This window comes from Leptonychotes weddellii, chromosome 10, assembly GCF_054177405.1.
Source record: "Leptonychotes weddellii isolate Sample4059 chromosome 10, ASM5417740v2, whole genome shotgun sequence".
Lineage (NCBI taxonomy): Eukaryota > Metazoa > Chordata > Mammalia > Carnivora > Phocidae > Leptonychotes > Leptonychotes weddellii.
The window spans coordinates 37991800-38047048 of NC_138378.1; the positions used below are offsets into that span (position 1 = coordinate 37991800).

A 55249-nucleotide genomic window follows, 5' to 3' on the forward strand; every position below is an offset into this window, starting at 1 on the left:
CGACTGAGCCACCCAGGTGCCCCACTTTTTTTTTTTAAAGATTTTATTTATTGATTTGAGAGAGTGAGTAAGAGAGAGAGAGCACACGAGCAGGGGCAGAGGGACAGGGACAAGCAGACTCTCCTGCTGAGCAGGGAGCCCAAGGCGGGGCTCGATCCCAGGACCCTGGGATCATGACCTGAGCCGAAGGCAGATGCCTAACGACTGAGCCACCCAGGTGCTCCAAAAGATTTTATTTTTAAGTAATCTCTACACCCAATGTGGGCCTCGAACTCACAACCCTGAGATCAAGAGTTGCATGCTCCACCAACTGAGCCAGCCAGGCACTCCTGGGAAAGTCATTTAATTTAATTGATTTATTTGTTATTTTTTTTTAAATATTTTATTTATTTATTTGAAAGAAAAAGTGAGACCGAGAGAGAGAGGCCAAGCGGGCAGAGGGAGGGGCAGAGGGAGAAGGACAAGCAGACTCCCCACTGAGCAGGGAGCCTAATGTGGGGTTCGATCCCAGGACCCTGGGATCATGACCTGAGCCAAAGGCAGACACTTAACCAACTGAGCCACCCAGGTGCCCCTGATAAAGTCATTTTAAACTGAGTTTCTGTCACTTGCAACCAAAAGAGTTCTGTTTAATAAAAATCTGTGCCAGGGCCACCTGGCTGGCTCAATCAGTGGCGCATAGGGCTCTTGATCTCAGGGTCATGAGGTCAAGCCCATGTTGGGCATAGAGCTTACTTTAAAAAAGAAAAAAAAATTTTTTTAAATCAATAACTAAAAATCCATCCCTAAAAAGAACATCATGTCAGCTAGTTCACAATTCCCTTTGCAAACCAGACCACAGGCCAGCTGCCCCAGCTAGTCATTTAGATCGTCCCTTACAGGAATACTCATTTTTGCTGTCAAAATTACCCAGAGCACTGTGGAAAGCAAATCATGCTTTCTAGACGCTCTCCCCTGTATCAAGTGCTAGGAGACGACAGGATGTCAGCAATTGGCCCCCTGCAGCCAGGGCTGAGGCCTTGGCACTGGCTGTCCCAGGAGGCTGCACCATGTGGCCTTCACAACATCCCACTCTGCTGCTCCGGGTCCCAAGTGCATCCCCAGCCACCGCGGATGCTTGTACATGGCCACGTAGACCAAGCTCCTGGACCTTCACGTGAGGCAGAGCCCCTAGGACCATGGTGACCCTTCAGGATGGCTCTGGGGTACGGAGTGTTGCCGTTCAGAGAAACCAAAGGCGTGAGGATCTCCCAAAGCCTGCCCTCGTCTCATGCCTGCCTCTTGCATAGTCCTAATTGAACACCGGGGGTGGGGGGTGGGGGGTGGGGGGGGGGGGGGAATGTTCTTTCCTTTCTTAAGGGTGGGGAGGGGGAAAGGAGGATTTTGACCAGAGTTAGGATTCCTGGCCCTCTCCTCCGGCCACCAGCCGATGGCCCCTGCGGCTGCCTCATCTGCTGCTGGGCACCAGGATGCTGACCCCCTTGGGAGTGCTCTGAGGATTGTTCCAAAGAACGCTGTGCAGCCAGGGGTGCCAAGCTGGGTGCCCCCACATCATAGGGGCTCCACAGAAGGTTTATTTCTTCCATTAAGAAAGAGGAGTGGTGGGGCGCCTGGGTGGTTCAGTCGTTAAGCGTCTGCCTTCGGCTCAGGTCATGATCCCAGGGTCCCGGGATCGAGCCCCGCATTGGGTTCCCTGCTCAGCGGGAAGCCTGCTTCTCCCTCTCTCACTCCCCCCCGCTTGCATTCCTGCTCTCGCTCTCTCTGTCAAATACATAAATAAAATCTTTAAAAAAAAAAAAGAAAGAAAAGAAAGAGGAGTGGACTTGCAAGAGAAATGTTCACTTGCCATGCCACTGAAATTGTCCAGATCTTGGCATAATGCCTGGCCCACAGTGTGGGAAAGGAGGACATTGGAAGGTGGGGGGTGGGGGGAGAGAAGCAGGGAGAGAGGTGGAGGGAGAGGAAAGGAGAGGAAGAGGGGGGAGGAGGGAGGAAGTACGAAAATGGCGCCATCACCCAAATGTTCCCCAGACCAAGAAGCGACTTGGTCCCGACGCAAGATTTTCTTCTTCTTCCAGGGTGGAAATGAGGCTGGGGCCCTCAGACCCGGGGCACCAGGGGAAGGCAGCCAAAGGACCGCAGGGTAGAGTGGGTCAGCACTCTCGTTTGTTCAGGCAGCTCCCCGGACTAGGGAAAATCTCTCTCTCGGCCACCATGGTTCCGAGGGTTCGGGCCCTTCCTGCTACCCCTCCAGTCACCGAAGGACCCTGGAAACCACCAGGCCACCCCTCTCATCCCCAGAGGCTCCTGCCTCTCCTTTGCCGGATCTCCGTCTCAGGTCTGCTTTATCATGAACCTCCTGGGCCTCTGGGGCAGGCCTCCCAGGTGAGGAGATGCGGGTGGCCAAAGGTCACAAAGCTCAGCAGTCACATGCCCCGAAGGAGACTGCTGTCCCTCCCACAAGGGCACAGCGTGCACCAGGCCAGCCAGCATTCCTCCCGGTCCCGAGTTTGCGGCTTCTCCGCCAGGGCCAGACTCAAGGGAGGGGCAAGTGCCTGCAGCCAGCAAGTCCCCGCCCCAGAAAGCCAGAAGCATCTCCACAGTGACCCCAGGGACACAAAAAGTGACGAAAGCATCCATGAGTAACCTTCCCCGTCCACCCCAGGCATCTCTGCCCATCCGCCTTGGGGCACCTGTTCAGCTGCCCTCCGACCCAGTGCTCAAGATCTGCTTCCTCAAACCCACCCACCAATACAAAATCACCCACCCCAAAGAACCTGAAGTCGAATGTCACACATTAGGCCCTAAACAGGGAGCTAGAACTCAATGCTCTGTTTTGTTTTTATGAGGAAATTTCCACAAGAACATTTCATTTATTAAAATAATTCCTGTAAACTCTTTCGGAATAATAAAATTCATTTTCCTTGCTTGAGTAGCATGGTAAGTGGAAGTACTTTTATTTCAAGGCACCATAAAATGAGTCTCTCTAAGAACACCTCTGCCTCCACATGTGAAAATCCTAAAAGAAGGAAAAAGAAAGAAAGAAAAAAAAACCAACTCCTCATGGCGATCATGACCATCCACAAACTTTTGTTAATTTTGACTGTTCAACAGGATGTGGGTTACGGGGGGTGGGGGGGGCCAGACACCACTATTATCATCAACAACCCTTAGAACAGATCCCCCTGCTCAGGCCCCAGAAGGGCAGAGGGATGAACTGAACCCAAGTGGGGCAGGGGACCTTCAAAACCCCAAATCCCCGTAAACGCGGTGGCTCTGGCTACCTCCGCCCCCCTCACTTCTCCTCCTCCTCACTCAGGTTGGCATTCCCCTGGCGCGTGGACATCAGCTTGGTTTGCAAAAGAGCCGCTAGTTTTTTGGATGTCTTTTTGAGAAAGGCGCTGCCCGGGTGGGCACTGTTCACATGCAGGTACAGGTCCTCCTGGGTGGGACCCGTGTAGCCACAATCCTCGCAGACGTAGAGCTTGTCCCGGCGTTGCTTGTAGGCATACTGCTGCTGCACCCCGTGGATCTTCTTCAGGTGGGACTCCAAGGAGCAGCGCTGGGTGAAGGCTTTGTTGCAGATGTCACATTTATAGGGGCGAATGCCTGTAAGGTCGATGGGCAGACACATCACCAGTGGGTCACAGCCAAGCCAGAGCCTCCGAACCACGAAGCCATTTAAAAACATGATGCACAAAAACGAAAACAAAAACCATGATGCACAACCCAATAGCAAAAAACCAAACCGCCTGGTTCAAAACTGGGCAGAGGAACTGAATAGACCTTTTTCCAAAGGAGGCATGCAAAGAGCCAACAGGTACATGACAGGGTGCTCCACACCGTTGATCGTCAGGAGAATATGAATCACCTCCCACCTGTTAGAATGATTACCATCAAAGACAAGAGATAGCAAGGGTCCTTGAGGATGTGGAGAAAAGGGAACCCTCGTGCACTGTTGGTGGAAATGTAAACTGACACAGCCATATGGAAACCAGTATGGAGGCTTCCCAAAAATCAAAAATAGCACTATCACGTGATCCAGAAATCCCACATCTAGGATATATACTCAAAGGAAATGAAAAGAGGATCTGAAAGGCACATCGGCACACCCGTGTTCACTGCAGCATTATTCACAACAGCCAAGAACATGCAAATAACCTCAGTGTCCACCAACGAATGAATGGATAAAAAAGATGTGGTATATTTATACAATGGAATATTATTCAGCCATGAGAAAGAAGGAAACCCTGCTATTTGCAACATCATGGATGAACGGTGAGGGCATTTTGTGAAATAAACCAGACGGAGAAAGACAAATGCTGCGTGGTACCACTTATGTGTGGAAAAGTCAAACCCATAGGAACAGAGTGGATAAACAGTTGCCAGGAGCTGAGGGGTAGAAAAAATAGGGAGAGAAAAAAAATCAGCCTGACCAGGGATTCAACATGAGAAAAATGATTAAGGCAGGAGACAAAGTATGTCTACAAGGGTTCGATGCAAACTTAGCAAAGAAACACCACCTGGCTTTGGGAGGAAGGATTTTGGCTTTCCCACTTGTATGCCTTACTGTTTTGATTTTATAGTGGGCAGAGTAAACCTTGTTTTTATTTTAGTTGCGGTTTTCCTGGGAACAGACCCCGTGACAAAGATCCCAGCAGCGCCTGTCGGTGAGTGAAGAGGTGGGGCAGCGAGAGGAAGGAGCCCTACAAGGTGGGGACAGCAAGGCGGTCACTGCTGTGGGCGACCAGAGTCCACTTCCACCGGACAAGGTAGAACACTTACCTCTGAGTCATCCTGCCCCTCACGGCTAGGGTCTTCCCCCACCCCCGCCCCACTCCAGCAGCCTGTCAGGGGCCGACCCTGGGGGGTGCCGATTCTCCTTCCCTGTCTTGTGCCAGCAAGAACACTCTCAGGCAGAGTTGCAGGTGTGGGCAGCTGCAACGTGGATGGGTGTGCCCAGAAATGGCAGGAGCCAGGGGTGTGGGCGGGACATGGGTGGCATCTGCTACGGTTATGAAAGCGTTTCCAAACTAGATCTCATGCTGGCCTTAGCAATAGGCTAATACCAGTGGGGCTTGTCTTCTAGATGGAGAGTTCCCATGTGCCATCTCCACCAGGGAGCTCAGCCTCATGAAAGCACAGACCTCCCTATTTCCACTAAGAGCACTCATCCTGACTGTGAGGGCAGAAAGTCACATGAACTGATGTAAGTCAGACCTAACGTAGGCTCTAAAGGGCGAGTATTGCTGGGGTACGGGGAACAGATGGGGGGCGGCCCCCACAGTCAGACCATCTTAGAGCCCAGAGGCCAGCTGAGCCATCCCCTACGGGAATCCCCAAAGCCTGAGATGCAAAATTTAAGGGCATGCCAAAAATTCATCAGTCAAGTGAGATAATATTTCAAAAATCGAAGCACATTTAAAAAAATCCACAGGACCCAGTTATCAAAATCTTAAACAAGGACAAGACCCAACAGTGCCATCCTGGAGCTTGAGGCAAAAGGAAAGACGAGCACTCTATGTAGATGTTTTCATGTATTTTTTAAACGGTTATTCTTTTCCCCATAATGTGCTAGCTGTTGAAAAAAATATACTGAACAACTGAAAAGTAGCTGAATTAAAACTCACATTTTAAAATGTTTAAATATTTTTTTTTACACAAAAATGGAATTTATGATGATTTTACTATCCTGGCTTTAATGGAAGCAAACTTATCCAAAGATATTTTCAAAATCTACTTTTTTAGCTTCAAAATAATCTGGAGGATTCCTCTATGTTGGTGCCTATAGCTCGGTTTCATTCCTTTTCACAGCACCATGGTGTTTTGTTGGACGGCTATAACCAAATGCCATCTTTCACAAGCCAGAGACAGACTGACTGCCTTGTACAACCGGGTCCTCACGCGTGCTCCTCGGGCCAACAGTCAAATTGCGTCCCCTGGGAGCTTCTAGGAAATGCAGAGTCCTAGCCCCTCCCACCCCACACCCGCCCCGACTGAATAAAATGTGGAGTTGTGGTCCTCAAACCCAGGGGGCTCATCAAAACACAGATTCCACGCCCCAGCCCTGGTGTTTCCCTTTCTGGGACAGGGCTGAGACTCCTGCGTTTCTAGCGTGTTCCCAGGTGATACGGAGGCTGCTTGTCCCAGGACCTCTTTGGGAGTCACCGGTCTAAGGCCTCGCCAAATGAGGTGTGACCAAAATGAACATTTGAATAGACCCATTACCAGCAAGGAGATTGAATCAGTAATCAAAAAACTCCCAACAAACAAAAGTCCAGGACCAGACGGCTTCACAGACAAATTCTACCAAATGAGGCATGAGGACGGCACTTTGGGGGTCTGAAAGCAGCTCTGGCCCCAGTATTTTCTCTTCCAGGTTAAATGTCCCCACTTCCTTAATGGTGGCTCATGGAGGGGGGCCGAGAGAGCCCCTCCTGTTCACGAAGTGCACAGATGATATGGGAACTTGAAATGGAAAAAAATATTCCCCCCACCCCCATCCAACCACCTGAACAAACCAAATCGCTTCCATTTCTCATGCAGTCCACGTCCAGAAGCACGCACATGAAGCGTATCCTGTAACACTCAAGCAGAATGCAAGTCGATCTTATATTCCACACATTCTAGAAAACTGCCAGAAGTTAAGAAACTCCTTTACAATTCTCGGCATTGAGCACATACTAGGTGCTCAGTAAATAATTTTTAAACGAAGGGATGAATGAATGAACCCCTACTGGCCCGGAGAAAGAGATTTAAGAAACAAATTTAAGGAACAGGGCTGCTTTGGGTTTCATGCTCGAGCCCTAGAGCGCTCTGTATCTCTTCAGGCTTTCTGGGCCGCAACAGCAGCTGGCTCCCCCACCCTCTGGCAGAGCAAGGAACAAACCTGATTTCAAACCCACAGCTCATCACAATAGAAATTCTCTCAGAGGGGCGCGTGGGTGGCTCACTTGTTGAATGTCTGCCTTCGGCTCGGGTCATGATCCCAGGGTGGTGGGATCGAGCCCCGCATTGGGCTCCCTTCTCAGCGGGGAGTCTGTTTCTCCCTCTCCCTCTGCCTCTGCCTCTCCCCACCCTGCTTGTGGCACTCTCTCTCTCTCTCTCAAATAAATAAGTAAAATCTTTTTTTTTAAAAAGAGAAATTCACCCAGAGACCCGTTACTCCTTTCAATAGTTATTGGAAGTAACCCGCTGCTGTTTTACATCCAAATTGAACATGTGGGGAGAAGAGTGCACTTACCCCCGGCGAGCTCCTAGGCCCCCCAGGAAAGGAAGCTTCCAGTCCTGCTCTAGGAAGCCCCGCCCATCAGTGACCCAAAAAGGTGATCTGAAGTGGCTGCTGACCAGGGCTTTGCCAGAACCCTGGCCCCCCAGCAGAGGTGAGCGTGCCAGGAGCGCATTTCCTTCTGCATCCAACAGGTCAGCTGAGCACCTTCCATGGACAGAGCACCCAACAAGGCCCGGACAAGCAAAGACTAGAGATTCCAGAGCCCTCCATCATCCAGACTATATAGAAAGAATGGGAATGACCACGGCGGGTGGGCTTTGCCCCGGGAGGGTGGGATGTGAGCCTGGCTTGGAGGACAGGAGACTCGCAGACACCAAGATGGATGGAAGACAGCAGACACCGAAAACTCCAGTTCGGGCAATTCTGACTTCTGCACACGCGCTTCACGTCCCTTCTCTGGAAATAGGACATTCATCCATCACTCACTGGTGCAAGCAGACACTGTCATGCAGCAGCTCCCCGGGTGACCCTTTCTGGGCTTGGGAACAAACCCCTGCCTCCTGGAATCCCCATCCCGCCATGAACTCAGGGGTGGGTGGGAGATGAAGGTGGCCAGAGAGGACCCCTGGGCAAAAGAGACTGATGCCAGGGCCTCCCCAACTTTGGGGACTCACCCACCTTAGCGCTCTGGAGCCAAGGCCAACCTTGTCCATGTCCGGAGTGGGATACCGGAACTGGAAAACACTACACCCTACCAGACATCATTAACCTACTGACACCACACAGCCAAGAATCCGAGGCCTCTGAAAACCCACACATCACACACCTGCTTCTCATCACATGAGCCCATGATAGACAGCTGAACCCCTCCAAACCTCAGTTTCCTCACCCGTAAAATGGGGATAACACTCATACCCCCTTGTTAGGTTGCTCTGGGGATTAATGGAGACACCACCTGCAAAGGGCCTAGCACGTATTCCGTACTCAGTGGATACAGCTCCGAAGAGTTTACAATCCAGCTTAACAGAACACGGATATGCTCTATTCCTCAACTGGCTGGTGGGCACATATGGAGTATTTGTCTTTCCATTGGCTCTAGATATGCACTTTTTGTATTTGCATGCACTTTGGGATGTATTGTTTATTTCACAGTGGGAAAAAAAAAGGGGATAATTGTTTTCAATGTGGTCATTAGGTGCCTGGTGGAGAGACCTCCTTCGCCGGCAACCCTTTCGAATGTTGTGCTTTATGGCCTCTGTGACCTCATCCAAAAAATACCGCATTGGGTTATGCAAAAGGATTTCTTCTCTTCAAATTTTCTATTCCTATTACCAAAATCAAGCTTCATATCACACATCTCCAAAGAAAATTCTTCGCTACTGGTGCTTTCTGCTTGCTCTCCTTGCCGTAGCCACGAGCTGCACTACTGAACTTGATACAAACATGAACTTCAGCAAGAAGCTTTTTACAGGCCTCCTTGTGGGAGTGGGTATTTAGGGCAGCCTCCCTGGGAGGCAATGTGGCCATGCCCACCAAAGATCACCATGTGTCTACCCTTTGGCCCCCTTCAGGGAAATTATCTACTGAAAGATTCACACAGGTAGACAAAGGATGTGTAAGAATATTCGTGGTAGTCTGACATTTAAAAAAGGAAGGAAAGAAGGAAGGAAGGAAGAAAGGAAAGAAGGAAGGAAGAAAGGAAGGGAGGGAGGGGGAGGGAAGGAGGGAGGAAGGGGAAGGGAGGGAAAGAAAACTCTGAGAATGGAAACAAGTTCATCAGTTGGAACAAGGGGAAATCATGGTGCCACCAAATTTGAAATTGTCATAATCTCATATTAAAAAATGCTCTGACAACTATTAAAAAGAGGTATGTCTGCCCATGCAGATATGAAATGATGTCCGAGATATATATGACATGAGAAAAGCAATGTGTATTAACAACTTAGGGGGGGCGGAAATATTAAATGTTTGCTTTCAGGCGTGGAACTTTTAGGGCTTGGCAGGGGGAGGAAGGCTTACTTTTTTTTTTCTTTCACTTTTTCCCCTTTTCATATTATTTCTTTAGCTAAAAAGTAAGTCAAAATGAAATAGAGCAGTGACAGCCTGATGAGCAAAGGAGGTGATCCCACCAGACAGCCTTGAACTCCCTAGGGGTGGAGTTTACTTTCTTCTTTTTCTGCCATCTGCCCCAATCCAAACTTCTCCCAATCTGCATCCCCCCCCCAGTCAATCCTTCCCTGTAGGCTCCACACAAAGACTCCATTGTTTCCTCTTCTTCAATCAAGATGGGATTTGTTTGCCTTCCAGTCCCTCTCAATGGGCCCGATGGAAGATAAGGCCAGAGGGCGTCCCAAAGGGTGGGGCAGATACCGAAGCTTGGGCCTGTGCCCCCTCCCCACTTCCCGGCGCTCAAAATCTGCTTTCCTCAGCTTCTTTCTCTGGAACTCAAGAAGCTTCCACAGGAATGCCAGGCGCCTTGACCAGACTCCTTTATGCCAGTGTCATAAAGTTATAACCAACATGGGTTACACCTCATTGGCACAACCCCCTAAAGGCTGCACTGGGGACCCCACAGATGTGTGTGCCCTTTTCGGCTGTTGACAGTGGCTTACACTTTCTTGTCTGCATTGGCTGGAGTCTCTGACTGAATAAGTAGCCATTTTCCAAACAAGAAAAGTAAGACTTTCAATAAATGCCGTACTTGTCTGAAGGGCCTGGCACATCTGGCCATACCAGTCAACAATGCCCAGGCCACACCTCACGCGCCGTGGCCTCGATGAATGTGGTTCTGCCCCTCCAACACGTGCCCAGGGCCCACTGGTGGTGCCGGCTCCTGAGCAGTGAGGTGGGGCACTTGGTGCTCAGTCCGGCACATGCAAATGCCGGGTATTACGTTTTATTCTGGAATATGGATCCCATCCTACCCCCCCACCCTGAAAAGCGAATCATTTCCTTCCATGGATGCATCCCAGCTAGTTCAACCTAAACATTTAAACAAATCCAAAAGAATCTTCTCTAAAAACAGGCCCGTGATGTCTTCCACAGGCAGTGAACTGAATATACATTCATTTCTTTTTTTTTAGGATTTTATTTATTTATCTGAGAGAGAGAGAGAGAGAGTTCGGGCAGAGGGGGAGGGGCAGAGGTAGAAGCAGACTCCCTGCTGAGCAGGGAGCCCGATGTGGGGCTCGATCCCAGGACCCCGAGATCATGACCTGAGCTGAAGGCAGACGCTTAACCAACTGAGCCACCCAGGCGTCCCACGTTCGTTTCTTTAAAGCTCATGGCCCCCTCTCTCTATTTTGACAAGAATCTCCCACACTGGCCTCAGTGGTCCTGTCAACTCCACTTAAATAGAGCAGTTTCCTCTACTATGTGTGTAGTGGATGCTGCTGGTCCCTTTGCAGACCTCCTTTCTGAGCTAGTGCTTCATTCTGCATCTATCATGTGTGTGGGCTGCTAACAGCTCCCGGCTGTCCCCTTCTCCAAGGAATGGGCACTGGGCAATGAGTTTCCAGCCCAGGGAAGACGCAGCCCTCGGCTAATGTCTCACTGACACTGAAGTGTCCCCCACTTGCCTATAGTGCTGTTCACACCCAGAACCCCTGGGGGACCAGGCTGAGGCCACATCTCTGCTCACCCCCTGCCCTGCCCTGTCCTGCTCCCCACCCCCCTCCCTCCAGGTTTCCTCTGACCCCTCCCTTAAGAAATCTTTTTTTTTAAGATTTTTTTTTAAATTAATTTATTTGACAGAGAGAGAGCACAGATAGGCAGAGCAGCAGGCAGAGGGAGAGGGAGAGGCAGGCTTCCCGCTGAGCAGGGAGCTCGATGAGGGGCTCGATCCCAGGACCCCGGGATCATGACCCGAGCCGAAGGCAGACGCTTAACCAACTGAGCCACCCAGGCGCCCCAAGAAATCATATTATAAGAATCACCATCTCAGAATCTGCTTCTAGGGAATCTGACCCAAGACAATCTGGATTGAAAATAGCCTCTTACTTGCTAATCTATTTTCACAAAATGTTACTTTTTGTGCATCAGTTTCTGTCTTCCAACCTTGAATCAGATGTCATTTGACTAACATCCCCCCTCCCCATCACACACACACACACACACACACACTCTGAGTTACTTTTTTCTTGGTGAAGTCATCCAAAAAAAAAAAAATCTTAATCTTTTCTTTCATCCACTTGGATATTAAGGTAAGACATTTACAGACTCTGGTTTCCCTGGGCCTCTTTCAAGATGTCTCCTTGTGTTCTGAGTCTTTCCTTAGCTGCCCTGTCCCTCCTAGCACAGGACAGGAGGAGATGCGAGGGAAGGAGATTGGTCCTGGCTCTCTACGCCACTCTCTCTGCCCACCTCATCGATACGGTAGCTATAATTCTCAAAAGAAGGGTCCTGCGATCCCAGGAAGTCTTTAAATTAGTCAAGACCGGTCCAATCAGACTCTAAGCAAACACAGCCTTCACTCAACTGCTGTCTACCGTATCTGTGTTCACATATGTCTGCTTCTGGTCTAAATACGTCTACTTGCAATCGTTAATAACATAAATCCAAACTTCATGTCTTAATCAAGACCCAAACTCGCAGAATTCTGGTAAGATCTTTTGGAATCAGGGAGGTTGTTTACAAGAACTTTGAAAATGTTTGAGAACCCCAAAGTTTTGCTCTTTTTACTGACTAACCGTTTTGTGCAGAGCAGGAGAGATGGCAGCGCAGGCCCCTCCCACCAGGACGCCATGGCAGCCCCTCCTGCCGCGGGCGTGGCCGCATCCCCAGAGCCAGGAATCCTTTTTCCGTTCGCTACCGCCTAATTTGCCAGTAAGCCCTTTGCTCCTCGTTCTGGTCCCTTACTACCTGGAGGCACATCTCCAGCAGCAAATAAACCAGGACAGGAAAAACAGGTTCAAGACATTTCCATAATTCTATTTGTTGATCACTTTAAGAGTCAAATTATGTTTGAAAATTTTTTAAATCATTACCTGTAGATTCGATTCGATCTTAGTCAATGCTGTCCAACAAACATTAAAATGCAAGCCACTTGTAATCTTAAAATGTCCAGTTGCCTCATTAAAATAAGTAAAGAGGGGCACCTGGGTGGCTCAGACGGTTAAGCGTCCGACTCTTGATTTCGGTTCAGGTCATGATCTCAGGGTCGTGAGATCCAGCAGACTCCGTGCTGGGTGTGGAACTTTTAAGATTCTCTCTCTCCTTCTCCCTCCGCCCCTCCCTCCCTACCCCACCCCAACCCCGCCCCTGCACATGCGCACTTTCTCTCGCTAAAAACAAAAACAGGTGAAATTAATTTCAGTGATATATTTTGTTTAACCCAGTGTATTCAAAATATTACCATTCCAATGTGGAATCATTAAAAACCGAGATGTTTTACATTCTTATTTTGCATTAAATCAAAATCTGGTGTCGGTTTTACACTGAACACCACATCTCAATGGGACCAGCCACATGCTGGGGCGCTCTGCGGCTACCCATGGCCAGGGGCTGCTGTACCGGCCAGGATGGCTGCAGCTTTCCCCCTCCTAGATGCCTCCCCTTCATGGGGTAAACCGTGAGGGTCTTTAGGAAAGCACTAGGTGGAAGGCATTATGATTCACCAACTTCAGTAATTTCCAGCCCCTCTATGAGTCACTAGAAATGTCACCTTTGAGGAGCCAGAGATGGAGGAGCTCAGGAGTCTGAGATGCCGGCCATCTCCTTCCTTGCCCACTCTTGTGGGTATCTTGGCACCACTGAACACACACACTCAAGACTCCCATGCAACCTGCCCACCCCCAGGCTGCAGTGTGCAGTCTGTGCCAGGCCTGAGTGCCCCCTCACCTCACCTTCTTGCAGAGCAAGCAGGCTTCCAGAAACTGGAATGGGGCAGGCTGGTGAGGCCCCAGCCTCGGGGAGAAACCTGAGTGAGGAAGGCACTGGGAGGCAAAGGGGACGAGAAGGGGACTGACAAAATGGAAGACCATGAACTCTAGCACCAGCCGGTCCGGTTCCCAGCTCCACCACCTATGGTTATCTGACCTCCCTGAGCCTCCTCTCCTCATCCGTTACATGGGGCTCGCTGACTCCTTCGGGTTGAGATAGCAGCCAAAGTGCTGAGGGCCTGGCATGGAGGAAAGTGACCACTCATGGCTTGCTGCCATCTGAAGAAGCTGTGTCACCCTCTGCAGGGACTCCCAGCCTCTGCCAAGCCACCCCCCTCACTTGCTAACTCTTCTTGTCCCTAAGAGGACACTGCCAACACCCTGCCCCCACCCCTGAGCCTTTCACTGGGTCACCTCAGTTCCAGCAAAGTCAGTGGCTTCCTGCATCTCTCTGCTTGAGGAGATTCCCCAGGAAACACCAGAGATCTGCAAGGAGCTGGGGGGAGGAGCTGCCTAGGAAATGAGGGTCCCAGGATGGACCCCTATCAATGAGGGACAGGAATTACTGGATAAATACCCCAGCTTCCTCACCCCGGAGCAATTCTGCAGTGCATTCTACATGGTTCTTCAGAGGGTCCCCAGTGGGGTTGAGCCCCTGTTGCCCACAGTGATAACCTGCTCATTAGCTTGCTCTTATTGGCTGTCTTCCCCTCCCCATCTCCCTTCTGTAGCCCCTCACTGTGCTTCCTGAGATCATCTCTTCAAAAAACAGCTTACACCCAAATCCTTGGGTCAGGGTCTGCAACCTAAACCCACAGGAGCCCCACCAGCCCACCACTCCCACAGCATTCTCCTTGCCCCAACCTAGGGTGCCAGCCTAACCACACAGAGATCAAACTTTTACTGATTCACTGGTGCTAGGGACTAAAAAAGAAGCCTTACAGCCAGACCCGGGAGAGTTCACACTACATGATTCCATTTCTATTATGCTCAAAACCAGGCACAGTAATTAATGCTGTTCCAAGTCACACAAGTGGTGCCTCTTGGAGGGAAGAGGATAGTGACACAGGGAGGAGCAGTGACTTCGGGGGGCTAGACGTACAGTAGCCCCCCTTATCTGTGGGTTTGCTTTCAGTGATTTCAGTTACCCATGGTCAACCACAGTCCAGAAGCAGATGATCCTCCTGCTGACCTAGCTTCGGAAGGTCAGTAGTAGCCTAATGCTACGTCATTCAGCTCGCTTCATCTCATCACGTAGGCATTTTATCATCTCCCATCATCGCAAGAAGGGTGAGTATAGTATGATAAGGTATTTTGAGAGAGAGAGAGACAACGTTCACTTAACTTTTAATACAGTATATCTCTGTAAGTGTTCTATTTTATTATCAGTTCTTGTTGTTAATCTCTTACTGTTCCTACTATATAAATTAAACTTTATCAGGTATATATATATATGATATATAGGGTTTGGTACTACCTGTGGTTTCAGACATCCACTGAGGTCTTGGAATGTATCCCCATGAATAAGGGGGACTGCTGTATTCTGTTTTTTTATCTCGGTGCTAGTTACATGGGTGTGTTCACTTTGTAAAAATTCCTTAAACGCGTCAAACTCTACACTTATGATTTGTGTGCCCTTCTGGATGCATGCTACATTTAAATGAAAAATCCACTTGAGAAAAGGTATTTTAGAAGGGAAAAAGGAACTTCTAAGTATGCCAGTCCACTCTCTCTGGTGGAGGACACTCTTCCCAGGCCAGGCAAACAGCTCCTGGCCAGCACTCTCAGAACACAACGGTGGGATAAGGGCTATACAAGAAATCTGAATACACAGGATCGGAGAAGGGCCCTGTGTGAGGACTGAAGAGCTGGGATCTCCATCCGGAGGGAAGAGTGGACACTGTCCTATTCCACCAAGATGCCAGAGGGAACCCCAAACTCTGAAAGGACTTGAGGATCAGGAGACAATCTATCGTAAATTCTATGAGGCTGTAGAGAGAATGGGTCATGAGTAGGATGGGGCTGAATGGTTAGGACGGGATGGGTTTACCTGAAATGAAATGGGATACGACAGGACAGGATGGGGATTTGAAGATGGGACCCAGATTGTAAGAAGCTTACATGAAGTCCATCAAGATGAGGAGTTTGGATTTCATCTCACCCAGGGTTGGAGAATTTTCAGAAGGGAAATGGCATCCTTAGAATTATCTTCAAAAGATCCCTCTTTTGAGGTATAGAACTGTGGGCCTCAAGGGGAAGCCTAGAGGCCAGATGTGTCTAAATTAAAACAAATGATGCCTTAACCAGTCAGAAGGGCTGGAAGAGAGGCCAGTGGGCACCCCTAGGATCCTCTGTGAATTGAGCTGGTAAGGACCCAGATCCATGCTTCATAGGTCTGGAAACTGAGGAAGGACCAAGGGGAGGAAGACACTTGCCAGCCTCACATAGGAGCCGAGCATTTCCTTCTCTTCGAGCTCTCAGGAGCTCATTCTGAGACTGGCTTACATCCCAACAAAGGAGCAAAAGACACCACCAGTGAGACCACAAGAATCCATTCCAGCAGTCAGCCAGATGATGGCTGAACTATGCCCCGGGGAGCCTTGTGTCAGACTTCACAACTCTGAGGACACTTCCAGCCAGTGATGTGTCTTGAGGGGCCCTAGAACTTGGGCCATTACCACATCATACAGAGGCGAAAACAGCGTCAGCAAAGGGCCTTGCCTGGCCCAAGGTGACTCAGGGGGCTGGTGGCACACCCAGGAGGTGAGCCCAGATGCACTGGCCTCAGACGTCCCAACCTGCCGTCTTTCCAGAAATACCACACTGCTCCATGCTCCCGATGTGGTTCTCTGGTGGCCAAGGGGCAGGAGCTCCGTGGGCCAGAACCGCAAAAGCAAGCGCGAGGCCCTCGCCCCCTCCCCTTCCTCACCTGTATGCGTGCGGACGTGCCTCTTCAGGTCGAAGGTGTCATTGAAGCCCTTGCCACAGAAGGTGCACAGGTGCCTCTTCACCTGGTTGTGGCACTTGAGGTGGCGGTTGAGCATGCGCTGCAGGCGGAAGGCCTTGCCGCACAGCTCACAGCTGTGGGCCGCGGGGTCGCTGCACGTGCCTGTGGTGAACTGGGACAGAGGGGGGTGTGTGTGAGGGCCCTGGGGCAGGCGGGCGCAGCTGGTGGGCTCAGCCCGGGGGGCACACCTCCCTGTGTGTCTCCAGGCTTGGCCAGGCTGGGGCTCCTGACCCCTACAACTTCCAAGCGGGTTTGGGAAGGAAATGGCTGGAAGCTCCTTCCCACGTTCATTCCCCCCCTCCTTCCTCAGAACAGCCTTCTGATTTCTGGGCACAATGGCCCCCAGTTGAACATCTACAGCAAGTCACGGTGGCGGGACTAGTGGGCCAACGGCATATACCCCTTCTGTGGGGGAAGGGGGAGCCCTCTTCCTCCTCTGCTCCTTCGTGCTGGCCAGAACTCCAACAGCCACCCTGGACCATCGAGGGGAAGCCAGTGCTGAGGATGGGAGAGCAGAAAGAAAGGAGTCCAGGTCCCAATGAGGTACAGAGTCCCCGAAGACAGACACAGCCGATTCCTTCCTCCCTGTGCCTGCACGCTGCTCCATCCATCAGGAGATTGGAAACCCTTTCCTCTCCCCTGGGATCTGGGCAGGGCCTGTGTAAGTTCTAGGTCTTAAGACACTTTGCAGCTGGGGCGCCTGGGTGGCTCAGTCAGTTGAGCGTCCGACTCTTGATTTTGGCTCAGGGTCGTGAGATCGAGACCCACTCGTTGGGGCTCCGTGCTGAGCAAGCATGGAGCCTCCTTGGGATTCTCTCCCTCCCTCTCTCTCTACCCCCCCACCAACGTGTGCGCTCTCTAAAAAAACAAACAAACAAACAAACAAACAAAAACAAGAGGGAGAGAGACTATGCAGCTTCTACATGTTCCCTTTTGGAAGCCAGCTGCCATGTAAAACATCCAAGACCACCATGCCGCGAGGAAGCCCAAGCAGCCATGTGGAGGGCAAGGCCACTGGGAGAGGCACTGAGGTGCCAGATAAAGCCTCACTGGGCCTCCCAGCCCAGCCCACGGCTGCCATCACTTAAGTGACTCTGGCCAGTGCCACCCAGGGTACAGCTACCTTGCTGGGCCATGCCCTAGCTCCTGACCCACCAAAGTATGAACTCCTAAAATGATCATTTTGGGAAGTGACTTGGTCAGAATCCCACAGCTTCATTCTCAGCAAAATAACCCCAGGCCCTGGGCTTCCAGTCCCATGGGCCCTCAACCATGTTTGCCGCCTCTAAGGCAGAAACTTGAATCTATAATTAAATGGTGAAAAACACCAGAGCTGATATATTCATCAAAGTTTTCCTAGCTACCAAACCAAATCGAAGCTTGAGCCAATTGCTCTGCCATTTGTAAAAGGGCCTAATAACCTGATTTTCATACGAACATCATTAACAGGAAGAGTTGATCCTTGCCTGGCTAACACCTCCATAGCCTCCAACACCCTTCCGCCTCCCCCCGCCCTCGGTATTGCCCTCCACTAAGTCCCAGCTCAAGTGCTCCCTCCCTGATGCAGCTTCTCCAATTACTGCAGCTTCTGCCCAAACTGTTTTCTGTAGCCCTAAGACCAGGGCCCTCAAGCCCCAGTGTACACACAAGTCCCCCGGGGGTCTGATTCAGCAGGTGTGGTGGAGTCTAGATGCTGCATTTCTAGTCAGCTCCCAGGAGATGCCACTGTGCCATGGACTGTACTGGACACATGAGGCTAGGGTATGGCCCTCACACAGTTCAGTACGCTATTCCACTCGTTCCAGAGGGTTCCATCATGCACAGATGTTTCCTCAGTGTTCACCTTGTTTCCTCAAGTAAACGCCTTTGCAGAAGTCAGCAAGTGTTTGTGCACATTCCTGCCCCCCACCCCCCAAGCTCAGACTCAGGCCAGGGCACCAAGAGTGTTGATGGGCAGTGGCTCACAGTGGCAAAATACAAAGAGACTTGGGGGAGGCACAAGACCCCAGAGCACAGTTTTTCGGTCGGCCTCCTCGTCTGTTTGGAGCTTAATTTGTCTCAGCCGACATACGGAGTGCCCGGTCTGCAACAGGCCCTGTACTCAGAGCTGGAGGCAGCACAGTCACCAGGATGGCTTGTCCCCAAGAAGCTGCCAGTCTAGTGGGGAAGCAGACCCATCAAAAGGCCACTGGTATCTGGGAAGCTCCGGGAGCAATGGACACCTTGGAGAGGCACCTACCCCAGACGTAGAGTATGAGGGAAGGTGCTTCCGAGGAAGTGAGCTCACTCCTCAGCCAGGCAAAGATGAGGAGGAAGAGAAGGGCAACCGCAATGAATATTTCAGAAGTGGGCAATGGGCAACAGGGAGACTGCGTGTGGTTCCACATGGCTAGCCTGAACCCAAGAGAGCAGTTAATGAAAAGAGCTGGGGTAGCAGGGCAGGGCAGCGTCCTCCTTGGGGCTCTACCTTGGGGCCCTAAAGAAACTCAGTTCTATTCAAAAGGCAGAGGGGCCACTGGAAGGCACACAGGAGGATGGCCTCAGGGGTTGGGTTGTTGACCCAGTGGGTTGCCACCTGGGCCTCCAACTGCTCAAAGCCCACCACTGTGTCCTCCAAAGGGGTAGGGCTTGGTCCTCGTCCTGAGGGAGACCCAGCTGAGCCCAAGACTTTCTTATTTCTGTCACCAGGATGGGGCAGGTCTTTTCTCCTTGCCTAGAAGTCCCCATTCTGGGCATCGCAGCCCTTGAAGGGATGTAAAAAGACTAAATATGACCTGGGGTGCCTGGGTGGCTCAGGTCATATTCCAGGGTCCTGGGATCAAGTCCCGAGTCGGGCTCCATACTCAGCGGGGAACCTGCTTCTCCCTCTCCCTCTGCTCCTCGCCACTGCTGGTGCTCTCTCTCTCTCTCGTGCTGTCTCAAATAGGTAAATAAAATCTTAAAGAAAAAAAAAAAGACAAATATGACCCAAGTCTTGGCAAACCGAATACCTGGAGTTTCTCAAGGCCAAGTCTACACAGGAGAAAGGTCACTGAGAGCTGGTGAATGCCTAATAAAACAGAACACAGACAACTGACCCATGTAGTTTGATTAAGAACATGCAAAAAGCTAGAACTCTTCCTGCAGAATGTTCTTAAGGACTTGCCAACTTAGAGTCCAAACCTGAACTCCTGTTTACTTTAAGCCTTTTGGTAAATTCCTATTTTTAAAATGCTCTGCATGTAATATGGATACCTTCTATTACAGTCCAGGATGAAAACCTCAAATCACTGGCATTATTTTGTTTGAAAAGAATAAAATCTTGAAGGGTAGAGAGAAAGGAGGTTAGTGACAACTTAAGGGAGTGCAGGGCCAATGGATCATCTGACCAAGATACAGAAAGCCTTTTAACACAGGGGAGAACATGAGGATGGGGGAGGAGACTGGGGACTAAGCAGTTTTCCTCTGGTTTTCTTGTAACAAAAATAGAAATTCTCCAAGTGTACGTCAACATAGGCAAATTTCCCATTTCTCCATCTTCATATACATCCCCATTCCACAGGATGGCAAACTGAGCCAGCACCAAGGGGCTCATTTAGGGAATCCATGAAGCACTGTTTGCCACCTCTCTCTATCTATGACCAACCCAGCACCCGGATATTAAGGAATTATATTTGAAGGCTTAAAAGGGCCTTGTTGAAAGATGTAAAGTTAATTAAATGGCAAAAGACCATGGCTGATGTAGCCAGCTTCTGCCAGACTATTTCAATCCTCAGAAAGGAAGGACTATTTGTAGGATAAATTCCTAAATGTGAAATTTATCCCAGAGTATACTTCACATGGCAGGTGCCCTGAAATTCTGTCTGTAATGGCAAAAGACCAGGAACTACCTATAAGTCCATCAATAGGGGCTTTAAAAAGATGGTAGAACCATATAATTAAAGCATCTAGGAAAAGGAAACAGTGTCAGCTGTCAGACACGTGATCCAGCCCAGTTAAGCCCCCAGAAGATTCAAGTCGGCTGCCATTTGACTGCGACCACGAGAGAAACCTCAGGCAAGAATGGCCCAGCTAAGCCCAGTCATTCCACAGAACTAGAATATAGAATAATAAATTAGGCTGCTAGGGGTGCCTGGGTGGCTCAGTCGGTTGGGTGTATGCCTTCGGCTCAGGTCATGATCCCAGGACATCCTGGAATCGAGCCCCTTGTTGGGCTCCCTGCTCAGCAGGGAGTCTGCTTCTCCCTCTCCCTCTTCCTCTGTCCCTCCTCCCCAACTCCGTGCTCGCGTTGTGTGCTCTCTCTCTCGCTCAAGTAAATAAAGAAAGTCTTGGGAAAAAAAAAATTAATAAATTAGGCTGCTAAATGTGGGGTTATCTGTGAAAGTGCAATAGGGAACTGGAACAGTAAGAGATGTATCACAATCTCTCCAAAGCACGAGACCTGCCACATTTCCTAATGTTCTCTTCCAGGATGGGCTGCAGGATACAGACAACACATCTGATTCCTGGAATGACATCCCATGGGCCAGAGCACCAGCAATCCCTCCCCAGGTCACTGGGCCATCTTTACAATGTTTACAGAGGTTTATACCTAACACCTGACCTCCTAAAAGTTCAAAATAAGGTTAACCAATCATACCTTGTTACTCCACTTTGCAAGTAGTAGACCCAAACTAGTTACATCTTGGCCTTCTTGGTTACAAAATGAACAGACAAGGAATGCTCAGGATCAAATAAAAACCTATACCTTCCATCACCCACTTGTGGGATGTCATTTAATATCCCTGCACCACCATTTCCCACATGTTAAGTATGATAAAATGGCGGGGCACCTGGCTGGCTCAGTCCGTACAGCATGTGACTCTTGATCTCAGGGTCGTGAGTTTGAGCCCCACATTGGGTGTAGAGATTACTTAAAAAAAAAAAAAATGAGGGGCACCTGGGTGGCTCAGCCAGTTAAGCGTCTGCCTTCAGCTCAGGTCATGATCCCGGGGTCCTAGGATTGAGTCCCGTATTGGGCTCCCTGCTCAGTGAGGAGCCTGCTTCTCTCTCTCCCTCTGCCTCTTTCTCGATCTTTCTATCTCAAATAAATAATACAATCTTTTAAAAAAATGATAAAATGGTATTAGATGAGCCATCTTCAGCAGTATGAAGATCTAAGGGCAGAGTCTTTTTTCCTTTTTCTTAAGTTCAAGCCCTGCTCCGCCACTTACAGTCTGTGGGGAGTAGGCAGGTTACTCCCCCTCTCTAAGCCTTAATTTCATCACCTATAAAATGTGGATAGTATCTATATTTGCCTCTCAGGATTGTTAAGGAATTAAATAAGAAAAGCTAGTAAAAAAGACCTGGAGGGGGCGCCTGGGTGGCACAGTGAATCAAGCCATGAACTCGGTTTTGGCTTTCAGCTCCAGTCACGATCTCAGGGTCCTGAGGTCGCCCCGAGTCCGGCTCCATGCTCAGCGTGGAGTTTGCTTAAGACTCTCTCTGCCCCTCCTGATTGTGCTCTCTCTCTCTCTCTCAAATAAAATAAATAAATCTAAACAAACAAACAAACAAACAAAGGACCTGGAGGTCAGTAACTCGTAACTCATAGACCAGATCCAAAGTTCTGTGATCCTGAATAAAAGGTAATTGGTCAAAATCTCTTGTTTCTCTGTTGCCCTTTTGAATTTCTCTCTCTCTGATGGAAAAAAAAAGGGAACTAACCTTCAGTATGAGCTGCCAACCCTCAGTCCTTCATCCACGACTCTGAAATCCAAACAGCTCTGAAAACCAACATTCTCACATATCTTCCTTTGGCAATACAAGTGGGCCCGAGCAGACACAGAGCTAGGCAGACTTCATCCCATTTGGTGTCAATATTCATGTATTTTGATACAAAAATTACTAATGTGTTTACTTATAGGGTACTGCTCCAGCCCTGCTGGGGGTGGTATATACACCATGCTACCTTCTGGAAAAGCTTAACAGTTTCACCCCGAATCCAAAATTAACACGTCGCAAAAGGCTTATTAATGAAATGGGGAAGCTACCATGGATGGTGGGAGGTGACATCAGTCTGGGGATTCATTCAGGGCAAGAAAGATGAAGAGAGACTGAGTGATTCTCCAACCCCATGGCTGGGGGGCGCTTTCTTGCTTGCTGTCCTGTTTTCTGCAGGATCTCGACTTTCATTTTAAAAAACACACAGGTTTCCCTCTAGTTCTTCTAAAAAACAGGTCTTTGCAGCAAAAACAAACCGATCATTGTAACAGGGCTGTTGAAAACTGCAGGAGTGTCTGGGGAGGTAGGGACTTTGGCTGGCCCTCTGACCAACTTCAAAGCTGGCTAAGGTCACTTACCTGTCAAACTTCCAAAGAAAAAAAAAATCCTTTATTTTCTGTTGATGCTTCCCCCAGACAAGTTTATTAAATTATTAATGGTCCTATTTCCTGTGGCAGAGTATCGTGAAGGTGGTGGCCATTTGGATAAGACTTCCATTGACACATTTGCTATGCTTCAGCATTAAAACATGCTAAGCAAGGGGCACCTGGCTGACTTAGTAGGTAGAGCATGGGACTCTTGATCTTGAGGTCATGAGCTAGAGTCCCATATTGGTCATAGAGATTACTTAAAAAAACAAAAAAACAAACAACAACGACAAACAACCATGCTAAGCATATTGCCCGATTCCCTTGGGATAAAAAATTCCGTCCTGGTCCCTGTACCACCCACTTCTTTAGGGTTCACAACTCCACTATATGGTAGAATGGAGAACCTTTTCAAATGCAGAGATAATGAAGAGAATACAACCTTATAATCCAGAAAAAAACTGAGGCTCCAAGAGAGCTAAACTGCCCTTGGTCACATGACTTGTAGGTGCCCACACTGAGATTTTGGATGTGGCCTGTTATCTGTGCCTACACTTCCCCTAGACAGGTCCATGGATCTGGGCATGATGTGGGGGAGAGAGAGGGGATGAATCCTATTGTTTGTCTCATATCATGGTGAGCAATAGCTTCATGTCAGACTGTCAACACTAATGGCTGAAGTGTCAAAGACACCTCCCACAATGCAATACAACAAGCCTAAAAGGATCCTTCGGTTGGACTTTGCTACTAAAAACTGTGTCAAATTCAAGGAAACCCCTCTGGGCTTTCCCCTTCTTTCCTTGAAAATGAGGGGATTGGACCACACAAGCTTTAAAGGTCCCTGTAGTGAATCCTATGGATGGACACTCTTCTTAGCATCTCTTCCTACTTTTCTCTGGTGGGCCTTCCTGTGCTGCAGAGGCTAAAAAGCTACAAACTACATTTCCCAGACCCCCTTGCAGCTGCGGGTTTTAGATGTGACTTGGGTTCCACCAATTTACATGCACTATCAGGAGATTTGTATCTGGGCCTGAGTTAAGTGGACAGAGCATCATGATGCGGGAGCAGGCACCCGGAGAGGCAGTCGGCTGTAGCTCCCTTAATGGCCCAGTTTTCTGCAGTGTGGCTCTGGGATTATAGCCTGGTCTTTCTTTAGTCCATTCATTACCCTATCATTAACCATGCTCAGCTGAAGCTAACTACCATGGATTCTGTTGTCTACAACTAAACCCACTTCACCCATGTTCAAAGTAAAAGCCAGTGCAATTAACACTTATATGGTTCTCCTCTTTTTCCCCTCTTAATTAATTTAGCCTTTTTTGAGCATCTATTCCAGGTATTTTCCGAGATCTATGTTTCCTTCTTGCTTCCTGTTTCCTTCCAAATGCTGTCATTTACATCCAGGGACGGCTGACCCCTCCCCCCCACACCTGTATTTCTGTTCTATGTTGACCTATGTCCTCCTATGAGTCAGGCATTACTGTACCAGATGCTGGGGATACAAGCCCAGTAGGAACGTTCCCTGCCGTCGGTGGATCTAGAGTCAAGAAGAGGAGGAGTCTGGTCAGCCAAATGTCAGGCACATGGTCAGTGAGTTACAATGCGGGCGGGGGTGAGGGGCAGCCAATTCTGCCTCAGGAGATAAAAGACAATAGGCAAGGAGTTAGGGACAGAGCTTATGTTCTCTTCCAAATATCAAATGGATGGGTTTTTAAAAACCACTTAAATCATGATTCACAACAATATTTTAAAAATAAACAAGTTGGCCATCGCTGTAGAATTCTGGTGAACCAACAGATTAGCTTGAAAACTGGTAAATAAAGGGAATCTTATTTGGCCTTTCCTAAATGAACTGCCTCACTGGGAACCAAACAGCAGGTGAGGGGAAATATATCTCTATACAAGAGTATCGGCTAAGAAATGAAGGACAGAATATCACAACCCCTAATAACCTAAAATATTTAGACCCTGAGTATCAACAGCGGCTCATATCACAAATATTGTGCGCTTCCTGATGTTAATAGATGACCCTCCCCCAACATATTTTTTAGCCAAAATAAATACACCTGAGCAAGCATCTAAAGCAGTGTTGTCCAATAGAACTTTCTGCAATGACAGAAATGTTCTAATCTGCACTGTCCAATACAGTAACCACGGGTCTCATGTGGTTACTGAGCACCCGAAATGTGGCTCGTGCAACCGAGGAACTTAATTTTTAATTTTACTTAGTTTAAATTTAAATAGTCACATGTGACTTTGGCTACCAGAGTGGGCAGTGCAGCTACAGACCCAACTACCCGTTTAGAGAAAACACAGAAGACCAAGGAGCGTTAGACTCCATGCTGATGCATTCCTCAAAATCCAGATTGTTAGCAACTCTCCAAGCAAATTACTGATCTCTTCAATAATTAACTTGTAAGGACATGGAAAAGAGATGGAGGGAACATGGACAAATTATGAAAGAACTGAAAGATATGTCAATCAATTACAATGTGTAGACATTGTGTGGACCTGATTCAGCAAACTGAAAAAAATATGTATTTATGAGACAATTAGCAATGCGAACACCGCTCTTAATGTAGGTGTGATCATGTATTTTGGCCTTTACTACAGGCACATTCTGAGGTATTTATGGTTGAAGTAATATGATAAATGAGATTTGCTTCAAAATCATGTGTTGGGGATGGGTAGGGGTTGGATGGGCAGGAATAACCATGGATTACTGGTTGTTGGGGTGGGTGACAAATGATGGGAAGAAAGGAAAAAGACTACCACATGTTCCTACGTCTGGCAGGACTCGAAGACTTGGACTACAGAGCCAGGTAAAAGACCAAAAATACTTCAGAAGGAATCCTACACTCAATTCCTTTTGAAGTATCCTTGGGAGAGGCCAAAGGACGAGAACAGAAGGAAAAAGGGGGAGAAGACAGATTCACCTGCTACTCTACACTTGCACCTGGGTCCCACCAGCCACTGAGCCAGGAAGGAAAAATGTCCGCCAAGTAACTGATTTAACTTCAGAGTTACTTAGTTTCCGATAAGCCTTCAAAGGAAGGGCAATGGTGATCAGGGTTTCTGGGGGTCTCTGCCCCGCAGCTGGAGTCCTGTGAATGGGACCAGCACAAAAGAGACTTAAAGCCACCTGAATCTGTCACTACCGCCTTCTTAGATACACATGATCTCTCCACCTCAATCTGTTTGGAAAATTACTGAATCCTCAGTAGTAAAGAGACAATTTTGCAAACTGCCCTGAGGCACACAGTCATAGGCAGATAGGCTGGAAAAGGCCAGTTTCCTAACCAGCACCTACAACTCCTTTCTAGAGCCACTCACCAGCACAGCCGGATTGGCAAATCCCTTGTCCCCACTGTAGGCAACAGAGTACTGGACCTTAAGGAAACCTGCCATACATAACTTTTAGCTAACTCCCTACTGGCAGTTTACACATGCACAAAAGTGCTAGACACTCTGCACCCCTCATTGCATCGAACCAACCCTTCTGAGAGGCCGATTCTATTGCTTTTCCATCTTACAGGTCAGGGAAACGAAGACTCAGGACAGATAATGTATCCCTAATACAGCTGGTAAGATGGACCCAACTGAGGTCTTCCTTCTCAAAACCCTTCCAGAACCCCTGCTGTGCCTGTGCAGGAGAATCCACACCTCTTGGCGCGGCCCCTTCATCATCTCGCCCTGGCCCAGCTCCTCAACTCCCACTCTTCTCTCTGACCCTACCAGGTCCATTTTCCATTTTCAGGCACTAGGACTTTGAGTCCTTTACCTACTCAAGCTTCGGGCTCAACCCATGCCACTGCCCTAAAGCCCACCTCTCCCTCTTCTCCACTGCCCTCAAATCCACACCAAGAAACCTTCCCCGGCTCAGAATGTATTACATCTTTGCTTGTGCTTTAGCATTCCCTTTGCTGTAACAGAGTTAATAATATTTGTGTCTCTCCACCAACCCATATAATTCTAGCTAGAGCTAATGGGCACCTACCACGTTCCTCTCTTCACTCATTTATTATGTTTACCACTCTATAAGGGAGGTATCATTATTATTCCCATTTCACAGACAAGGAAACTGAGGCCCAGAGGGATTAGCAACCTGCCCAAGATCAGGCAGCTAAAAAGTGAGCCTAGAGGCTTAACTGTTACTGTCAGATGATTCTAGAACACCAGGCAGGGAACATCTTTATCTCCTGGCTGCCTGGCACACAGCAGGCACTCCATAATGTTAGATGGGACGTTGCCTCTCTGCGGGGCACTGGCTCAAACCTGCCCCTCCCCTAGTCCTCTGAGCCAACTGCTCAGGGGGTGTCTTGAAATCATTCAAACTCAGTCATTATGCATCATATATGGGCCTCATACTGGATTGGCATTCCTTTTCTTCTGGTTAAGAATTAAGAGAGCAGCAGGTTTTGCATAGAACTCTAGAATTAGGAAATATGCTAAGTCACAGGCGATTTGGACAATCATTTGAAAACGGCCAATACCACAGAAGATAATTCTGGAGGCTTGGAGTATCTTAATACCAAAATGTCTCCTATTTTCAGATGGAGGCTGAGAGGGAAAAGGAATCTAAACATCCTCAGTAAATAAATGGAACTTCTCTGGAAGCTGTGCTAAGGTTGAGGAGCTAACACTATACCCCATTCCCCAGCCCAGGGGCAGCACGTAGGCAAGATCATAGAAATAAGATTGTGGTTTATTTATTCTTTAATCCAGAGATCCATGGGGCTGTTTGCCTGGGACAAGAGACAGCTCCTCAAATGTTGGTTAAGGAACTGGATCTTTCTTCCCTGCCACTTTCTTCCCAGGGTAATCTGGGAAATTGGGGGACAGAGGGGCAAACTGACTACAGTCAATCCCAAAACAACGTTGCAATTGTCCTTCCAGCCTGGTGATAAATATGCAAGTGGGACACTTTGTAGAATTTCCTGGAGGGCAGAGCTACCAGCCTCAGGCAAACTGTCCCCTCCCACTTAACCCCATCTGGCCCAGAAAAGCCTCAGGCCAGCTGACTTTGAACCTCAGCAGTCAACTTTAACACCAAACAGCTTGCGCCGTAGCAACCTTTAAAGATGTCTTTCCAGAGGATTTCGGCTCCAGCCTCTAGCCTCAATTCATAACCAAATGCACCCTAGCCAGCCCCCAAGCCAAACCCCAGGAACCAGTAATATGCATAGGGAGGGATGGCCTCGCCCAGGAAAAGTAACCTAGTCTTACCCAATCCACAGCAAACACTAGAGTTCCTCCTCCCCATCCCCCCATCCCCCGCCTGGGTAGCAGGGCTGCAGGACCGCCCTGGCGCGGGCAAGAATTCTCGCCCACCACCCAGGGCCTGGAGCCCGCAGAGTCCCACCAGACTAGGAAATGGGGTCATGTGATTCCTAAAACACCACTCCCTGGCTCCAGCTGACTCAATCAGTGGAATGAGATTCCTTAATCTTGCGGGTAACGGATACATTTGAGCAGGCGATCATGGAAGTTCTACCCAGAAAAGCCAGATGAATGTCCCGATAAGATGTCGCGTACAATTCTAGAAGACTTGGGGGGGGGGGTTGAAGAATGATAATGCAGGGTAACAAACACTCCAACCCACTGGGGGCGGGGCACTGAGGCAATTTGCAGTTGAACCCCTTTATCCATCAGTTTAATTCAAGATTTGAGAGAGATGACAAATTTAAAGTGCCCAGCACAGACCTGGGGTCTAACGGGCACTCCATAATTGTCAATGGGAAGAGCTGTTATTGTGAGAGGTCCACTGTGTGCCCAACTGTCGCCACTGCCTCCAGAACGCAAGGAAGTGTGAAACTCGGAATTCTCATAGCGCTAGGAATGCGCCGCAGAGAATGGAATTCCTGAGAGCCTGGGTCCCTCCTTTCCGAACCCGGGAACCCCGACGGCCTGGTGATTCTTCAGGCTCTGCGCACAGAATGGGCTGCTGGAGGGAGGAAGCTGGGCCTGGGTCTTTTAGGCAGTTCCAGAGGCCACCCCCGCGGACCGTGCCGGCTCAGGAGCCGGCCTCCAGGGCTCAGCGGCGCTGGCCGCTGGTTACCCAGCAGACAGGAGGACGCGCAGAGCCGCCCTGGCCGAGACCCAGAGGCAGGTGCAGGAGCGGCGCAGAGGGCGCGCGCTCGGTGTCCGGGTGCCTGGGTGCCCGGGTGCGCGGGCGGGCGCGGCAGGGAGGGGCGCGGGCTCCCGGAGCCCGACGCCAGGGCGTGGTGCAGGTGGCGGCGGGGGGCAGAGTCGACACCGTACCTTGATTTTCGACCTGGCGACCGGGCGCTGCATCGCCGCCAGGTGCCCGCCCGGGCCCTCGGCTTCGCCGGGCTCGGGGATTTCGCGCTCGGGGGCGCGCGGGGACGAGCTGCTCTCGGCGCCTCCAGGCTCCCCCGCGCTGCTGCTGCCGCCGCTGCTGCTGCTGCCGCCGTCGCTGCGGCAGTCCTCGGGGGGGTCGTGGAGCAGACGGCCCAGGCCCACTGCGGAGGAAGGGGCGGCGCCCCGACACACAGACACGCGGCGTCAGGCCCGGGCGTCCGCGGCAGTTTGACCTGCGGGCGGTGCCGCCGCCGCCCCGCCCTGGACCTGGGCACCTGGCCAAGTGGGCAACACGCGGGGGTGGGCGAGCGGGTCCCCGGCTGGGCCTCCGGAGCGAGCACGGGGTTCGGGGGGCGGCTCCTCGGTCCCAGTCCCCGCGCCCACAAGGAACCGAGGGCCTTCGGCGGCCGCGGACCCCGCGCGCCAAGTTTCCTCTCTCTGGGATAGGGGGTTAGGAGTCTGACCTCAACCCACCTAGCCCGAGGGGCTGACGGATCCTGGTGCAACCCCATGAGGACATGGGGCTGAGAGTAACCCCTACCGGCCTTCCGTCTCCCCTCCAGGTTCACCCCGGCCCGCGCGGCAGCCAACGGTCCCGCCGCCGGGCAATTACGGGCGCCCACTAGGGGGAAGGGGGCGCAGGGCGTCCCGGGTTCCCCAGCCTCTCACTCTCGGTCTTCCCGCTCCTCAAGGACCCCCCTCCCCGACCGCCCCGAAAGAGGGGGGCGTGGGGTGGGGAGTCCAGCGCCCGCCGAGGAGCCGAGGGGACCCGACCACCCCTGCCCCCACCCCGGGAGTCCCGCGCCCAGGCCCGGCCCCCGCGCGGCGCTCACCTGGGATGTAGGTGTCTGCCCTTTCCTCATCCGGGAGCTCATCCCAGCTGCGGACGGAGACCCCCGGGCTCCTCCTCTTCACCAGGAAGACTTTGGGCATGGTGTGGCGCCCCCTCCCCGGCCGGCGGCCCCCTCCTCCCGGCTGCTCCCCGCTAGAAGCTGCGGCAGGGACTCGGTCCCCGGCTCCCGGCGGCCAGAGCCCACCTTCCCGCCTAGCCTGCCCTCTCCCTCCGCCCCCCGCCGCGGCGCGGCCCAGGCCTCTCCCCCGCACGCCCGGCGACTCCCAGTCTCCAGGCTCGGCGACACCTATGCCTTAAATCGCGGGTGAGACCACGCCGAGGAAAAAGTTTCATAAGGTGGAATAGAAAAGGCACCAGGAAACTTGGGAGTGAGCATGCGCCCTGCAACATAACGGTGTCAACAAGCTCGCTACCTGTCCGACCGGTTCCGGCGGCCGGGGCTGCCTGTTCCAGCCCTTCCTTAGGCATGAATGTTTGCAAAAGAATTTAACGTCTGATTCTCCCCCCCCTCCCCTTTTTAAAAAGGGAAGAATGTTTTTTAATCAACCTCTCGCCCCAGTCCCCATCACGTGCACCTCAGGGCAAACTCTTAGAGGTAAGCCGCCAGGTCCGCTTCCCAGGGCATCCATCCTAAGAGTTGGAGCTTCCTGCGAGTTGCACCCCCCCCCCGCCCCCAGGTGGATTTGTCTCCGACTGGCAAGCAAGAAAATGGCTCAGTTCCTCCGGACTTGGTGGATGGTTTCCGCGGCTGGCTGAAATCTCGGCGGGCGGAAAGTGGAGGCGGCGGGGAGACTCTCCAGGACTCTGATCTCGTAAAGGGGGGAACTTGGGGACTTAGGCTCCCCATCATTTACAACAGTCCCCCAAATAAACACAGTAATAATAAAATTTAGAACACGTCGTTATTGATTTGTGCCATACAATCTAGGAAAAACAAGTCGGCTAGCTCTGCTAAACCAGCTTCCACCCCAAGACCTACCACCCCAAGAGCCCCATCAACCCAAATAAACACACAATGGAAACAAAAGCCAAGCGCATTTTATAAAAACGCGGCTTCGTAACAAATTCCTTATCCTTGCCCACTCCCATTATGGTCTCCCCATAACCGCCCGCTCCCCAAATTCCGAGGCTGGGAAATACGTCTCCCAGTTAAGTGAAGTTGGGCTGCTACTGGGGAGGTGGCTGGAGAGCTTTGTATTTATTTTTGGTTTTGGCTTTTCCTCTCTGCCTTTATACCTGGAGGGGGAGTTGGGAGAGAAGGAAGAGGAGTTGGTAAGAGAAAGATGCCAAGTTTCAAAGAGCAGCCGTGCCTGCATTTGGGGCGCGCGCGCTGTCCCCCTCACGGCCGCTGCTCGGGTGCGCCCGGGGACGCGCAGAAGTGCCTGCACCGCTGCGGTGGGTGGTCAGACTTGCGCGGGCTCCGGGGGCTGTGCAGGGGCGCGTCTCGCCTGGAGTTCCCTGGCGCCCGCAGCTCGCCCATCCGCCAGACTCACCTGTCTGTAACCTGACCCGCTGCGCGCCCAGCCCACAGGGCCGAGGAATCAACACAGCGGTTTTCCCCGTCCTCTTCCGCCCTGGAATGGCCCTTGGGGACACAGCAGCCTGGTAACGGATTTCTCGGCTCGGCGGGAGTACTCTCCCCGCGTACGGAGAGGGGGCGCAGCTCTCCTGGGTCTGAGAAGGGAAGAGAAGCGCCATGCCTCAGGGTCTGCCCTCAAGAGGTCACCCTCTTCTGGCTCAGGCCTGTCTGGACTCCAGATTTTCTGAGAACAATCAACTAAGAATGAAAAAGACTTTGATCCGGTTAAGCCCGGAGTGGAGAAGGGAGACATTTCTATAGCGGCACAAGGAAACGAGGCTTCTTTTTAGTCTATGAGGCTGATGGCGCAGCTTCTGGGAGAATCTGAGAATGTATTTTTATCTACCAACAAACGGAAGATTTTCTAGAAAGAAGGAGCTTGGTTGAATGAAAGTAAAATAAAGTAAAACTACGAAATCACAGAATTGCCTCCCATCTCATAAAAATTTTTTAAAACTTTCCTTTGTTCAAAATTCCTTATATTTCGAAAAAGCCAGTCAACCCCATTAACAGGTTTTTTTTTTTTCTTTTATTGGATTTCAGATCAATGAGTGCCTGAACTACTTTGTCCTTTATGTGAAAAGAATATTAAATGACAGACTATAAGGCTAGAAACCTCAGATTCGGGATGAAAATTAACAGAAATAACTACACTTTTTTTCAAGGATTGTTGGATGCACACTTACTATGATATTTGCTAGCTGTTTCTTTGGGAGAAAGGAATTCTAATGTGTTATCTTCCTCTCTCTCTCTCTCTTTTTCTTGATCGGACTTGAGAGGGATTTATCGTATTAACGTTTTCAATGTTTTGTTTTTGTTGACTTTATTTTATGATTAGTTTTCTAAGTATTATGAGGAGCTGATAGAGCATCCCCTAAAAGTAGAATAAGAAATAAGCTCAATTCTTTAAAAATCTCAAAGCTGGTAGTTGAAAGAGACAGAAGTCCTGATCTGGCCCACATCCTGCCCACCCCCTCTCCACTGAGAGGATAGGGTGGCCCTCCCTAGAGTCCTTAGTAGGTGTGTGTCCAGTCCTGCTTGAATCCTTACAGGGTTGGGAGCTCACTTTTTCAAAAAGCAGTCTATTCTGGTGAGGTGACAATACAGTTAGAAAGCTTTTCCTTCTGCTTTATGGAAGTCTGTTTCCCCACATTTCTATCTCTCCTCTGCATTCTGCCCTCTGGGGCTGCTGAGACTCCCTCAGCCTGTGCCCCCTTTCCCTGGTAGTTCTTCAAATGCGTGAAAACAGGCATGGGTGTTCTCACTTAAGACTTCTTTTCTTCAGTAATATGTTGTCAGGTTGAAAATAGGTGCAAACCAGCTCAGTGGCATCATTAGAGGATAAGGAGAGGTTAGGATGATGGGGAAATGGTCCTAAAAAATTTTTTTTTTTTACTTTTTACTGAAGTATAAAATAGTGTTTTTAAAAAAGGCACAAATCATAAGTACACAGCTTGATCAAATTTTACAAAAAAAATTTGTAGGAGACAGCACCCCAGAACGAGACCAAGCTGCCTACTCTCACCACTCCGCTTCACATGAGACCGGCTTTTTTGTGGGTACAGTAAGACAGAGAAGAGGAAATAAAGGTATAAGGGTCATAAAGAACAAAAGCAAAATTATCATCATTTGTAGTCAATATGATTAGCTACGTGGAGAACAGAAGAATCTACAGGTAAATGGTTAGAATTAATAAAAGAGTTTAGTAAGGTTATTTTATAGAAAATCTCGGTGTGTGTCAGTTGCATGTCTAAATGTCAATAACATTTAGAAATCTCCCCAAAGTCATCTGTGGATTTAATACTTCAAAAAAAAGATCTTTTTGTGAGAATGACGAACTTGTTCTAAAGCTTATAACCAAAACATTCCTGGAGAACAAGGTGTATAGATTCATTCTATCAGATATCAATAGTAATTAAAATAGCGTGACATTGGTGCACAGATAGACTGCCAGTGCAGAGTAGAGAGCCCAGGAACAGACCGCACACGTGTGGACTTTTGATTTATGAGAGAGGGCATTGCAGAGCAGTGGGGGAAGATGTGAAATGGGAATGACTGGTTATGCATTTGGGGAAAAATAAAGGAAATCGCATAATGCACACACATATCATCAATTTCCAGGGGATTAAACATTTAAATGTGTATGTGTATACATATGCATAGCTAAATAGAGAGATAATGGAGAATATCTTTATGACCATAAGATAGAGCAGAACTTTACTTATTGATTGATTGATTGATTCATTCATTCATTCATTTTTCTTATTGAAGTACAGTTGACACACAATGGAGCAGAATTTCTTTTTTTTTATTTTTTAAAAATTTATTTTATATTATTTAAATTCAATTAACATATAGTGTACTGTTAGTTTCAGAGGTAGAGTTCAGTGATTCATCAGCAGTACATAACACGCAGTGCTCATTACATCACATGCCCTCCTTAATGCCTATCATCCAGTTACCCCATCCCCCCACCCTGGAGGAGAATTTCTTAAGATCCAAAGAACAAACCATAAAAGAAAATATCTGATAAATCTGACTGCAGAAAAATTAAGAATGACTACTTTTCAAAAGACACAGTAAGGAGAATGAGAAACTAAATCATAAGTTGAGAGAACTTTTGCAACACATTTATCTTATAAATGATCAGAATTCTGATGTTACAAAGAATTCAAATGTCAGAAAAAGAAACATAATTTTTAAAAATGGCAAAAGACATGAACAGGCATTTTCCAGAAGAGAAAACATGAATGGCCCATCAACATATAAAAAGACGCTCAATCTCGGGGCGCCTGGGTGGCTCAGATGGTTAAGCGTCTGCCTTCTGCTCAGGTCATGATCTCAGGGTCCTGGGATCGAGCCCCACATCGGGCTCCCTGTTTGGCGGGGAGCCTGCTTCTCCCTCTCCCTCTACTGTTCTCCCTGCTTGTGCTCTCTCGCTCTCTCTGTCAAATAAATAAATAAAATCTTTAAAAAAAAAAAAAGACGCTCAATCTCATTAGTAAACAAGAAAATGCAAATTAAAATGACAATGAAATACTATTTCATGTTTACCAGACTGGCAAAATTAAAAGGTTTGACAATACTGCTAAGTGTTGCTTTGGATGTAAGAACAATAAGTTTATGCATTGCTAATAGGTATATAGACTGATTCAAACATTTTGGGAGTTTGATTTTATCTGGTAAAATTAAACATGCACATACTGAATGAGCCAGAAATTCCACTCCAACTTTTTAAATTTAGAAAAAGTCTTGCACTTTTCCACCTAGAATTACAGGCAAGAATATTCACAGTAGCATCATTTATCATATTCAAAAACATAAAAACCTGAATACAACTGGAATGTCCATCAATAACTAATTGGATTAATATATTGTGATAAATGCATCCCAGTGGAAATGAGTGGCCCACAGCCACACTCATTAACAAAGGTCAATCTCAAATACATCTTGTTGAATGAAAAAAAGCAAGTGACAGAAGAATTGTACTGTAAGATTCAAATGATTATTAGAAATGAATCAAAGTATGGGCGCCTGGGTGGCTCAGTCATTGCGTGTCTGCCTTTGGCTAGGGTTATGGTCCCAGGGTGTTGGGATGGAGCCCCACATTGGGCTCCCTGCTAGGCGGGAAGTCTGCTTCTCCCTTTCCCACTCCCCCTGCTTCTGTTCCCTCTCTCGATGTGTCTCTCTCTGTCCAATAAATAAATACGATCTTTAAGAAAAAAAAGTGAATCAAAGTAAACAATACCTTGCTTAGGAATTCAAACCCACATGTTAAAACCATTAAGCACCAACCAATGACCTGAAAGAATCTCTAGAGAGCTATGCTGAATAAAAAAAGCAAACCCAAGGTTTTGTATTCTCTGATTCCATTTATATAACATTCTTGAAATGAGAAAAATATAAAAATGGAGAAAAGATTAGTGGTTGGTTGTCAGGAGTTAAGGATTTATAAAAGGGCAACACGGGGACTCCTGTGGTGATGGGAGTGTTCAGGATCTGTGGTAGTTGTTACCCAAGCTTACACATGTGATAAAGTTGTATAGAACTACACATACACACACACACACACACACACACACAAATGAGTACAAGTCAAACTGTATCAATCTGAGTAAGACCTGCGGATTGTCTCAATGTCAATATCCTGCTGATGATACTGTCCTCTAGTTCTATAAAATTTACCACTGGGGGATATTGAATGAAAGGTACACAATTGCATGTAAATCTACATGATCTCAAAATGAAAAGTTTAATTTTTTTTTTAAGATTTTATTTATTTATTTGACAGAGAGAGTGAGAGAGAGAGCACATGAGAGTGGGGAGGGTCAGAGGGAGAAGCAGACCCCCTGCCGAGCAGGGAGCCCGATGCGGGACTCGATCCAGGGACTCCAGGATCGTGACCTGAGCCAAAGGCAGTCGCTTAACCAACTGAGCCACCCAGGCGCCCCGAAAAGTTTAATTTTTAAAAAAATGTCAAAAGTTGCTGAGAGAGTAGATCTTAAAAGTTATCATAAGAACCATGAGAGACTATGGACTCTGAAAAACAAACTGAGGGTTCTAGAGGGGAGGGGGGTGGGAGGATGGGTTAGCCTGGTGATGAGTATTAAAGAGCACACGTTCTGCATGGAGCACTGGGTGTTATGCACAAACAATGAATCATGGAACACTACATCAAAAACTAATGATGTAATGTATGGTGATTAACATAACAATAAAAAATTTAAAAAAAATTTTTAAAATGGATGCAACAAATGTTGGCAAAGATGTGGCATACAGCTGACCCTGAACAATGTGGGGATGTGGGGCACCACCCCCCCAGCCCATACAGTCAAAAGTCTGCATATAATCTTTGATCCCCCCAAAACTTAATTACTAATAGCCTACAGCTCACTAGAAGCCTTATCAATAACATAATCAATTAACACATATTTTGTACATTATATGGCTTACGTATTGTATTCTTACAATAAAGCTAGAGAAAATAAAAAAAAAGTTATCGTAAGAAAAAAATATATAATTATGTGTGGTGATGAATGTTAACTAAACTTATCAAGGTGATCATTTTGCAATATATACATGTATCAAATCACTAGATTATACACCTAAAACTAATAAACTGTCATATATCAATTATATCCCAATTTCAAAAAATACTAGGCAAAGCAAGAAAATGATACAGAAGTCAAGATAGTGGTGATGATCATCTGGGGAGAGGAACAAGTATAAAATTAGAGAGGGACAGGGATGCCTGGGTGGCTTAGTCGGTTAAGCATCTGCCTTTGGCTCAGGTCATGATCCCAGGGTCCTGGGATTGAGTCCTGCATTGGGCTTCCTTGTTCAGCGGAAAGCCTGCTGCTCCCCCTGCTTGTGCTCTCTCTCTCTGTCTCTCTTGCTCTCTCTATCTGACGAATAAATAAATAAAATCTTAAAAAAAAATTAGGGAGGGACAAATAAGGGCAGGGTTTCCAAAGTACTAGTAATGCTGTATTTTTTAACCTAGAGGATAAGAATAATTATTATTATTTAACCATGTATGCATATTATAATCACTCTTGTCTGTGTGATATATTTCACAATAATTTTTTAAAGATTTTGTTTATTTGAAAGAGAGAGAGCGCACACAAGAGCAGGGAGAGGGGCAGAGGCAGAGGGAGCAGCAGACTCCCTGCTGAGCAGGGAACCTGATGGGGGGTGGGGGTGGGGTCTCAATCCCAGGACCCTGGGATCCTGACCTGAGCTGAAGGCAGACGCTTAACCAACTGAGCCACCCAGGCGTCCCTATTTCACAGTAATTTTTAAAAGAAAACCAGGGCCTCCTGGCTGGCTCAGTAGGTAGAGCATGCAAATTTCAATCTCAAGGTCATGAGTTCAAGTCCCACGATGGGCATGGAGCTTACTTAAAAAATAAATAAATAAAAATAAATAAAAGAGAAAACCAAATTAACTGGCATAGTGGACATGCAGCATGCTCGAGGAAGCTTAGTACTGCTTGTTCACTTACTTTTGGGTAGTTTTCTGTATGAGTCTCACTTCCTCACAAGGGAGCCAGAAAATAGCTTTCCCAGACTCCCTTGCTACGGGTACAAGAATGTGACCCAAGTTCTACGAGTGGGATATACCCACAGACTCCATTTAGGAAGGAGGCCCTGGTCAGGTCAGGGTGGCCATGTCCTGTGCTCAGGGAGGGTGCTGGGAGCTCAGGTGTTCTGGGCCCCAGATGGCAGCGACAGAGCCCCTACTGGAGAAGCCAGGAACTGCAGTTTGAGCAACGTTCCAGGCTTCTCCCTTCTAGGACTGATTCTATGAGATTCTATGTGGAACCCTGGAGGTTCCACAAACCACCTAACATCCTTTAATGAATTGTTTTCTGATTCAGCTAGCTACAGTGGGTTCTGTTGCCACATCTTGGCTTATCTGTTCTGTAACTGGCCCTGTCCCCTGGACAGCATTAAGACCTTCAGTTAGCTGTCTTCTAATATAGGACAAGATTATGGTGTCTCATCATCCCCGCTTTACTGTAATTCAGAATAAAAACAACACTAACCCACAAAACATTGGTGCCTATTTTAAATCCCTTCTTTCTAGAATAATTTTCAAGGTTCTGGTTAAACTCATTAAAGCAAAATCCACATGTCTTCCCCTAGTCCCCTGTCTTTCATACTCCTGCTTTTCTGGAACCCTAAATGTTAACCTGCAGTGCTGCACTGTCCATAACAAGAACCACTGGTTGGTCACATGCGGCTATTGAGCACTTGAAAGGTGGCTGATCTGAACTAAGATGTGCAATCAATGTAAAATACACACCGGATTTTGAAAACTTACTACAGAAAAAAAAAAAAGACTCTAAACTATTTCATTAATAGTTTGTATACTGATTTACATGTTGAAATGATAATATTATGGATATATTGGGTTACATAAAATATAGTAATAAAATCAACTTCCATTTTTTTTTGTTTGTTATTTTGGGTTTTTGTTTTACTTTGTTTTGGCTTTTTTATGTGGCTACTAGAAAATTTAACATTACATCTGTGGTTCTTATCATATTTCTGTTGGGCAGAGCTGGTCTTAGACTGGCATGAATAGCCTGTGTTGTTCTGGAAGGCTGTCTTTAGGCATCCCCACATTTTCTTGGTCAGCACTGTGATTTGGGGGTAACAGGGAGGTAGCATTGAGAAGCCAACCACTTGGCTTTGAAATCTGGCTCTGCTACTGAGAAGCTCTAAGGATATGGCAAAATCATTTAAATTTTTGAGCCTCAGTGTCTTCATCCCTAAAATGGGACAATAATGTGTCTCTCACCTACCTCACAGGGTTACTATGAGAATAAATGGAATCATATTTGTGAACGTGCTTGTAGGAGGTATTTTTCTATTGTTCAAATAACAATGGCCAATGTTAATTGAATGCCTTCTCTGATCAAGATGCTGGGTAATATGCCCTAGACATATACTGTTTCACTAAGCGATCTTTTTTTTTTTAAGATTTTATTTATTTATTTGCCAGAGAGAGAGTGAGAGAGAGAAAGAGAGAGCACAAGCAGGGCGAGCAGAAGGCAGAGGGAGAAGCAGGCTCTCTGCTGAGCAAGGAGCATGATGCGGTACTCAATCCCAGGACTCTGGGATCATGACCTGAGCCAAAGGCAGATAAGCGATCTTTTATGAGAGAGAAATGCTCATTTTATACCCATTTCACAAGAGAGGTTTAGAAAGGTCAAGAACCCCTGCTTTTAAGCCCCTCATCAGGGATGCACCATGATGCCAAGAATGTGCATCCCGAGCTCAGCAGAAACAACGGTGAGCCCATCAGGGCCCTCAGTCGGTCTGGGATGTGCCATGTGGGGGACCCCCTTGCCTGCAGGTTCCTCAGTTTGTAAACACACTGAGTTTTCTAAGAACATGATCTCAGTGTGTCTTCCACACTAATGAGCTCTCGTTGCTCCTGGGCACATCTGTGCGTGTGGGGAAGGGAAGAGTCTACCTGCGGAGGACACCTGGCATTTTCACCTGCCTTCTGGCATCTGATCTGCCTTCTTCCAGAGCCTGATGTGCAGTTCTGGGCAGGCTGACTCCACCCCTTCTGGGGGAGGCGGGCATCTAACCTGGTTAATTAGAGCCTTCCCCTGGGCCACAGTGATTGCTTCAAGGGCTGACGTATGAGATCCAAACTGAGACTCCCTTTCCCTGAGGTTGAGAGAGGAGGGGATACAAGCCTGGGGCAGCTAGCCACCTTCTCCACTAGCAGCTGCCTGAGGTTGAAGCCAACACAGAGAGAGCAAAGCAAGAGATGAGAGAGCAAGACTGAGTCCTCATGACAGTCCTGGATCTATCCCTACCCTTAACGACTGAGCCACCCAGGCACCCCCACTGATGTAACATTCTTAAGATGCTTGTAAGTATATGTAAATCCAGATCCACAAACCAGGGTGGGAGACAATGTCACATGATTTTATTGTCTTTACTTTGACTCAAGGGTCCATCCCAATGTGGTGGATTTGACACAAACCCACCTTCTTCTCCCTCCCTTCTATAAACCCAGTGCTCTAACCCCTGAGCTATGAAGGCACCCCACCCCTCTAGATCCCACCTCTAGCAGGAGGGTCCTCACTGCTCTCTGAATCCTGGACCACTGTCCTCCTTTCTAGCCTGAGCGACCCTTTCTCTCCCTTCATGCTGTTGCCTCCATACCTCTGTTCCTCACTCATGACTTTAGGCTTTCTTTAAAGACTGCAAGAGAGGTGCCTTCTTAAGATTTCACTTTTGCGGGTGCCTGGGTGGCTCAGTCGTTAAAAGTATGCCTTCAGCTCAGGTCATGATCCCAGGGTCCTGGATCGAGCCCCGCATCGGGCTCCCTGCTCGGCGGGAAGCCTGCTTCTCCCTCTCCCACTCCCCCTGCTTGTGTTCCCTATCTTGTTGTGTCTCTCCCTGTCAAATAAATTAAAAAAAAAAATCTTAAAAAAAAAGGACTTCACTTTTGCAACACAGACTTCCTCAAAGACAAGAAAGCATGAAGGGGCATTTACCTGATTGGTGTTAATGGAGAAAAAAGTAGTGCTAGAAAAAAACAAATTAATATCTCAATAATTTTTCTACCACAAGGCTTACTGATAATGAATTCATTATTGTCAATCACGTGCAAGACTATGACTTTTGAGGTACTTTTGCTGGTCTACATTTAAGTGTTAACTTAGAAGTCTCAAGTGAGAAAGTTATTCTTTTTTTAAATTCTCTTTTGAGCTTCCTAAGTCCAGGAGAAAGTCTTAGCTTGGTGCTAATAGGCTTTTAACACATCTGTAACACTGACCAGACCCCCTTTAATGCAAGCCAACCTCAGACTTCGATCCTAGAGCACACAAGCAGTGGGTACCTGGCTAAAATTTAATAACATAATTTTGTTGGTCTATATCTCTATTTTCAGCTTTCCTTCTGTTTATGGCAAGTGATATTGGATCTCTATTTCTAGTAGTGAATAAAAAATTTCCTTTCCAAATACATTTACTGAATGACTTATGTAAAGATGAGTATTTTTTTAAAGATTTTATTTATTTATTTGAGAGAAAAAGAGAGAATAAGTAGGGGAGAAGGACAGAGGGAGAGGGAGAAACAGACTCCCCGCTGAGCAGAGAGCCCGACACGGGGCTCGATCCCAGGACCCTGGAATAATTACCAGAGCTGAAGGTAGCCACTTAATCAACTGAGCCACCCAGGCAACCCTAAAGATGAGTATTAAGTAGGTAATAGGTGCTAATCTGGATTGCCTAAGGATCAGATACCAAGCAGGGGTTAAATGCACAAGACTCTTATTAGGGGATATGCCTGTGAGAGAGGATGGAGAAGGAACCAGGAGGAGTGTGGCGGGCGAGGCGGGGGTGGGGGGCAGCAGTCAGTCTGAATAGACGGCTCACTCCAGTGAAGGAGAGGGGGAAAGGGGGGTTGAAGCATTGTACAGAGAGTGCCAGGCAGAGCTAAGGAAGGTTCAGTCCCAGGCATCTCTCAGAGACGTTCCATGTCTCCCCAGGGACGGACCTGCCTCAGTATCCCTGCTGTGCTCCGACACCCGCTGGAACAAGCCATGGGAAGCATGACTTTGCCCCCAATGCAGTGATAGATTTCAGAGAGCAGCAGTGGGGACCCAGGGCTGACCACCTCTCCCTGCAGTCGGAGATGCAAGTGGCGCATTCTTGTGGCCACCCTATGATGACATGGGTGTGGCCTACGTAGAGCTAAGATCCTACAGGTGACGGCAGAAAGAATGATTTGGGGGCAATACTGTTCTGAAGGAAGGCCCTGTCAAGTGGGGGAGGCTGACACAGTGATGTTCTCTCCTCTTCCTCCTTCTCTCCCACTGAGCCAGGCTGCAAAATGCCCCTTACCCTAAAGAAATGCATGCCCTAATCCCTGGAAGCCGGAATGCGATATTTATTGGGCAAAAGAGACTTTGCAGATGTAAATAAGTTAAGGATATTGAGATGAAGAGATTATCCTGGGTTATTTATGGTGGGGGCCTAAATGCCATCACAAGGGTCCCTAGAGGAGAGAGACAGAGGGATGTCACACAGAGAGGCGGAGGCCATGTGACCAGAGGGGCAGGGATGGGGTGATGTGGCCACAGTGGAGGAATGTCAGTGGCCACCAGACCCTTCAAGGGGGCTAGTATCTCCAGCCCTGCCAACACTTTGATTTCAGCCCCTGGATACTGAGTTCAGACTTCCGGCCTCCGGAACTGGGAAAGCATCAATTTTTAAGTTTGGTGGTTTTAAGCCACCAAATTTGTGGTCATTTGTTACAGCCACCCCACGAAACAAATAAATCCCTTCCCTTCCTTCTTTCCCTTCTTTTCTCCCTTCCTTTTGTGCTTCTTCCTCATTTTGATTTTCTTTAACCACTTTCTGCATTTTTTTTCTTACTCTTTTTATGGAATCAGCAAAAGTAATTTTACGTGCTAACTCATGTCCCTTATATTCCTGTTTTTCAAGAAAACTCTGATTGGTCCTGAAGGTTTCTCCTGCTTTGTTTTCTCTTTCTCTGACTTCCACACTCCCTCAGTAGGCCTTCCGCCATCAAAAGTTTCTCCAAACCTGTAACTCAATATCACGTTCATTTCCCCAACCTATGTTAGGTGATGAGGACCCAAAGGTGAACAAATCCTGGTCCCTGACCTCAAAGGGTCACAATCTAGAAAAAGGAGACAGAAATGTAAATTTAAAAGAGTCCTAATGCCTTTCTAGTGCTTTTTTTTTTTTTTTGAAGTAATCTCTATCCCAACATGGGGCTTGAACTCACAACGCTGAGATCAAGAGTTGCATGCTCTTCTGACTGAGCCAGCCAGGTATCCTTAAGTGCTTTGATAAAAGTCTGTACTGAATATTGTTGGGCAGAGGATGTGGTTGTTAATTCTATTGCAGGGTGAGGAGTAAGGAACCTCCCTTAGAGGAGGTGACCTGGAGTCCTGACTTCCCAATCCATGATGGCCACCATCTCAAACATTGTATCAGACCTACTACCCACCACATACCCAACAATGACCTACACACATAAATGTGAGTGACATAAGTACAGCTTTCGCTTATTAAATATCCATTCCCCACTTTTTCCTTGATAATAGACCTCCAATATTGTGTGGCACAGTAATCTCCCGAGCTCCATTCTCTCTTTCTTAGCCTCCCTTTCATCTAGTTCTGGCCATGTGACATGTATTTCCATCCAATGAGTCCTAAACAGAACCCTGTTCAGATTTGATGTCTGGAGGTGTGGCAGCCATCTTGTGACCATGAGGATAAGCATGATGATGAAAGCCCAGATGCCAATGTTGGCAGAGCAGAAAGAAAGAGCACGGCCTTTGAAGGCAACCTTGAACAGCTGAAGCAATCCCTACAGCTTTTCCTTTTCATATTTCTTATAATGAAAGAAAAATATCTTCTCTTGTTTAAACCACTGTCATTTCTTGCAGCCAAGGGAGTACTTAGCAAAATAATATTTTAAGAAATTCTGATTTAGAAAATCTTGGGAGGTAGGAAGAAAGAGTGGGAAAGACAGAGAGAGAGTGCTTTTATAATAGAGAGTAGCGTGGATTTCTGAAGACAATGAGATTTTCCCCCTGGCACTTCACTAAGGCCCTCCTTTGGAATCCTGGCAGGTTCTGTGACAGCTTTGACCAATAGAATATGGTCAAGGGATGGGCCAGGCTCATGGTTATAAGGGACACAAGTTTCCATTTCCTGTCTTCTTGAACGCTCACTCTGGGGGAAGCCAGTTGTTTTTTGTTTTTGTTTTTGTTTTGTTTTGCTTTGTTTTAATATTTTTATTTATTTTTGAGAGAGAGAGAGAGAGCACAAGCAGGGGGAGGGGCAGAGGGAGAAGCAGACTCCCTGCTGAGCACAGAGCCAGACACGGGGCTCAATCCCAGGACCCTGAGATCATGACATGAGCCCAAGGTAGACACTCAACCAACTGAGCCACCCAGGCGCCCCAGAAAGCCAGCTGTTATGCAAAAAGTCTGAGTATCCTGAAAAGAAACCCAAGGTAGCTATAGGGGAAGCCATATGGAAAGAGAGAAATACCTGACCAGCTCCAGCTGCGCCAGTCACCCCAGTCTAAGGCCAGGCATGTAAGTGAAGGCAACCCACGCCTTGGGCACCATCTAACTGCGGCCACTTGAGGGACCCCACCCAGCACCCAGCTGAGACCATCAATCCTCAGACCATAAGAGATAATAAACAGTGCTTCAAATTCCTCAAATCAGGGGGGATTGTTAACATGGCAATAAGTACCGAGGAAGGTATACCCTACTATTGTCAGCATTTTAGAGGTGGGGAGATGGAGAATAAAAGGGGTTCTCCAGTAAAATCAAGCCAAGATGTGGCCAGCTTGGATGTGAGCCCCTGTTGTCTGACTCCAGTCATCCTGGTTTGGAGAGAGTTTAAAAAGATGGATGTGGCTGACAGTGTCAAGGGAGTGCAGGTCCTGGGGACATTGGCCTGAGCAGGTCTAGGGAAGGAATATGGGCAGATGGAGGACTGCATGGTTGGAGGCATGCGCAGAAAGTAAGGATGTGAGAAAACCAGCAGAGATAATGCCTTCGAGAGGAAGGAGAGATGCAGGCTTATATCTAGAAAGAGTATCCAGTGTAGGAAGGGTTATTTTTTTTTTTATTTTTTTTAACAGTCTTTTTTTTTTTTTAAAGATTTTATTTATTTATTTGAGAGAGAGAGAGAATGAGAGACAGAGAGCATGAGAGGGAGGAGGGTCAGAGGGAGAAGCAGACTCCCTGCTGAGCAGGGAGCCCGATGCGGGACTCGATCCCGGGACTCCAGGATCATGACCTGAGCCGAAGGCAGTCGCTCAACCAACCGAGCCACCCAGGCGCCCAGGAAGGGTTATTTTTATTGAATGCTTTTATTACGGAAATTTTCAATATTCATAAAGTGGAAAAAATAGTATAATTAAAACCCAGGTACCCATCACCAGATACACTAATCATCAAATGGCTCCCTCTTCTTTCTTCCTTTTTTTTTTTTAGATTTATGTATTTATTTTAGAGAGAGAGATTGAGAGCTCATGTGCACTCGTGAGCATTGAGGGGAGGGGCAGAGGGCAAGGGAGAGAGAGTCTTAAGTGGACTTGGAGCTGAGCGTGGAGCCCAACACAGGTCTAGATCTCACAACCCTGAGATCATAACCTGAGCCGAAACCAAGTCAGACGCTTAACCCACTGCACCACCCAGGACCTTTCTTTCTTTCTTTCTTTCTTTCTTTCTTTCTTTCTTTCTTTCTTTCTTTCTTTCTTTCTTTCTTTCTTTCTTTCTTTCTTCCTTTCTTTCTTTCTTCCTTTCTTCCTTCCTTTCTTTCTTTCTTTCCTTTCAAGACTTTTATTTTTTTTACGTAGTCTCTACTGGGGCTTGAACTCACAACCCTGAGATCAAGAGTCACATGCTCCGTTGACTGAGCCAGCCAGGGGCCCCGTCCTCTTCCTTCATTTATGCCCACTACTGAGATTATTTTGAAATACATCCCAGATATATAATTTCACCTGTTAATATTTCTGTATGCATTCCTAAAATATAAGAACACCTAACAGGGGTGTCTGGGTGGCTCCCAGGGTCCTGGGATGGAGCCCCATGTCAGGCTCCCTGCTCATCAGGGAGCCTGCTTCTCCCTCTCCCTCTGCCTACCGCTCTGCCTGCTTGTGCTCTCTCTCTCTCTCTTGCTCTCTCTGTCAAATAAATAAATAAAATCTTAAAAAAAAAAAAACACCTAACATACGTAACCACGATACCATTATTGTTGATGTGTCTTTCCATCTCTTTTTCTCTCCATGCAATTAATTTGTTAAAGAAAGCAAGTTGTTTACTTGGTAGAATTTTCCACAGTCTAGATTTTACTGATTCTATCTTCTTGGTATTAACATGTTCTGTAGATTGGTTGCCAACAACCTAGAAGCTTGATCAGACCCAGCATTGATTTTTTCCCATCGGGTGGTATTGAGTTCTTCCAGCAAGAGACACAAAATATCCTGTCCTTCTTTTTTGTGGTTTTAGCAACCATTAATGAGCATTGCTTATATGAGCATTATTTCATTAGTGACTTAAAGAATCCTGATGCTTGATTCTATCACTCTTTTCTTTATTAGCTGGAGTGTTGTATAAAAAGAAACTTCCCCTTGTCAACAATTGATCTCTGAGATGGAGTTTATATAAAAGCTAAGATATTTATTCTGTTAGGGTCCTTTTCACATTTTTACATTGAAGGACACATCTGAAAGTTCTTTTAGCTTCATGGTTTTTCTTGTCTGGGGTCCTGCAGCAGACATCCCATAATCCTGCATTATGTCACTCCCTCCCAATGCCCCTGATGCTTTGGCCCTCTCTCCCTTGGTCCTACCTATCTGGAAAAAGCTCACCCTAAAAAAAGGCCTGTATCACCCACCTTCTTTGGGCCTGTTGCTGAGCTGGTGAATGTTGCTGGAGAAAAATCACAAACCAGGCTTGTTTAACAAATCTCAAGCACCCTCCACGCAGCTCCACAGCCCGACTATGTCTCTCTAAAAATGCACCATTGATTCTTAAGATGTGACTAGTGAGTCTGAGGAACTACATTTCTATTTTTATTTAATTTTAATTAACTTAAATATCCATTGTGTCATGTGGCTAGCAGTTACTATATTGGACAGTGCAGATTATAGAACAATACCCGATTACAGAAAGTTCTATTAAGCTAGTCTAGGAAAGTTGACTTCCTGGCCCCCAAGATGACTAGTTCATACCTTATCCCTTTGCCTCAAATCTCCTCCAACATTTACTGTACTCTTGCAGATAAAGTCTTCATTCTTTGTCAACACTACAAGCAAGTTTGCTCAATCTCCCACTGCTAATCTTCAAAATCTATGCACACGTGTTGCCTTGGGGTAAATGTCCATTCTCCTATCAGAGACCAAAGTCCCCACGATGCTCCAAATCCAGCCCCCTTTTGAGTTGCCAAGGGCTGTCCCTTCATTTGTCCCCTCTCTTTCTGCACCATCCATCTCCCCCCACTCTACTGGGTTGCTCCCACCAGCAAGCAAATATGCAGTTATCTTTAATCTTTAGAAGTCCTCTTTTCTCTGCACTCCCCGCTGGTTCTCTCATGCCCATTCATACCCAAGCATAGTTCATTCCAAGAGTGGTTCTCAAAGTGTCCTCAGGCTAGTGGCATCAACATCACCTGGGAATTTGTTAGCAATGCAGATTCCCAGGCCCCATTCTAGACCTCCTGAGTCAGAAACTCTGGGCCCAGACATGTTGGTTTTATAAGCCCTGCAAGTGTTTGCTTGATTTCAAGAACCACAATCCGTGTTCTACAATAAATGCCAACATTTTCGCTTTGTGTTCACTCTTCCTCCCATGGAACCCCCTCCAGCCTGGCTTCTGTTCTCAGCTCTTCCTCAGAGCTTTGTCCTGCCCCTTTTCATCTTCCCTGTTCTTCCCCAAGGAAATCTCGCCCATTTCTTAATGTTACATCCCATGACCTTCAAAGTCATAAGTGCACTCCCCACCTTCCTTAGAGCTCCACATTTCCCCAGATCCAGTTGTTTATTTGCTGACTCCATCTGAATTATCTCCAAAATATCCTAGTAAGTTGGAAAACATCTTGATGCTCCCCCTCAATCTCTCCTTCCCCATGTCCCTATCCCAGGCTGCCCCATCTCGATAAATGGCATTCGTTCAGCATCCCTAGCCAGAAACCTCCAAGTCATCCTTGATTCTTCCTTTCCCTCACCACCCCTGCACATCCTTATTTGCTCTGCACTGTGTAACACACTGACAAATTCTGAGAAAGAGGACATGGACCTCTTGGTGGGTGGGGGGGTATTATTCTGCCTTCTGCACCATTTTCTAGGAGGTGAGGCATCCCTCTCCACTCCTCAAGTGTGACTTCCTTCCAAAAGGGACAGTATAGAAAAGAGCAACTTTACAGTGGAGAAACCTGGCAAACACTGTCTCAGCCAGGTGGCCAAGATCAACGTCAACGGTGATAAGTCATGCGGATAATATGCGCTGTTGGTAAGATGCAGTGAAAATGGCACTTTACCTCCCTTATCTTTCCCCCCGAAAACCCATAACCCCAGTCTAATCATGAGGAAAATCTCAGGGAAATCTAATGAGGAATATTCTATAAAATATCTGTACCCCTCAAAACTGACAATGTCATCAAAAACAAGGAAAGTCTGAGAAACTGTCGCAGTCAAGAGGAGCTTAAGGAGGGCGCCTGGGTGGCTCAGTTGGTTGAGCGACTGCCTTCGGCTCAGGTCATGATCCTGGAGCCCCGGGATCGAGTCCCGCATCGGGCTCCCTGCTCGGCGGGGAGTCTGCTTCTCCCTCTGGCCCTCCCCCCTCTCATGTGCTCTCTCTGTCTCATGCTCTCTCTCTCAAATAAATAAATAAAATCTTTAAAAAAAAAAAAAGAGGAGCTTAAGGAGGGGGTGCTTGGGTGGCTCAGTTGGTTAAATGTCTGCTTACAGCTCAGGTGATGAGCTCAGGGTTCTGGGATCGAGACCCGAGTCAGGCTCCCTGCTCAGCAGGAAGCCTGCTTTTCCCTCTCCCACTCCCCCTGCTTGTGTTCCCTCTCTCACTGTCTTTCTCTCTGTCAAATAAATAAATAAAATATTTAAAAAATAATAACGATGTGTCAATATTGATTAATTATAACAAATGGACCACACATTTAAGATGGTAATAATAAGGAAAATGGGTGTGGGGTGTATGGGAAGTCTCTGTACAACCTCTGTAATTTTTATGTTAACCAAAAATTGCTCTAAAAAATAAAGATTATTTTGGGGGCCCCTGGGTGGCTCAGTCAGTTAAGCCTCCGGCTCTTGATTTTAGTTCAAGTCATGATCTCAGGGTGTGAGATTGAGCCCCGTGTCAGGTTCTGAGCTCAGCAGGGAGTCTTTCTGAGAGTCTCTTCCTCTTCCTCTGCCCCTTCTCCACTCATGTGCATGCATGCTCGCGCTCTCTCTCTCAAATAAATAAATCTTTAAAAATAAATAAAGATTATTTTTTAAAAATAAGAATTAAAATTTAAGCCCCCATTTTAAAGATAAATACTGTTTGTTTCCAATTCAATTATAAACTCCTTACAAAAAGACACACCTAAAATAAACATTTTTTAGGTTTAAAATACCTCTTAGAAATGACTTAGAGCTAAACAATTTACCAGTGAGATCCTTCAAGTGTCCAAGTTATAAGGATCAACTAATCCCCATGTCATACAAATTACTGTATAAAAAAAAGAAACAGAAAAAAAGACATTTTTCTAATGCCCCCCATTCCCAAAAAGATCAGAAGAGCCAGACACCATGAATGAAGTAAACAGATCATAGTAAAATATTTTTTAAAAATAGGAAAAAAACCCCACCATAGTTAGTTAAGAAATCAAGATAGAGGCACCTGGGTGGCTCAGTCATTAAGCGTCTGCCTTCGGCTCAGGTCAAGATCCCAGGGTCCGGGGATAGAGCCCTGCATCAGGCTCCCTGATTGGCGGGAAGGCTGCTTCTCCCTCTCCCACTCCCCCTGCTTGTGTTCCCTCTCTCACTGTGTGTCTCTCTCTGTCAAATAAATAAATAAAATCTTTTTTAAAAATCAAGATAAAGAAGCATAAGTCCTTTTAAAGTTACCAAAGGAACTAATGGAAGGATTTAAAAATAAGATAATAAAAGGAGAAGCGGGGAAAGGAGGAAATGTAAAGATGCTCAATTGTAATATTCATGTTGGGGAAATGGTAGTTGTCACCCATTTTGATACATCAACCAGTTGAAGGGTTAGGATTGTGGCCAGCACCTGCAGGGGATTTCTGGGGGCCCAGCGTTCATCCACTCCAGTTCCAGGAGCAACTCTGAGTTGTGTTGGGATGTCCACACTTCCCAGTCCTGGTCCTTGTGCTTCAGGTGGAGAGGTCTCAAACTCAGCTCATCTGTTCCTGTCAACTGAGTCAACTACGCCCTTTTGAGATCTTTAGCTTGTGGCCCAGAGCACTGTGCCTGCCTGCAAACTTTTTCTTCCTTTTATAGGACAGTACCTGTGAGATAGGCTCTGCTTGATGCGAAGGGGAGCTCTGGGTGCTCTCTTATCTCTATGGTATGGACTTGACGTTCTCTTTCATTTGTCAGAAGGAAGAATGTATCTTGCCCAGGGGGTCCAGAGAAGGACCCTACACCTGCTGTGGGTAAGGATCCCTAGCACGGGATGGGGGAAGGTTGGAGGATATTCATTGTCCTGGCACCCTGTGGCAGACACCACTGGTACGTCACACACATCCCCTTGGCATTCACCGCTACACGTTGTGGCTACTTGCTGCAAACACCTCCAAATTCTCTTGCCTGAGGACTTTTTGGGGGGTAGCTGGGGTGCATAAGAGCAAGCTTAGCTGGTGTGCAGGACAAGCTGAAGTTCTGCAGAATTAATGGGCTAGAAGAAGCTCTATATCCATGGTAGATGAGTTGGATAACTACTCCAGTTTCCTTGCCCCTCTGTTGGGATAACTTTGAGGCAGGCTCTACACTGTATCCCAGAGTTCCCCAGTGGGATTGGGCTTCAACCGCCCACAGAAGAAACTTGCTTGATAGCACATCCTTTCTTTATTGGCTCTCTTCTCTTTCTTTTCCTGCTTCCCTACTCCCCTGGGAATCATCTTCTAAACAAACTACTTGCATCTGAATCCTCAGCTCAGGGTCAGATTCTGGGAGAACACAAACTAAGATGCATCCAGTCCCACTGTCTCAGGAATAGCACCTGGGTTTTAATTTCCTTAAAATTCTCCCACCCCTCATTTCTCTTTCTCTCTCTCTCCCTCAGTTTCCCTAGTGGCCCCACTCCAGCTCCAGCTTAGGACAGATGGATCAGACTTAGCCAATCAACATTGATCTTTCACTAGTCACAGAGGGTAGCATGTTACCCATTCAGAACCAATGAGATGCAATGGGACTTTCATTTCACTGACTTTGAGCCTGGGAGAATGCTCAAGTTCAATGTAATGTGTCAGTTTGACTGGGTTAGGGGTGCCCAGAGGGCTGGTAAAACATTATCTCTGGGTGTGGCTGTGAGGGGGTTTCTGGAAGAGATTAGGATTGGATTCAGTAGCCTGAGAAATCTGCCCTCATCACTGTGGGCAGCAGCATCCAATCCATGGAGGGGTGGGCACTGAAGAGAACAGAGAGAGGAGGTGCTAGCCTACCTTGGCTCAGTGCCATTAGTACCTGCATGCACAGACACATGATAGGATTGTTCTCTGCGTACATAGCAGGGAAAACTGGTATAGGATGCTCTGGTCCCTGAGGGGCACCAGGGAGGGCAGCCTAGGGGAAGGAGGGATGCTAGTATGTCCAGCCAGAGCTCCTCCTTCCAGACTCTCTGAACCCAGAATAAAACAAGCTACCAGCAGCTCCCAATGAATACTGCAATTAAACCCAGGTAAGATTAAAGGCAGCAGATTTCTACTTTCCTTCCAGGAATATCTGAGCCCAAACAGACAGATCAGGATTTACATGAAAGCAGTCTGTCCCCTGAAGGTGACTCCAGGGAAACCAAAAGCCTTTCCCTACTCCAAAAACATCCATCCACTGATATTGGGACATAATACTTTCCCCCCACCACCAAATATTGTCCCACATCAAAATGCAGATGCCCCTAAGAGAGGCGGCTCTATTAGCTATTATCGGATTTTAATTTATTATAGAATTTCACAGATTTTGTAAGACAGCATGTAGAAAGTAAGATGGAGGAACCTGGAGGGAAGAGCCAGAGGGTGCCTAGTGTAGACTTTGGACTGACTACAGGGAAGATGGAGACTCAGGGAACGTTCTCTTTCTCAAAAAATTTTAAAAAAACAAAAACAAAACAAACCACTGTGCCCTGCATTTACCGTATGTTCTAAGCATTTACCTGATTCTCTCAGATCCACCTTAAGTCAAATCAAGTCACGCCCACTCATTTACAGATGGCCGGGACTTGGGCTCTACACTGGCACGCTGAATCCTTGTGAGACTCCATGACCCGTGGAACCTAAAATATTTGCTATCTGGCCTTTCACAGAGAAAGTTTGCTGAGCCCTCCAAGCCGGTGGTTCTCACACTTGAGGGTGTGTCAGAATCCCCCAGAGGGTTTGGGGCAAGCCACATGCCAGTCCCTGAGCCGGTCCACCTGGGGGAGGGCCCAAGAATTTGCATTTCTAACAAGCTCCCGGTGCTTCTGCGGCCCACCTTTGAGAACCAGTGCTCTTCACTACCTCGACACTTAGGAAAATGCCATTTCTTGCAGTGCTCCATTCTACAGTTATAGCTGCGGAGGCCCGGACCCCACGGCCGTCCTGAATGCGGCCCGCCAGGTACTTCCACAGCTGCGGCCCACCAGCCCCAAGTCCCGGCGGCTCGTGGGTCAGCGACGTCAGCTGCACCAGGTAACGCCTGGGAAAGGGCGGAGGCTTAGCTGTGGTAACAAGGAGACCCGAAAATATAGAAGCTTCGATAAGAAAGAGGTCTGCTTCGACAACGTCAACATTCCAGCGGATCCAGGACGACAGGGTGATTCTGAGTCATGTGGTCATTCAGAGCCCTGCTTTCTTGCCCTTGTGTGTCTCGGCCATCCCCTAGGATGTTGTCCTTCTCTACTTGGTCAAGGAGAAGTCCTTGCCATCTCCAGGAGATGACCAGAAGGTTGCTCATACCATCCACTTCGGCCTACCTACCACTGACCCAATTCAGGAGGCCGGGCAATGCTCCCCTTGTCAGGCAGCCCTGTCTAGGGAGATGGAGGAGAGATCCGAGAGAAGGACCAGCAGGCTGCCCCAGAGCACTGCCCTATTCTCTAGTGACTTAAGAAAACAAAGGCTTAGAGCTCGCTCGCGCTCCGCATCCATGCCCAGCGCCTAGAGGCATGATCCAGGTTGATGCTGTCCTCACTTCCAGATCCAGGTTGAAGAAGTGCTACATTTTTCCAATTTTGCTTTTTTAACAAGAATTTTTGTTATGATTTTATCTTTAAGCAATCTTGCCACTCAACATGGGTCTCAAACTCACAACCCAGAGATCAAGAGTCACATGCTCCACCCACTGAACCAGCTAGGCGCCCCCCCCAAAATAATATTTTGAAACATGCATAAAGAAAAATGCACAAATAAAAAAAAAAGTGTACTGGGGGCGCCTGGGTGGCTCAGATGGTAGAGCATTGAACTCTTCATTTTGGCACAGGGTCATGGGATAGAGCAGAGCATAGGGCTCTGCACTCAGTGGGGAATCTGTTTGGGATTCTCTCTCTTCCTCTTCCCTGCCCCTCCCCCCACTTGCACTCTCTCTCACTCTCTCTCTCTAAAATAAATAAATAAATCTTAAAAAAGAAAAAGTGCACTGGAAACCCCCTCATGCTCCATCAAGTTACCATCCCCCTGTCAAGAGTAACCACTGTCATGCCTAAAGCACAGATTAGTTTTGCCTGTGTTTGAACTTCATATACCAAGTGTTGCTGGAGATGTGGAGAAGCCAGACCCTAATACACGGAATATCATACTGTATGGACTCTTCCATATCCAATGCCTTCACTTAACATTTTGTCTCTGAGATTTATCCATTTATTGCATGTAGCAAACAAGCAATAGATGTTTATTGCATGGGTGTTGGGTTTGTTTGTTTGTTTGTTTTGTACTGCTGGGTAATACTCCATCAATGAATGCCTTGTTTATCCATTCTACCATTGATAGACATTGTATTCCAGTATTTGACTATTACTAATAGTGCTCCTATGCACGCTGTAATGCGTGTCTCTTGGTGGACATATATTGCATTTCTTTTGGATATTTACCTTGAGTGGCATTGCTGGGTTGTAGGGACAGGGCAGGTGTATGATCAGTCTTGGTCCTCACTGCCAGAGAGTTCTCCAAATGCTTGGACCAGTTCCAAACCCATGAGCAGTGTGGGGGAATTCTGGTTGCTCCACATCCCCACCAACACTTACAACTTCAAGCAGTGAGTCTGATCCAGTTGGACTTGGCTGGAAAGTACATAGACAGACCATCTTTCACTTTCAAAAGCCACAGGATGCTAGGAGAGACACACGTGCAATGTATGATGAGTATGACACCTCATCCAGTGTTCTCATTCTCGGCACCAGGGAGTTCAAATTGGCAGCCCAACACACTTTATAGCCCAGGTATGAGATCTGGAGATTTCATATAAAAATATGGCTATTTTGCTTCTGGGAAAAAAAGTGGGAGATCCAGCAATACAAGGTCTATGCTCCCTCATGACTGGAATTGCCTGCAGTTGAAAGCTGGTGGCTCCTGACCTTACATTCCCACCTTTCCCTACACCTGCCATAACTGACCCATTTCATTCACTTACATTAGCTTCCCGACCACGGTATATAATTGAGTTTCAGCACATGCAGTGAACTCCCCAGCTTCCCTCCTAGCTCTGATCAAGGCATCCAACGACAGCAACCAAGGCATGCTGTACCTTTCATAGGATATGAGGAATGTGTCAGAAATATCTTCTCTGCACCCAAATATCTCACTATTACAGCTTTTACTTTGTATTAATAATGTTCTAGGGGTGCCTGGGTGGCTCAGTTAAGCAACTGACTCTTGGTTTTGGCTCAGGGTCCTGAGATGGAGCCCCGTGTCAGGATCTGCGCTCAGTGTGGATTCTGCTTATCTCTCTCCCTCTGCTTCTCCCCTTGCTCAGTCTCTCTTTCATAAATACATAAAGAATCTTAAAAAAAAAAAAAAGTTCTCTTCCTGCAAGCATATCTTAAATAGAATAAAAATTACTGGGAATAATGAAACTGTAAATTGTCCTTTTGATGGTGAATACTTCCTGTTTCAGGTGTCTTTTGCTGTGTAATCAACCATCCCAAAACTTAGTAGCTCAAGGGGCACCTGGGTGGTGCAATCGGTTAAGTGTCCAACTCTTGGTTTTGGCTCAGGGTCCTGATCTCACGGTCGTGATCTCAAGGTCATGAGATCGAGCCCCGTGTCAGCCTCTGAGCAGAGCATGGAGTCTGCTTGAGATTCTCTCTCCCTCTCCCGCTCCTCCTCTCTTGCAAATAAATCTTAAACCCCCCCCCCCCCAAAAAACCTTAAAGGGGCACCTGGGTGGCTCAGTCAGTTAAGCATCTGCCTTCGTCTCAGGTCATGATCCCAGGGTTCTGGGATCGAGTCCCACATGGGGCTCCCTGCTCAGCGGGGAGTCTGCTTCTCCCTCTGCCTTTCCCCTTGGCTTGTGCTCTCTCTTTCGCTCTCTCTCACTCTTTCTCTCAAATAAATAAATAAAATCTTAAAAAAAAAAAAAGGAGGGGAGCCTGGGTGGCTCAGTTGTTAAGCGCCTGCCTTCAGCTCAGGTCATGATCCCAGGGTCCTGGGATCGAGCCCCTCATCGGGCTCCCTGCTCAGCCAGAAGCCTGCTTCTTCCTCTCCCAATCCCCCTGCTTGTGTTCCCTCTCTTGCTGTCTCTCTCTCTGTCAAATAAATAAATAAAATCTTTAAAAAAAAAAAAAGGAAATACATTCCCCCCCCCCAAAAATTAATA

General features: G+C 47.6%; 1 protein-coding gene across 1 annotated transcript; it reads right to left on the reverse strand.

Annotated features, from left to right (window-relative positions):
• Nucleotides 1-2853: 2853 nt before the first annotated feature.
• Nucleotides 2854-30179, reverse strand: OVOL2 (ovo like zinc finger 2). The gene is made up of 4 exons (XM_081833256.1): nucleotides 29601-30179; nucleotides 28708-28928; nucleotides 16040-16229; nucleotides 2854-3609 (listed from the first exon to the last, which is right to left on the reverse strand). Exons 1-4 carry the CDS (start codon nucleotides 29698-29700, stop codon nucleotides 3296-3298), a joined length of 825 nt encoding a protein of 274 aa, XP_081689382.1. The 5' UTR covers nucleotides 29701-30179; the 3' UTR covers nucleotides 2854-3295.
• Between the last annotated feature and the right edge of the window lie 25070 nt (nucleotides 30180-55249).

Excerpts from the sequence above, each read along its gene's own strand:
- OVOL2 (XM_081833256.1), bottom strand. The coding sequence starts at position 29,700 with ATGCCCAAAGTCTTCCTGGTGAAGAGGAGGAGCCCGGGGGTCTCCGTC. Across the intron at positions 28,929-29,600 it reads GGCAGACACCTACATCCCAG|TGGGCCTGGGCCGTCTGCTC; the intron begins GTGAGCGCCGCG and ends CTTCCTCCGCAG. Across the intron at positions 16,230-28,707 it reads TCGCCAGGTCGAAAATCAAG|TTCACCACAGGCACGTGCAG; the intron begins GTACGGTGTCGA and ends CCTCTGTCCCAG.